General features: G+C 44.3%; 3 protein-coding genes across 18 annotated transcripts; 1 reads left to right on the forward strand and 2 right to left on the reverse strand.

The window, feature by feature from the left end:
- The first annotated feature begins 15596 nt into the window (after nucleotides 1-15596).
- Nucleotides 15597-32319, forward strand: matr3l1.1 (matrin 3-like 1.1). Of its 5 annotated transcripts, none has more exons than XM_030739211.1 (23): nucleotides 15597-15772; nucleotides 15915-16016; nucleotides 20387-21372; nucleotides 21523-21584; nucleotides 21664-21702; nucleotides 22434-22495; nucleotides 22582-22619; nucleotides 22710-22832; nucleotides 22952-23077; nucleotides 23398-23514; nucleotides 24803-24927; nucleotides 25028-25671; nucleotides 25764-25848; nucleotides 25932-26068; nucleotides 26149-26264; nucleotides 26840-26912; nucleotides 27004-27029; nucleotides 27108-27239; nucleotides 29457-29587; nucleotides 29669-30482; nucleotides 31368-31434; nucleotides 31558-31679; nucleotides 31759-32319. In XM_030739211.1, the coding sequence occupies exons 2-23, from the start codon at nucleotides 15965-15967 to the stop codon at nucleotides 31789-31791; spliced, it is 4110 nt and encodes a 1369-aa protein (XP_030595071.1). In that variant the 5' UTR covers nucleotides 15597-15772; nucleotides 15915-15964; the 3' UTR covers nucleotides 31792-32319. The 5 variants fall into 5 exon arrangements, with proteins under 5 accessions (XP_030595071.1, XP_030595072.1, XP_030595073.1 ...); XM_030739212.1 differs by having other exon boundaries at nucleotides 22585-22619; XM_030739213.1 differs by lacking the exon at nucleotides 15915-16016.
- LOC115786796 (matrin-3-like) lies at nucleotides 32303-48444 on the reverse strand. 6 transcript variants are annotated; one of them, XM_030739217.1, is made up of 22 exons: nucleotides 48289-48444; nucleotides 46730-47650; nucleotides 45675-45736; nucleotides 45502-45540; nucleotides 45163-45257; nucleotides 44059-44096; nucleotides 43765-43881; nucleotides 42719-42844; nucleotides 42437-42637; nucleotides 39833-39957; nucleotides 38720-39128; nucleotides 38437-38649; nucleotides 38272-38359; nucleotides 38113-38129; nucleotides 37723-37845; nucleotides 36113-36241; nucleotides 35689-35817; nucleotides 35474-35604; nucleotides 33812-34082; nucleotides 33581-33725; nucleotides 33388-33503; nucleotides 32303-33304 (listed from the first exon to the last, which is right to left on the reverse strand). In XM_030739217.1, the coding sequence occupies exons 2-22, from the start codon at nucleotides 47480-47482 to the stop codon at nucleotides 33251-33253; spliced, it is 3381 nt and encodes a 1126-aa protein (XP_030595077.1). In that variant the 5' UTR covers nucleotides 47483-47650; nucleotides 48289-48444; the 3' UTR covers nucleotides 32303-33250. The 6 variants fall into 6 exon arrangements, with proteins under 6 accessions (XP_030595077.1, XP_030595079.1, XP_030595078.1 ...); XM_030739219.1 differs by having other exon boundaries at nucleotides 46730-47647; nucleotides 48289-48440; XM_030739218.1 differs by having other exon boundaries at nucleotides 46730-47758; nucleotides 48289-48421.
- A 3487-nt stretch (nucleotides 48445-51931) lies between these two features.
- Nucleotides 51932-69093, reverse strand: LOC115786797 (matrin-3-like). 7 transcript variants are annotated; one of them, XM_030739225.1, is made up of 22 exons: nucleotides 69017-69093; nucleotides 67415-68332; nucleotides 66129-66190; nucleotides 64207-64245; nucleotides 63888-63982; nucleotides 62985-63016; nucleotides 62762-62878; nucleotides 61893-62018; nucleotides 61625-61813; nucleotides 61205-61329; nucleotides 58293-58665; nucleotides 58041-58214; nucleotides 57876-57963; nucleotides 57764-57780; nucleotides 56430-56552; nucleotides 55952-56080; nucleotides 54539-54667; nucleotides 54324-54454; nucleotides 53385-53568; nucleotides 53070-53190; nucleotides 52883-52998; nucleotides 51932-52630 (listed from the first exon to the last, which is right to left on the reverse strand). In XM_030739225.1, exons 2-22 carry the CDS (start codon nucleotides 68165-68167, stop codon nucleotides 52577-52579), a joined length of 3177 nt encoding a protein of 1058 aa, XP_030595085.1. In that variant the 5' UTR covers nucleotides 68168-68332; nucleotides 69017-69093; the 3' UTR covers nucleotides 51932-52576. The 7 variants fall into 7 exon arrangements, with proteins under 7 accessions (XP_030595085.1, XP_030595084.1, XP_030595083.1 ...); XM_030739224.1 differs by having other exon boundaries at nucleotides 67415-68335; nucleotides 69017-69084; XM_030739223.1 differs by having other exon boundaries at nucleotides 67415-68443; nucleotides 69017-69072.
- Between the last annotated feature and the right edge of the window lie 1006 nt (nucleotides 69094-70099).

A 70099-nucleotide genomic window follows, 5' to 3' on the forward strand; every position in this document is an offset into this window, starting at 1 on the left:
TGGAATACAGTTACATATTTTTTCATGAATTTTAACACCTTAATGTTGTTTTGAGCCTAGAATATGTGCGTGATGGCATTAACATCTCACTGGGAGAACTTTCTGGTTAACACGGGGTCTATTTAAATCATGAGCTCTATATAAAAAAATGGAGGAGGTGAAGCCCAGTTTTGAAGCCTCCACCTTATCTTTAAGGCCGCTGAGTTTGGTTATCAAGTTGCAACCATTTTTGTACGGGAGCATCACACAGACACAGATACCTGCTAATCAGCGCTCAGTAACATCCAAATAAAATGTTAAAATTTCACTCAGCAAACTGGAGCTCCGCCTTCTTGGACGGTCTGTTAGTCCAATGAATAGAATGCCTTTATTGTCATTATACAGGATGTACAATGAGATTGGAGGGCCACTCCTGTTCAGTGCCATGTAACAGAAAATCAAACTCTCTAAAATAAAAATATTATGAAAATATTATAATCTAGTATGATCAATATAATCAAGAGATATACAGAAATAAACAATGTGTAAAATATACAAAAAATAGCATGTATAAAAATATATACATACATTGGTGCATCTGTACATTGTAAGAAAAGTAAATATGTGTATACATATAATAATGAAGATGATGAATATTGCACTTGGTGAATGAATATTGCACTAGTGAATGAATACTGGATATTACACAATATAGGAATGTCAGATATTGTTCAGTATGAATAATATAATATTGCACAGTTACAGTGGGTGAGTGTGTGAGTTCAGGGTGGTGATTGCTCTGGCGAAGAAACTGTTCTTGAGTCTGTTTGTTCTGGCTTTGATGCACCTGTAGCGCCTGCCAGAGGGCAGCAGGTCAAACAGGTCAAAGCCAGGGTGTGAGCTGTCCTTGATGATGTTCCTGGCTCTGCTGATGCAGCGGGAGGTGTAGATGTCCATCAGGGAGGGGAGAGGGCAGCCAACGATTCTTTGTGCTGTCTTGACTACCCTCTGAAGCCTGACCCTGTATGAAGCCACAGCAGCCATATTATTGGTCAGATAATTGCATTAAAAATGGTCCAAAAGGCTCCAACAGCATCAACACGGTCCAGAGGTCCAGTTCTGAGACTCCAGTTAGCTGAGGTGAAGCCTAGCAGACAGCTAGCAGCTACAGCCGCCTGTGTCACATCCACCTGTCAGTCAAAGAGGCCATGCCCCTAATAATTCAAACTTCAAGCTTTATTCAATTTGAACAGGTAACATAATAACGTTATGAAGGGGGAAATTAGCTGTAAAGAGGCTGTAAACATGTTTATTTCTGTTGTAAAGTTGGACATTTTAACATGGGAGAGTGCCTCTGCTGGACATCAGAGGAACTGCAGGTTGTGGACCTGCTGCTTATGTACCTTGAAGTATGGATGTAAACAGTTTGTAGCACATTTTAATCCTTTATTGCAAACAAAGAATAAAAGTTTGCACCAGACAGTCGGTTTTTTAATTCTTGTGATTTATTTTCTTTGAATCTTTTTTATACTGTATTTTTCTCAGGTCTGTATCACTTCTTGTTTTTCTTTTTTTGAAACAAATTATGAGTATTTCATACAGGTTTTAAATAGTTGGTGCAGCCTGAGGCTTGGGTGATTATTTTCTATTTATTTTGCCTTTTAGTCCAAATGTAAACTGAAAACTGACCTTGTGGTTATTCCGGTCATATCCAAGTATCTTTTCTTGATGTGTGAACAGGGAAAACTGAGATGTGTTTTTAATCACGCACTAACTGACCTTTTTTTCTAAAATGATTATAGAGTCAGTATGTGTTCCAATGAGAACAGTGTTCTTCTGTCATGGTGGCACTTTCTAAGTGCTCAGTTCGTGACATCAGGCTGGACATCACACTCACACATGTATGTAAGCACGCGTGTTCTCACCCGCTCTCTTAATTCACTCCAACAGCCGCCGCGCACATTTGTGTTTCTGATTCACTGATAATTTTCAGTGTGTGTTTTAAAGAGACTGAATTAACACACACACACACACACACACCCATCCTCCCCCACTGGGCCTTTCTTGGCGCACTTTCCCATAATTCCTCTTGTCCACACCACAAAGCGCCGTCCCTCAGCAGCCCGCAGTCCATCAGAGAGAAGCCGCCGCCGCCATTATGGCGAATGGTGGTTTTCTCACGGGACGCCGAGCCGGCGCTCTGAACCCGAAAACACGGAGCTGCTTGTGTTGTTGTTGTTGTTGCGTTTGCTTTCCTGCGTTCAGATCGACGATGCGCTGCACACACAGCGTGTTGGCTGCTTAGTTTGGCAGAGACGCAGGTTGTTAATTATGTTTTCCATGCCAAGCATACAATCACACGTTAATTGGAGTTGGAGCAGAGGATTGTGGGAGTGAAGTGAATGATAATGACTGCATGGTCATCTGCATCATCATCATCATCATCATCAGTGTGATCAGTGCCCAAAAGAACTGCTGCTGAACACAGAGAGGAAAGAAGAACCAGAGTCAGCCTGGAGACCCTGAACATACAACATACTGCACACACACTGCGCTGAACACACAACACACTAACACAACCTAAGACACACTGAGCGGAGCAAATTCACCACCATCACAAACAAAGTTTTGCAGGTGGTCGGCTCACAGCGAGCTAATTTATGAACAATGATCTACCAGCATCAACGAGGAGCAGAAACATGTGGAGCTCCAAACTGACCGGAGAGCTACAGGACAAAGTTTTGGCACCACGCTCGCAGCTTGGAGCATCCACTCGTGTCAATTACGCAACCAAACTAATAACATCTCCCCCATCATTCCACATAAATCAGCACTCTTCACCACATCAGGCACACAGTAAGGCGTGCTTTTTTCTGCAGTACATTTAGCACAATTTTCTACTGCAAACCTCAGAAAATCATGTTTGTATGATTCATTTCTAAAATATTGTGCACAGAAAGGGAAACATCTATAAATACATGAGCTGTGAGTGAGGCCAGACACATGAATACACGCTAAAACTGACACTGCAACACTTTTAGGGTTTTAGGGCGACACATGCTGCTAGTAATTATGTCCCAATACAAACAACACACTGAACATCTTGTGTGTATGAATCTTATTATAAGTTATTGTGTGTTTTTTGGAATTTTTTTCATAGTTGATGAATCTTTGTTTGTCTGTGTGTGGTTATGTGTATATTAGTATGTGTATTTGTGTTTTGCTGATTGATTTAATCTGCAGGTGGAAATTAGCTGATAGCTAAATCTGGTACAAAGCATCTTTTCTTTTTATGTGATTAATGTTTTTGTGCATGATCCCTGAGATAAATAAACTGAACTAAAAAAAAGAACATATGACATATTAAACATACTGAGATCTGTTCCCAGTTTTCTGCTTTTCAGCATCTTTTAGAAATCTAATTTTTACAGACTTCCCAGTGGGCCCTGAATGCAGCAGCAGGTCTTCCTCCCATCATCACCTCGGTGTGGCGACTGCGTCGAGAGTCACCGGGCTCCGGTGGTGGCGGGGGTTGTGGTGAGGTGTGGCGGCAGATGGCCGACGGCCCCGCGGGGCACCAAACGGCCACTTCGGCTGCCACCCCCGCAGAGAGGTGAGGGGTTTCCGGTACTGAGCAACAGGGGCGAGAATGAGGGTGAGCCCGGCCTCGCCTCGACATCCGTCAGGGCTCGCCGTTAATGAGGAGAGGAGGGCGAGTGAGGAAGTGAGGTGAGGCTCAAGGGGGCGTCGAGGGGGAGCAAGGTGAGAGATAATAGTGATGGTGATAAATAAGAAAACAACAGGAGGCAGAGAGAAGGGATGATGCAGCAAGACGAGCGAGAGAAGAAAGTAAGATGAAGAGAGAGAGACTGAAGTACACAGACCTCCACCAGGCTGCACAGTCCTCCCAACATGTATTTAATAAAAAACAATAAAACCTTCACATTTTTATGATCTGTATCTCTCACCAAACCCTCAGGAACATTTTTATTTTCTCCTCCTGGACATCTCTCCTGCTTTGTTTTGTTCTGTTTGTTTGCATCTGCACCCAAACTTCCTCATTAAACACCACCTGTACATGAACAATTATAAGAGAGTGCTAGTGCTTAATTATCATACTCTCACCTTCCTTTTTATTTATTGGGATTTCTCTTCTGCGGCTTTTATTGCCCCCAAAAGCTCTGCTAATCTGCCCATAAAAAGCAAAAACCTAACGAGTCCTCATCCCATAATGCCGTTTTGTCAGCCGTCGTCTGCATCTCAACATTACAGACACGATGTCTTTGGTGTATCTGCGGGAGTTTCACCACTGAAAACTACTCGACTAGGCGAGTTGTAGGCGATAAATAGCCTACAACTCGGTAAGGCTTAAGGGCTAAAAACTACTCAGTTATGTTTACATGATAAAAATGACTCATGAAGGTTTAGGTGCTAAAAGCTATTCAATTAGCTTTAAGCACTAAAAACTTCCTGTCACTTCCTGGTCAAAGTGCTGTTACGGTAAAGTCAGTGTGTGAAGTTTGACGGGTCTGGCTTGAACAGGATGCATCTGTGTGTGAATTTGAACATTACCGTCGTTCTCGAGTTATGGGCAACGTTAAAGGTTCTGTGGAACAAACGCCGACGCCAAGGCTGTGACAATACCTCCGCTTTTTCTAAAAACCTCTCAGTTAGCATTGTGTGCTTTAACTTCAAAAGTGCCACCATTCGCGGACTTCCGGCAACAATTACCAGAATAACCCTACATTGGGTGCGAAGCGCAATTTCTCAGCTTTCAGAAACCATTTGAATTTTTCCGATAGGACAAACCATCGAATAATTACGGTACTTCAAAGTGCGTTTGATCAGACGCTTCAGCGGCGATAGGCTCAGCGTTAATCAGCTGTTCACGGCAAGTAAGGGCAGGTAACAGGTGCATCGGCTGCGACTGCTGCTGTTAAAGGGTTAAAGTGCTCTTAAAGGTTTCAGTGCTAAAAACCACTCGTTAGCTTTAGGCATTAAAAGGATTAGATGCTAAAAACTCGGTTGGGTTCTGGCTCTGACTGAATGGATGTGGAAGCGCCTTCGCTGATCGACCTCAGGAATCAAGGAGTGCTAAGAATTCAGTGTCAATGTGTTTCCAAAAACATCAACTTTTCCTTCTCTGGTCACAGGTTTCCGTCCATCAGTGGTTCTAGGAGATGACAGCAGATCAAAGACGTGTATTTTAGTTTGAGACGATGATAAAAACAAGCAGAGGAAAACCAGAGACAGAGAAACAGAGAAAAGAATAAAAAGAAGCTCAGAGTTCCTCTGGGTTCGACATCGAGCTCCTCAAACTTCTGCAATTTTAAACTGCGAGAAGAAAAGACAGAAAAAATCCTGCCTGTGATCAGGAATTAGCCTCCTCCATCCCTCCAGGAGCTCCGCTCCATCATCCCTTCTCCCATCATGCCTCACCTGACAGAACATTACAGATGCATTATGGGGTCTGAGGGAGGAGGGCGAGGGGACGCAGAGCTTCATGAATATTTGATAAAACATGAGACGACCAAACAGAGGTCGTCAGGAGAGGAGGAGGGTCATCAATATTACATCAGAGCGCCACATGGACTGCCTCGCTTCGCTCTTTTATTCCTGCTCTTTGTTTCAGGGAAATTTGGGAAAGTTTGAAGAGAAGAAAGAGTTTATCCTCAGCACACCTCTCTGCTGCTGTTTCCAGAAAGCCTTCCTCTGCAGGATGTCAGACTCCAATACCTTCAAACCTTTTCCATTGCGGCTGTCTTTGCATGCAGGGTGTTGTGTTAGAGCTCCAAAAGCAGTGAAAGCGGAGTAAATTCTTTGCTATAGGGTACAAATGATTTGATCTATTTTTTTTTCTGTTCTCTGTGATGCAGGATTCATCTTCCTGTGTAAATACAGAAGATGAGAGGAGGAGGAGGGGAGGATGGATGGAGGAAGGTATGGAGATGTGTAGGAGGGAGGGCAGCGGACTGTTTAACACAGTCTAGTGCAGAGCCGGCCCGAGCCTTGAAGGGGCCCTAAACAAAATTTGATTTGGGGGCCCCCTCATACCACTTCATTGTCCCCTGAGTCTAACCATTATTAATGCTGAAAGGTTGAAATTGAATATTAATTAATGTTTATTATTATTAATGTTTCAGTCTCAGCCCACTGAAAAACAATGTATTTCAATATGATACACATTGTAAAACTATGTCCATGACATAGTTGAATGCTTTCCATATCCGATCTAGAGGGCATAGACTTTTTAGGAAATATGTGATTTAGGGTGTTTGACCTGCTTTTGGACATGTTGGACTGTTTTCATCCATAATATGGAGATTTTTGCATAACCGTGCAAATGCACCTAATTACAGACCAGTAAATATGCCATTTGTAATATATAAACAATAATTATGCAGCATACAGAATTGCTGAGCATCAATAGAATAATATCAAACACAAGTGGTCAACAATTGGGCTCAGTACTGTAAATGTTATTACGCTGCTATACCACAAAATGGCACGGTGGCACCCCAAGAGCACAAATGGGGCATAAAAGTGAGGTCCAATAGTCTATCAATGCAACCTGACCACAGTGTGAAAACAACAAAACGCTGTCACCACAGGAACAGTGATTGAACCAGGATAAACCACCACAGCTCATAGATGCACAGTTATGTCTGAACATGCATGAATAAAACCAAAGTATGCAAAGCTAGCACGTCCCATCCACTGAACCTTGTAAATACTGAACAGCCCTGACATATAAGAGTCATGATTCTGCAGTGTGGCAGGATAAGGACCCAAACACAGGACTCAGGAGAAAAAAGTGTGAACTCAGTGATACACAACTTTGTTTCTGGATGCACATCAGGTACAAGGAAACTAGAAAGCTCACCTGGAGCTAACAGGTCAACAACTAGGAATACTCAGGGACACTGAACCAGGAAACACACCTGAGTGAGACGATGTGACAAAGAACAGGAGGACACAGACGAGACACACACGAGGTGATCATGGAGAGAGGACACAGCAGGGAGCACAGCAGAACAAGACAAGGGGAGTAAAACTGAATATGATACAAAGTAAAACAGGAAGTAGACATGGACACAAATGCTGCCTTGACACAACACAGGGAAGCAGACACACTGAGGGACTACAACACCTACACTAGAGCAACAAGATCATAACTAGACACAAGAGGAGGACTGAAACTACAGCACAAGGAACCGAGACCAGGACTAAAATCCACTTAACAGGAGAACAAAGCAGAAACAATGAAACACCAAACAGAACCGAGAACAGGGGAACCCAGAGAACTGAAACAGGATTAAACAGAAAGTCAAAAACAGCCAAGAACAGAACTCAGAAAAGTAAGAAGCCTGAGGATAGAAACAATGAAACCAACCAGGAATTAGCAGAAAAAGACACAAATTAAAAACTGCAACAACACAATAAACCAGGAATCAAACAGTAACCTGAAACAATACAAAAATGGAAGTCCTAAAACTAAAAACGCTGGGTCATAAACCCACGACCATGATGATAAGATCCAAGCTAAACGTACATTAACTAGTTACACACTGAGGACGGTGACACAGGCTGACAGCTTGTTTTTGACAGACACAGCGACATGATAAATACCATACTTAGCCAGCTAGTGATAGCTAAGTACGTTTGGAGCTGGTTACAAACTAAACTATTGTAACTGCTCATGGAAACATACCTTTGTCTTTTTCTTCCTCTAATCGTCTCCTTTCCCTCCTCTCTGCCTCACAGGGACAGCTCCTTTCTGACACATTTCTGTTTCGTAGCTTCATCCACAAACGACCGAAACCGACGGACCATCGGGTCACCTGGAGCACTGCTGATGCGCATGCGTGCCCAAACTATCTGAATTCACGCTGACACACGCAGTCAGTCAGCAAGTGGCCTACTCATTAAATTAGTGTTGTTACAATTGTACAAATATGAAGAGGTGGAATAGTTTCTTCTTACTTTAGGACACTGTTATGTTAAAAAAGGACAAAGTTTCATCACAAATGTAGGTGAGCTTGGGGGCCCCCTGGTGGTCAGGGGGCCCTATGCAGCTGCATGTGTCGCCTATGCCTCGGGCCGGCTCTGGTCTAGTGACAGGACGCCTGAGGAAGCAGTGAACTGGTGCCAGTTTTGAAGAACAGGTGATGTGCAGAGTAACTACAGGGTGATGAAGCTGATGAACTTTGAACACCTTGATGCGACTGTTTGTTGTGATTTGGCGCTATATAAATAAAATTGAATTGAATTGAGCTGCATCATGAAAATATCGTAAAGAGTTGTTGAAGCCGGGTTAACCCTCTTAGCACGATGAGTTTGACCCTCTGGCACCAAGCGTATCATGCCGACATGTTTGCGCCACCGTACTTGAGAGGAGTCTCCACGAACTATGATGTTTGCAGATGAGACTGTGATCTGTAGCAAGAGTGAAAGGGTTTAAAGATGGTAGTGAGACGTGCTGTGATGGATGGTTTGGAGACGGTGGAACTGACAAACAGACTGGAGGCCGAGCTGGAGGTGTTCAGATGTTCATTGGAGCATCAAACAGGAGGAAAAGAGGAAGACCTCAAAGAAGATACGTGGATGCAGTGAAGGAGGACATGTAGAGGGCTGGAGGTAGATGATCTACTGTGGTGCCCCCTAAAGGTTCAGCTCTTTATTTAATCCTCCAGGATTAAAAAATATTATTAAAAAATATTAATTTTTTTAAGGGCGCCTGGGTGGCTTAGTGGTGAAGCCTGCAACCACATACACATTCTGCGCTGCGGTGCAGATGGTGCAGGTTCGTGTCCTGGCCTGTCGCCAATTTGCCCACGTGTCTTCCCCTGTATCCTTCCCCCGTTTCCTGTCTCCCTCCACTGTCAATAAAAGCTGCTGTGGCCAAAAATGCAAAGAAAATTACAAATTTTTTTTAATGTATGCCTCTCTGTGTGTACTCCGTTCCTCTGAGAAACGCGATGTCAGGTGACTACACTGGTTGTTGTGGTTCATTTTGTACCTGTTTTCAGGGTTTTGGGCCAGTGTAGTACTTATTAAAAAGGTAAAAACCCACCTGATTACCTGAGTAACATGGACAGCACCACTGTGACATCACCCTGCAGCCTCTGGATGTAACGAAGGAAGGTGGATCTGACTGAGAAACTGAGCCTCATTATCGTCCTTCTTGACTGTAATGAAGACCATAATTTACAGAATTAACATTATGTTGCGTTCAATAAGATGTAAACCAGTGACTGAGACCATAAACTCATCAGAAAAGTGTCGACTAAGGTCACAGAGGAGTCGCCCCCTGCTGCTCACTCAGAGCAGTGCGTGTTCGAGCACTCTTATTTACCTCGTGCTCGTTTTGTTTCTGCTTCTTCTCCCTTTGGCTCGTTCTCCAGACTTCAAGATCATCTAAAGTCTGACGTATGTTTAAAGCTGTTTTCTTCTTTCGTAAATACCAGTTTATGTGTGGAAAAAGCTGATCTGAGAGCAGGTATTCTATTTTGATGCCCCTCATTATAAAATAATTAATAACCTTCCTGTCAGGTCGGCGCCGGCTCACCCCTGAGACTCACTGTAATTACAGTCATCTTTGGAGGTGTCTGCAATCCTGTGGGACGTGGACGGATGCAGCGGCGGCATCCCGCTGAGCGTCATGCCGCAAACAGGATGATGCTGAGCTCGTTTCACGGCGACTCAAAGTAACGAAGACGTGACTTTGATCGTGGCCTTGTCGATGATGATCAGACAAAATAATCAGGTTGTCGAACACGGAGGAAACACGAAGCCATGAAGGTGATCGGAGGACACAGTGTAACACGAAAGTCTCAAATCATTCATGAGGTGCGGCGGCCTTTGACCTCCACCTGAGTGCGGCGTATTTGTGGCGGCGTTCCTGATGCTTTCACCCGTTTATTGTTTTAAGGGATTAAAAAATGAGGGATTAGTTTATTGTGACTATGTTTTCTGAAACAGACTGACCGATGAAACACAAAAGGTGGACTGACTGTTACAAGATGCTCCGTGCAACTTTTTTATTTTTACTGAACATTGGACATTAAAAAATATTAAAGTTTTCTTTAGGGCTCATTCAATGACAGCGATCACACAGACACATCAGTCTGCTGTGGCCTCCTGCAGGGCCGCAGACCTCAGGTTGGGCCCCAGTGCCGGCCTCTCGGAGGCCCGATGGGTCCCAGAGGGCAGATTCAGTGTAACAGTTCTCCTGAATGCAGCACTGTTATTTAAATTGCTAATTATGATGGAACAAATAAATAAAACATGACCTTAGCGTCTTTTTATATCACACTGTAAAAACTTTGGGCGACAGTAAATCTGATGACTCGCCTGTTGTCGGGTAGAAGCTGCTGCGGGGTAAATGTCACTGTGGCTTTGATTAGTTTAAACAGCACAGCATGCAGTTCAGCAGGCATTTAATTCAATACGTTATTTGATCATGTTTGCCATGGTACACTTTACATATGAGCACTGTTGTTCAGTATCGTGCTTTAACACGATACTGAACAGCTGATGTCTGTGCTATAAACTCAGGCTCTTTTAGTTATTAAGATTTATTAAATCTTAATAAATGGAGTTGCTCTGATTGACCTGCAGCTCCAAATAATCTTTTTTTTATCTTGGTTCTTTTCTTTGGTTCGTCATCTGTATGAAAAAAGCTGTTTTAGCTCCGCCCTCCTCTCAAACAACTTCCTTCTGATTGGCTGCCTATCTCAAACAGAAGGTTTAAACATCAAAAAGCTCAGCCTTCAGAATGCTCTAAACACTCAGTTTTTTCTCTCTTGACTCTGTGTGATGTCATCAAGAGAGGATATACCTAATATGGTAATCTTTGTATGGAACCAGATCCAAGGCTGGTTCTGGTTCCATGAACTGCTTGTGAACGGTTTCATCAGTGTGAGGTCAGAGGTCAGAGCCTGTAGCAGAGACGGATCCAAGAGGAGCTCCTTTAATGGTGGTTTAAGGCCAGAAGTGTTTTATCAGAGAGAGAGGCAGTTACTGTACTCCGGTTAAACGTAGGGCTGTGATACAGGGACGAGGAGGACGAGGAGGAGAACTGAGGAGGAGGAGCTCGACTTTGACGCAGTCACCTGTCAGTAGGAGTAAAATCACCTGGACTCATGTTGAAAAGTCTCAGCTTGAAACATCCTAAAACAATATCAGTGAGGAGTCACAGCTCAAAGGGGCGTCCACACCGTTCTCTGATTAATCTGATTAATCATATTAATCTGATTAATCTGGTCTCTGAAACACTGAACACACATCTGCACAGCATCCCCTTCACATACACAGACTAGTGTTGTAAGCCGTTTATGTTCATGCACATATGAATTTATATATTAACTCTCTGGGATGAGCCTAATAGCTGTGTTTGGGAGTTTTGCTGCCCATGCAGTGGATATATTTTTTCTTCTCTTGATTGATTAAGAATGTTTTGTTTATTTTATTCATAAAAACCGTTCGTGAGTTCAGGGAGCACGAAGGACCGACGGTGACCTCCAACGACATTCATTTTGGAACCATTTTTCAACCAAATCTGGATTTGAGGGTCGGCTGATGGATATTTGGTACCAAAATGTTTGCTGTGTTACTTTATCTGAACTAAAGCTAATGTATTTATTTTTAATAAAATATTGAATGTTGGTCTTTTTCTGTTTTCTGAGCAGTTTGAAAACTCGTCTCGGTGTTCAGGAGCCACTTTAACTCGAGCTGGATGCAGATTAACTTCACTGATGAATATTTAACTTTAATTTCACTTAGCAGGACCGAGAGAAGCGATGTGAGCCGCTCCTCCATTTTAATGACAAAACACTTGATTTAAACATTAATGCTGCTGCAGATGTATATCCGGAGGAGGGAAATGGGGCAGAAACTTGAAGGAGGGGATCTCATCAGGTTTGGAACAATTACAATAAGTGCTCCGACGAACAAAACAGCCATGCATAATGCAGGAACATCCATTTATGATCTCTGAGTGTGACAGAGAGCAGAGACGCTCATCACTTCATCGCCGTCATTATCAAAGAATACAACTCCAACGGGAGGTTTGGAGGGGGCACAGCGTGGCCTCACAGTCAGCTTTAATTTTGGAGGGATTGGCCCTTTAAAAGCACCTGAAGCCGGATCTTAATGATCCCATCAGGACCAAATGCTGGACACCATCAGCTGATCAAAGACCAGCGACTGAATCCTGACTGTGGAGAATTTTCTGCTCCTTTTCTCGTCTTTTACATTAAAAATTCATTATAAATAAGCATAAGTTAACATTTTTCCCTCAAAGAACAATTACAGGATAAAAATAACATAAAACACTGAGGAGAGTTTAAATGATATCACAATAATTTGATGCATTTTAGGCTGAAAAATAGCTGAAAGCTTTAAAACGTGTTAGCAGGTTAAGCTGCTGTTTACAGCTGAGTCCTGCAGCCTCGCTCACACTGCCAGGACTGAAGGTACCTAAAATAGAGAGGACCGCTTTATTTCCTCTGTTTGGTTTGTTAGAGGCATGAAGAACTTCTAATTAATGGAGGCTAAATGAGATGATGGTCAGCAGAGACTGAAACACAAAGTCAAAGCTGGTAGAACTTCAGCAGGAGGAGCGCCTGCAGTAACGTCTGTGACAGAAACCTGTACAGTGAAATAATCTAGTACAGTGAAGTACAGCTTTAATGCATAGAACTGAAGAAAAGTGGATTGTACAATAAAGTACATCAGAATGAGCAGTAATATAGTACAGTGTAGTAAAGTATCACAGATGTGTATTAAAGTGCTTCTGAATGTGTAGTAACAAAGTATCGTACTACCTCAGAATGTGAAGTACAGTTTCTGAATGTAAAATACGTCAGAATGTATTTTTATTTGTGTGGTAACAAATGACCTCGGAGTATGTAGTATTTGATTTGTAATAAAGTACTTCAAGTATTGTGTTGTAAGGGTGATGTAGTATGAAATGTAGTGTCAGGATCAACTTCAGGACGTTTCCTGTTACGTTGAATCAACACACAAACAAAATCAATCAAACAAATAAATAATGTCAGAACTTCGATGATCTGTGAGTCTGTCTGAAGGCTCTGCATGAAACCGACACACAACCACAGGTACACAAAATACTTCATACCACAAGTACTAATTCTTTATAACACAATATATGTGTCACTTCTGCCAGATAATAATAATAATAATAATCATAATAATAATAATAATAAATCTCATTATACGAGTTATTGTTACTCATTTTATTTCTATTATTCCTGCTATTATTATCATCATTGGATAAGCAGAAGGAAACATGTGGATGTGATGAAGTATTTATTTATTTAAATGCTTGAATTTCCTCCTGTTTCTGTTTATTCACAGTTTGTGTTGCTGTTGTGTTTGTGTCAGATTGTGTGAATGAACGGTGCTCATAAAGTGATTGTTTTATGATAAATTTATGTGAATTTGAATGAAAGCATGTTGTGTGTCTTCCTGCATGATTCCCTCACAGGAAAAAGAACAGTATTTAGTACAAGTACACATATACGCATGTGGTATTTAAAGTACTCAGTAGCAGCTCAGTGGTGTTCAACATGTGGTCTGTGGCTCCACCTGCTGGACGTCTCACGGTAAAAATAATCCTGTGAGGTGCTGCGGGTTGCTTTCATTTCAGCAGGTATTCAGTAAAATGTTTTCTTATTGTATTTCATATTAATTTGATCTTTAACAGCATTTACAGTCATGTTATTATAGAGTGCATGTTCCTGACATTTTACAGGGTTATACAGTAAATAACCTTTTTGGTTCCAGCCGACAGAAATGAGACGCTCAGTTTCTTCTGCTGAAATTTTTCATTTGTAATGATCAAAGTTTCTGAGACAGTCGATCTTTCTGCCCTGTTTTCTGCGTCTTCTTTTTTCTGTGCATTTTTATGTTTTTAACGTTGAACTTTTGTTGTAATATTTTATCCGTTTTTACCTAAACCTCATTTTTTTCTACTTGATCGTCGGCTCTGTTTCCTATTTTAAGTCTTCATGTTTTTTTTCACTGAGGTGATGAACCATTGTTATATTTTATGAATTTACAGTAAAGAAATTAATAAAATATTATATTTTATTAATGTTTAACTTTTATGTAATATGTTTTTAATCTTTTATCCAGTGTTACTTTTATTATTGAGTTTGTTTCATTGTTTTTATTTGAATATTTATTTTCATTTTGTTATTATTTTTGTATGTTTTATTGTTTTATGACAAAGATAGAGATCATTGTAACATTATTTTATTAATTTACTACAAATTTGTTTAAATATTTATTTCATTTTGTTCAGTGATGCTTTTAATATTTTTCTTCTCTCTTATTTGATATGATTTTTATTGTGTTATTGTTATTGTATTAAATTCACTTTTACTCGTTTTTGTTTTGATTATTTTAAATAATCTTTTTTTCAATATATAAATATACATTTATTAATATTTATTTAATATTTAATTTTTAGCACTGCTGTGAATACATTTGTCTCCTGTTATTTTTAGTGTTCTTTTATTTAAATATTTAAATATTTTTCTCATTTCTTTTGTTGATTTGTCATTTTCTTTTAATTCAATAATTTAGTTTTTTTTGTTTCCTTTTTAATTATTTTGTTTATCAGTAGATGGACAAATTGACTTACATGCTAATAATACTGACAGGTTTAATTCATGAAAACTCAGATTAAACTGTCTTGCATGTTCACCTCTGTGAGAGTCTGATGTAGAATTTTTAGATATTTTTGTTTTTAGTGTTTTCACCGTCAGCTCCGAGTCTGAGTGTTCTTCCTCTGAGTCTTTTCTCTGATAACCCCCCAGAAGAAGAAGAGGAGGAGGAGGAGGAGGAGGAGGAGGAGGAGATGTACCAAATCAATTTCGTTTTAGAAAATAGCCTTAGAGCGCCACCTCATGGTAAGACAAGGAACATCCTGCACAGAAACTTTGCAAATTTAATAATACAAATATTTCCTTAAACACGTCAAAAATACTTCAATAAGAAAATAAAAAGATAGCTAATGCTGTGACAAACAAAATCTCTAAATACAGTAGAATTAAGATTATCATTTGTGTGCAATACTAAGAGTTAGCTTTCATGCTAACCTTTAATTAACTAAAATTCAACTTCCTTTTTGTATTGTTAATGTCAGTAGAAATATTCATATTGTGATGTGCGGCATGCCAGAAAGATCTAGAGCTGATAAGTTTTTTTCATTAATTATGTGTTTACATTCATGTTATATACACGTTTTATTTTATGAAATTAATTGTAACTTATTTTATTAATATGGATGTAAATCAATGTCTTTTTACGTTTTATTACTTTACTATTTCAATAAATTTTGAATGAATGTTAATTTTCTTAATTCATGTTGTCTTTCATTTTATTTCATTTTTAAATGTGTATTCATATATTAATTTCATTTGTTTGTGTTTTTAAGAATAAATATATTTTGCTCAAAATGTATTTTATGTTGGTATTTCTATTAAATTCCATTTTCTTTACTTTTTCTCTTTATTTTTTACTGTTGTTTTTTTCCCACCACACCAGCAGGGGGCGCGGACGTGTCGGTGTACAGACCACCTTTAACCGAAGAAGAGGAAGCAGGCGAACAGCTAGCTTGTTTGCGCCGTTTATCCTCGACTTTGTGCGCCTGTTTTCGTTAAAAACCGGCGCCAGCAGCGCGTGGAACGTGCTGTTTTTTTGTTTCGTGTTAGTCTTTCTGGAGCTGCGTGGGTCATCTGAGCGCGTGCAGCGGTGATTTGAGGTGAGCCCGCAGATTTTACCCCCCCTCCTTTAGCCGTCAGCTAACTGTTAGCCGGAGGTGTAAGATGAGAAACATGAGTTTTAGGTGCTAATCAGACTGCAGCAAAGACGCAGACGGACCCTCAGCGTTTCTCTCACTGCAGATCCTCTGAGCTCAGACACGGTCAAACCTGCCCTCCTGCAGCCGAGGGTGATGAAGCTCATCCAGCTGCTGCTTACACCGAGAAAACCCTCAAATAAAACTGGTAAAATTAATTAAATGAAGTGATAATTAAGGTGCAGCTGGTCGGGGGGGGGGGGGGGGGGGTAGCGGATTTCCGATTAATTTTCGGTTTTTAATTTAATTTTTTATTAGTCTTAAATGTTTATCTTTAAAATTATTTTGTTCACTGTACCAAAAGCCTGTGATAGGATGCTGAGAGAGGAACTGTGGGACTGCATGAGGAAGTCAGGAGTGTTTGAGGTGTGTGTGTGAGGGTGGATGAATGAGGACAGAGACGGTGGTGAGGTGGGGGTGGGAGTACATCAGGGATCTCCTCTGAGCCCCTTCTTCTTTGCAGGGTTGATGGAAGGGCTGACAGATGAGGGCAGGCAGGAGTCTCTGTGATGTTTGCAGACGACATCGTGATCAGTAGTGAGAGCAGGGAACAGGTGGAGGAGAGCCTGGAGAGGTGGAGGTATGCTCTGGAGAGAAGAGCAATGAAAGGATACACGTGTGAATGAGAAGGACACAGGTGGAAAGGTGAACATGCCAGGAGCAGATTGGTTTAAATACCTGGGGTCAATCATCCAAAGCAATAGACAGTGCACAAGAGAGGTGAAGAAGAGAGTGCAGGGGCGCCCGGGTGGCTCAGTGGTGGAGCAGGTGACCACATATATACGCCGTGTTGCGGTGCGGGTTCGAGTCCCGGCCTGTCGCCAGTTTGCCCGTGTGTCTTCCCCTGTATCTTCCCCCCATTTCCTGTCTCCCTCTACTATCAACGAAAGCCGATGTGGCCAAAAATGCAAAAAAAAGAGAGAGAGAGTGCAGGCAGGGTGGAGCGGGTGGAGATGAGTGTCAGTGGTGTGACAGAAGGAGAGCAGCAAGAGTGAAAATGAAGGTTTAAAGATGGTAGTGAGACCTGCTGTGATTTATGGTCTGGAGACGGCGGTGCTAAAAAAAAATGGGAGTGAGCAGGATGGATTAGAAATGAGTCCATCAGAGGGACAGCTCAGAGTCAGAGAGGCTGAGATGGTTTGGACGTCATGTGCAGAGGAGGGAGGGTGGATATATTGGATGCTGAATATAGAGCTCCCAGGCAGGAGCAAAAGACGAAGATTCATGGATGTAGTAAAGGACATGCGGAAGGTGGATGTGAGGAGGATGCTGGGATAGGGTGAGATGGAGGCAGATCTTCCACTGATGGGCAGCTGAAAGAAGAACTGTGTTTATTATCAGTTTTTTTAATCTCTTTCATTGAGGTTTGATTTCATTTTTTAAAAGAGTTTTAAAATTGTTGTGATTGTCTGTTTGTCATCGGTGATCACTCACATCTCATTTAAGATGTACCCACAATCTAGGTGATGCTAACCTAACAGCATTTAGGGATCATCAGGATATCTCCTTATCACTTGATTCCCTAAAAATCTCCCATAGTTTGATGTTAAAAAGAAAGTACACCCTCTTCAAATTTTAAGGTTTTCCGTATCAGGATAAGTCATCTGGTCTTAAAATCGTTCCAATGCAACCTCAGATGAGCAGCAATACATGACATATTACACGTCATTATTTATTTAATAAAAAAATAAATAAAAGAAGCAGTGTGTGAAAAACTAAATTCATCCTTATTGTTTCCATAGGAATTAAGAGGGTAAGGAGCAGCTTGGTAATCACATGCATTTGATTGACCATCAGGAAGCACCTCTGTAAAAAGTTTGTTGCTCTTTGCACAATGTCACAATCTTCCCAGGAGCAGACGTCCCAGCAAATTCACCCCAAGCACAGAGCATGCAGTGCTCAGAGAAACTGTAGAAACACTCAAGAGCTCCATCTTAGACTCTACAGGCCTCGGTTAGCATGTTAAAGGTTAAAGTTCATGGCAGTGCAAGTATGGTTTGTTTGGGAGGGTTGCAGGAGACAGCCTCTTCTCTCTAAAGAGAACATGGCAGCTCAGTTTAGGTTTGCTAAGCTGCAGCTGAACAAACCTCAAGACTAGGGCTGCATAAAACGATTATTTTAGTAATCGAGTATTCTATCGATTATTCCAGCGATTAATCAAGTAATCGGATAAGAAATACTTTTTTTTATTAACAGTTTATCTGCATATTTTAACTTCCGTAATGCAGTTTCTCGCCATGTGAACAAACAGCGGTGAATGGAGCAGCTACAAAGTTCTCTTTTCTTCACCTTAACACTTGCTGATCAGGTGCTTGATGAAGGACCTCCAGCTGTTTCACAGATTTAATGGTGGTTACTAAAAGAAAAAGCTGCTGTTTTGGACGCTGGAAAAACGTTTCCTTTTTCACTACTTGAGCTCACCGTCACAGCTTCGCCTCTTTGCGCTTGCGCAGTTAAAACCGCTGCCTGCTATGAGTGTTTTGAAAAACTAGTGGCTGTGGGAGCCATGGCGCATGTGTGAGTAATGGTGTAATGCTTTGTATTCACAAGCATTCTCGAAAATACGTTTCTACTGCAGGTCTATATTTAGTCACTAATAAGGGATTAAAGTATAAAAAATATTTTGAAGGAGCCCCTCGGTCCTGGGGGGCGGGCCTTCCGGTACCGAACCATCGCTAGTGCTAATGGCCCGCGCTCGCTAGCAAACCAGTTCTGGTAGCTACAGGTGAAGTAAAGACAAAAATAGCAGCTGAAATTCTCAGCGAGCACAACACACACAGACACACAGAGAGCAGTGGAGGCGTGGAAATGCATGTCAGCGACAGTTGCCACCCATCCCGTAAAGTACGGAACACGGCATGTTACGGAGCCGTATTCCACGGAGTCCCGTAACATACGGGGTTCTGTATTTTACGAGACAGGTGGCAACTCTAGTGATGATCCACTCTGTGTTAAATGAAATCCATCGCAGCGACGGAGAGCTTTTTAGAATGTGTGCTTGTGTATACGTGAGTGATTCACACTCCAGTCCAGTAGGTGGCGGTAATGCAGTTCTATGTTAGTTTGCCAGCCCCCAATAAACCCACAAAAAAACGTCAGCACTAATGCTGCTAATGCTAGTGAGGAGCACCGCTTACACCGAGACAGCTGAGCGCTGCGGAGTTTAAACGAAGCATCGACACAGTAAATTTGTGTCGATAAATTTTTAGAATCGATTTAATCGAGTTAATCGATGAATCGTTGCAGCCCTACTCAAGACATTTGGAACAAAGTCCTTTGGACAGACAAGACCAAAGTGCAGAAGTTTGTTCGTAATGCACATCAGCACAAACACCTCACTGATATCGCCATAACATAAGTCAAGAATCCTTGTAGAACGAGTCGGACAGTAAATATATTGTTATAAGTTTGGGAGCTGCGCTGTGACGGACTGAATCCTGGCTGCTCGGCCGATCGTTGTAGACGTTCAGTATCTAATCTGCGGCCTCCTTGTTGTCGGGACCTGAACGTACACGAGCATCACTGTGAACTGTTCAGATTCACGAGGCAAATAAAAAGGCCTAAAAGAGACAGCCAAGGTCTCGTAGTTCTTACTGCAGGTCTGTTCAGTTATGGTAAACTGTGTAGCCAAGTTCTTATCAATAAACATGCACAGCCCACTGCCAGCTGATTTCCCTGGTCTCCGTCAGCTCGGCTCACAGCAAATCCACACAGCTCCGAAGTATGATTACAATTCAGCCACGTTTCAGCAAAGCAGATTACGTTGCTGTGACGAAAATCCTCTTCATATTTCATGCATAGTATCACCTCCATATCACATCCATTTTATTGTTAAGGGATCTCACATTTGATAAAGTGATCACTGGAAGGGGGTGCCTCCTCCGGTTTCTAGTACCTCCTTGGGATCCTCGCCTTTTTCTTTAATCCTCCTGGTGTCCATAAGGAGAGGATCAGAAAAGCTCCAAAGATGTCGGGATTCATCGTGTCCAAGATGTAGCCAAAATACAACTTCTGAATAATCTTCTAATAATCAAACTGTACATCGGTACATATAAAAGTAGCACAGTTAAAAACCACAGGGTCAACAGCAGAAGATAACCACGCCCCTTCCTTCCCCTGGAGTGGAGGAAGTAACCGAACGTCCTCCACAACGATGTGAGAGACTGAAGTCATAAAGAAAATTACTTCACGTTATCGCAGTTAAAGGTAGTTGTACAAGTTACTGAGTCATGGGTGTACTTAGGTTTTCACACGGCTTCTACGTAAAACTTTACATCTGAAAGAGGGTGTACTTCGTCTTTTTCACTGTGACCTTATGTGTTTGTTTCACATCATCAGAAATTCTTGTCATAAAGTAAAGCAAACACGACACCGTCAGACATAGATGCTAGGAAAATGTTGATTCTTCTTCCTCCTCCACTTCCTGAACACGTGGAGTTCACTCTTTGAAGTTTTGTTTTCTCGTCCTTCACGTCACCTTTTACATCTCCTGTCTTCCCCGACACCTTCTGTCTGCAGGAAACGCCCAGAGCGTTTCTCCACAGCTCGCCATTATGTCCCACAACTACCCGTACAGACGGCCACCGTCTGACACTGACCTCAGACCCGATCCTGGATCTTACAGATCTGTGGACTACCGGCACTCCTCAGCAGACCACGACTTTTACAGGCAGCCTCAGGACTCCTTCTCCACCTCGGCCTCCACCTCCTACACTTCGTCTTCCTCGTCCAGGGGCTCTGCGCCACTGCAGTCGTCACAGGAAGGTGTTCTGAACATCCTGAGCAGCTGCGGTCTGGAGCCCGGCGATCTGGCGCTGCTGGCCGAGCTACCTGAAGATGTTCTCACTGTCGAGTCTCTGCCGCATATCCTCAGACAGATCAAATGCAAAAAAGGGACTGTCAAACCTTTCTCTTCCCGGGCTCCGTCTCCTCCCTCCTCTTCCTTCCACTCTCCCAGCTCCACCTATCGACCTGCCACGAGCAGCTCCTCCTGCTCTTCCAGAGACTGGGACCAGCTCAACCGCCCGTCTGTCCAGTACCCGTTGGACCATCTGCCACCGCCTCATCCTCCTTCAGAGCAGCTCCTGGACCGCTGGGGTAATCCGATTACTGTGAGCTCCAGCCGAACAGCCCCGCTACCATCATCTTCCTCATCGTCACCCTTGGGGTACACGGTGGACTTCCACCGTAGGCAGGGCTCCTCTGATTATGGTAAGACTGGTCCAGTTCCTTCTTACAGCCCGGGAAGACGAGAAGGAGCTCCGCCTTCTCGATTCTCCGAGGCTGGACCAGCTGATTACAGGGCAGCAGCGGCGGCTCCTCCTCCTTCCAACGAGTACAAGTCCAAATCTCATGCGAGCCGCCGTGACGTGTCTTCCACGAGGAGCAACCAGTCCTCGGCATCAATGCCTACACGGAAAGAAGCTCTGGACTTCCACGGGAAGGTCCCACCGGTGTTCCCGTACTCGTGCTCTCTATGTGATATCACTGTGCTGTCACAGAAGGTAAGTCCACCTGTCCTCGAATCTCTCTGCAGTCTGTGTGGGGGGGTGGGAGGGTCTGTATTCAGCAGCAAAGGATGATGGGAGCTGCACCTGTCCGTGAGCTCGAAGCTCCATCGAGACAGTAACGCGTTTACTTCCTGTTGCTTTTAGGTTTGGATTCAGCACGTGAGCGGCACGCAGCATGCAGATGGACAGCTCAGCCTCCTGCAGCAGTGAGTGCATTTCACATCAGCGGGAAGTCTCTATTTAACGACTTCGGGGTTTAATGAGTCTGTCCCGTCTCCTCTGCAGGTTTCCTAACTGGGACTGCCGCATGCAGACGATCCGCAGGTCAGTGCCTCAAACCTGAAACCACGTCTTCGTTTCACGGAGCTGCTCGGCACCGTCTCACATCTCTGAGCAGAAAACTGAATTTTATCAAACTGGAAACCTTTTAAATGTTTCCAAGTTTGATTTTTTTTTTTTTTAATTATTCTGAATGTAAACAAGTGAGAGAAACACAAGTTACTAAATAACATGAACGTCAATGAAGCTTGAAAATTAGGATGAATTTGTGATGTTATGACATTTAAATTATGACATTTAGAGCTCATGACACGTGAAAATAATAAAAAAGCAGAGTGAAAAATAAAATCTGTAAAATGTGCGGTATCACAAAAATTTTACTAGTTATTTATTTTAAGTTATTTGTAATAAAATTACAGAAATTTGGAAAATGTAAGAAATTTAATGACTGAAAAATATTTTTAAAAATATCTAAAATTAGATAAATTTGTAATATCATGAAAAAATATTAATAGAACTACTGATTTTTATTTAGTATAAAATTGTGGAAAAGGTTTATAAAATTGTCCAAAAAATAGTTGTTTTTTTTTATCTCAAAAGCATCAAATCAGTATGTAGATAAAATAGTTACATTTTTAGTGAATATTTAAAGAATCTGAATAACATGAAGTCTGGGGTTTTGTTGGAGGTCGTGATATTTATCAGCTTTATTTTTGATTACAGATGTTTGTTCTGTGATTGGGTTTGAGACGCGGTGTCCTCTTTTTGTCTTTTAGGGATGATAAATCGGAGAAGAAGAAGAAGGATGGAGGGAGAGCCGCCCCGGCAGCGAATCAAAGTAAACCTGCCTCATTCAGTTGTGTGTCTTTGTGTTTACAGGTTTCATATTTCTGCTTAAAATTGTTTTGTTTTTTTTCTGTTCAGCAGCATCGCAGTCAAACAGGAATTCGAAGCAGAAGAAGGTAAAGACTCGCGCATGTGTCGGAGCTCGACGAGCTTCAGGTTAGCTGCTCCTGAATCGGCTGAACGTCTTTGTGTTTGCTTCCTGTCAGGCTTTGGAGAAAGGGAAAGTGGTGTGCGTGAAGTTTCCGTCTCAGTCTGTGGATGAGACGTATCTGAGGAAACTCACAGAACCTTTTGGAAAGATCGTGAAGATCCTCATGTTCCCGTCTCTGGTGAGTCTGCGACTCCTCCATCATCACACTCATTTACATATTCGTTCACTTAAAGATGAGCATCAGCTGCCCCACCACCCCCATCGGAGGGTTGTTAAAGTCCGTTTAAAACCCCGCAGGGCTTCGTGGAGATGGGCTCGGTTGATCAGGCCAAGGACTTGGTGAAGTTTCACAGCAATTATCCTCCAACTGTGAACGGAGAGCAGATCGAGTTCAGCATCTCCGACGCCTTCAACTTTCTCCAGGTAGAAGAGAAATGCGTCCAGAGTCTCAGAAGCCCCTCTTTAGGGTTTTTATTGTGTACAAACAGTACAAAGTCCTACTCTGTCAGATGTTTGGTTATAACCAAGAACCAGTTCTTAGTCCAGTCCCTCAAAAAAACTCCAGCCTCACAAACACACAGGAGACGTGCCAACATTTAGGTAGGTGGGGCTTATGTGTTACAGCCAGGCTATATAAGGATATCCTCTCTGCGTGATGTCGTACAGATCCAAAGGTATAAAAACTGCTGCTTCGTTGTTTAACCTGATAAAGGCTCCTCACATTTCGATCCACGTCTCCTCAGAGCTCTCGGGTGGTGAGTTTCACGCCGGCTCCATCAGGAGAACACGGAAAATCAGACCTGATCAGTATCGTCAAACGCTTCGGCCCACCGCTCTACACCCTGTTCCTGCCATCTATGGTGAGGCTGAGTCTGCTAAAAATGACGCAGGAGAGGAAAGTAACTTTTTTTGGTTTTGTGTTAAATAGTTACTTTACAGGAAAACAGCTGAAAGATTTTTCAGCTTGTTATAAAACATTTAGATACAAATGTTTGAATGTGACACCATGAGAGACACTTCCTGTTTCTTCCTGTAAACCTGATGTTCTCAGACTTCTTTTACTTTCACAGCCCACACCACGCAGTTTTTCTTTTTATCACTGATAACGAAATGGATCCAATAGCTTCCCTAAAAAAGCACCTCCTTCACTGCCTCCAATTAAAAAAACAAAACGTCACCTTAAACAACGACACCCGCCAGTGAAGATCAGACACATGAAGCTCCGAGAGCTCCTCAAGGAGTAATTCTGCAGCAGCAAAGGGGTGTGTGCAAACACTGCAGAGTAATTTGATTGGTTAAAACTGATGACTCAGAAGAACGTATAAATTATTTTGAAAGAATTACTGGTCCAGTCACTGGCCCACTGATAGAGGTGTTGGCCTGCAGCTCAGAGTTGGTGGGTCTCAGAATGGGTTAAATGGCAGATAGTGAATTTGCATATGCAGCTCAATAAAGGGTATCTTACATTTATTAGTCCCATTAAAAAAAGTGGTTCTCTATGACCCACTAGGCTGCAGCATTTTAGCAATTTTAACCAGTAATGTTGCCTTTATAATGGTAGAAATTGAGGGTAGTTTGGTTGATTGGTTGGTTTCAAGTGCTGTTTGGATGTGGCATGTCTAGGTGAAAAGGTTAAAGTTCACAGATACTCTAGAACAGTGGTTCCTAAAGTGTGGGCTGGGGCCTCCTTGTGGGCTGCAGAGGTACCGCAGGTGGGCCACAGTAATAACAGAAATTATGTTTGCATAGTTACATATTTATATACATTTATTTGTTCATAAAAAGTGAATTAAAATGGTAATGTGAGGTGGATAGTTTGTGATATTACTCATTACTCTGACCTAAATTTACTGCTCTTGTATTGAAGTTTGTGTCCCCGGTGGCAAGTGGGTCACATTGGCATTAGCACTTTACATATGACTGGGTAGTTATAGCCAACAGCCTATGTTTATGTCTTTTGAATGAACACACCACTTTCTCTTATATTTTGATTAGAGTGAAGGGTCAAGATTGGGGAAGCTCCATGGGATTTTCTGGTTTTTAAGAGGGCTGCAGCACTCTTGACTTTGGGAACGGCTGCTCTAGAAGATTACAGGAAGAATTAATATCTTTTCTTTTTTGTTTGTTTTGTTATTTTAATTTCTTCAGGCATTTGTGGAGATGAAGAACACTCCTGATGCTCAGAAGCTGGTGGATTACTATCAGTCCAACACACTGAGGCTCAACGATGACTTGATCAGTGTATCCTTCTCTGGAGAATATAAGACTCTCATGTGAGTTTGAACGACCCAGTGGGAAGCTAATCAGCTGATTCCCATCCAGGGATTACTTATTGGTAATAATGGTCCTGTTCTCGTCTGCTCTGTCCTGTAGGCGAGTTTCAAAAGCCAAAAGGTACGAAGAAGAGAACGAAGGTACGAATAAGAGTTCCACCAAGAGGACAAGGAGCTCGAGTCGAGACAGAGACAAATCAAAAGAAAACAAGAAAAGAAGGTCCAGATCCAGAGACAAGTCCAGCAAAGAGGAACGGACCAGGTCCAGGTCCAAAGATAAATCAAAAGAAAAATCCAGCAGTGAGGCCAAAACTACGTCTAGATCCCAAGAAAAGTCAGACAGAAAAAGGAAGAGCAGAACCCGGTCCAGGTCCAAAGATAAGTCCAATAGTGAGAAACGGACCAGGACCAGGTCTAAGTCAGGGTCCAGAGACAGAACAAGAGAAAAATCCACCAGGGAAAGCAAGACCAAGTCCCAAGAAAAGAAGAGTGGAAGCAGATCCAGGTCCAGAGACAAATCAAGAGAAAAGTCCAACAAAGACCAGAAGATCAGGTCCACATCCAAAGCCAACTCCAGCAAAGAGAGCAAAACCAGGTCTACCACAAGCAAAGAAAGAAAAAGCAGAAGCAGATCCAGATCCATGGACAAATCCAGCAGAGATCAGAAATCAAGGGCTAGACAGAGATCCACCAGCATGTCCTCCAGGCAGGATGGAGAAAAGACAGCAGATCCAGAGAAACCCGGTAAGAAAACACAACATGACACCTGAACTGGTCAGTCAAGACAGGCTGGTGTTTTGGTAGAAAGTGATTCATAAATCTTCTTCGCTACACAGAGTCCTCGTCCAAAGATGAACCAGCTCCTCTTGAAGACTCTAAACCTGAAGTTTTAGACAAACAGCAGGAGGAGGAGGAAGCAGCGTGAGTTCATCGTGTTTGTTAAAATCACCTGTCAGTCAAAACTAAAAAGGTTCAAAATTTAAAGATGCTGCTTTGAACTTCAGGTTGCCTGGAGAGGAGAGCGACATCGAGGGGATGGAGGTGATCGCTGAGGATGGGGAGAATCTGAAGGATGAAGATGTGGAGGCTCTGCAAGAGGAAGAGAAAATCACGAGTGCTGCAGAGATAGCACCTGAAAAAGGTAGAAATACCAGCTGAGCTGTCACAGAAAAGCTGCCTTTAAAGAAAAAAGGAAACATGACTTTTTTAACTCCTTTACAGATGAAGCGGAGGAGGTGGCAGGTGGAGAGCCTGACAATCAGGAGAACCCTGTAATGGAGGAGAAGGAGGAAGAGGAGGAAGAGTCAAGGGAAGCAACAGAGACTCAGGAGGAATCGGTAAAGACTTTTAGTGAAACATGTTAGTGTGGACACATTTTTAGCTGTTTCAGAGAAAAAGTTGAGCTACTGTCAGAACGTCGGCACTGTCTGTTCCACAAAACTTGAACATTGGCCATAACTCAAGAACGATGTGACCGAGGATGTGCACATTCACATCATAGATCCAAGGTCTCTCACAGCTCCAGGGATTCTTTGTATAGCAGGAAGCCCCTTTGAGCTCCGTTTTTCCTCTTCATCCCCCTCGCTTTCTCGCTTGTTGCCATTTAGCCTTCTGTAGCCCCGCAAAATCAAGCATGAACATGACTGTCGTGAGATCGTGCGTGCACATTGTGAACAAAACTGTCCGTGCCCAGTGGTAGATTGCAAATTGCGGTGAAATAATACTTTAGTGCAGCAATCTAGGCAGAGATAAAAAATCAGAGTCTGGCATCGGTGACGGGGCAGCGTGTGTGTAGTGATAGCAAAGACTTCTAATAGTAAACCAGTGAAATTCTCAGCCCGACCACTGGCTAGAACGCTGTGTTTAAGCTACAAAGTGGGAAAAAAGTGATTTATTTCACGGTGTTTTTCAGGAGGACTTCCCTGTAAACCTGGAGAACTGCATCACTCTGGATGAGCTGGGAGAAGACGAGTCTGACGACCAAGGTAGACCTGCAAGAAATTAGCAGCATGTTTGGCTGCGTTTTAAAGCTCACTCTTCGTTTGCTGATATGCTTCCTGTCTGGTTTTGTTGCAGAGGGAGAATCGGCAGATGAACCAAAGGTAAGTGTTACTATTAATATAATTAAATTTTCATCTGATATGTTTCTGGTTAATTGGGTTTTCTTTCCTTGCTTGCAGTCAACATCCAGATCCAGCAGAGTTTTTTACTTCTGCCACCTGCCAGCTCATTATGCTCTCTTTGACTTCTTCAAACTGTTGAGAAATTTTGGGAGGGTGGTGCGCTATTACCTCATTGGCAACCGACGAGAGGTCAGTAAGAATAGAAGATGACAAGAAGCTTAATTTTATTTTTTTTTAAGCCCAAAAGTTAGAAAATTACTGTCACAGAAATCAATTGAACAGATGTTAGAAGATGTATCTCAGTAAATTAACATCTGATATACAGTGAGGAGCTTACATATAAAATGAATGCAGGCGATGCGCTATGAGGAGGTAAAGAGTTTTCTTTTTTATCAGTCGTGGAGCTGAAACAGACCTTAGAACAAAGGGTTCAATAAGTGGTGAAGAGGATGATCAGGATACATTAATATACACCCATTCATCACAGCCACAGTCATTTTGATGACCTCTGCATCAGCTGATGGAGGAATCCAAACAGTGTGATTTAAACTGGTTCCAAACACCAACAGCAATAATGAATATAATCACTGTTCTCCTCCTGGGGCTTAATCAGCTCACCGAGTCCATCCATCCTGTTGTCTTAACACCTCACATGATGAAAACAAAGGACTTTATCAGGCGATAAGGTCATTGAAATAAAAGAACGCGGTTGACTTAGTTTTCTAGATCTGTTCTTTTAGACCAGAGGTCCCCAACCTTTTTTGAGCCACGGGCCGGTTTAGTGTTAGAAAATATTTCCAGGACCGGCCTTTAAGGTGTGGCAGATAAATACGCCACAACGCTCTCTGGTCGCCATGGTAACGTTTAAACATGCCTTCAAAATAAGATACACCTCAAAAACATGCATACAGTAGAAATCTCCTCAGTCGGGTTTAAATGGAATTTCATCCAGCTTAAAAAAAAAATCCGTCATAAGTGTAAGTCAGATAAAATCCGTTTCTTCAACATATCCGACAGTTTGGGGTCTAAAATCGATTTTTTTGCTGCAGTTGCTCCTGCTCCATCTCTGGATTTGGTTCTGCAAGTTTTATAATCTCATATTTTTGCTTGTAAGTGCGAGCTTGTAGCTTACCTCCTGCTGCCATGATTGTCTCCGGTGAAATGAACTCATACAGACACTAAAGCGTCTCCAGGCGTTGTTAGTGTGTGTAGTTGTGCATGAACGAGCCGATGTAGGCGGACGGGAGCTGAGGAGGGCTTTAGCGCTAAAGTCATCCGACTTATGGATCACATTTAATTGTAAATGTACTAAAATGGGAGCAGATTTTTCATCCGAGGTAGGTGAATATCTGACTTATTTAGGTGATGATTTTATTGTAGTTAACTTCAGGAAAAATCAGGACCTGCAGAAGCCATCCGACTAGAGCGAAAATCCGATTTGTGCAATTTCAACTGAGGCGACTTTTACTGTAAAGCACATGAAAAATACAACTCACCATAATGCTGAATCAGAGTGCACTCTGAGCTTGTTTCTCTGCTGCTCGTTTCTGCTAGCCTGTGGGTTGGCTGGGTTCAGCATCACCAATACAAGCTTTGATTTCACAGGAGAGGCTGCAGAGCCGCGGTGCTGTGCGCCGGAGAGTCAGCTTGATGGCTGGGTCCGCCTCACTGCTGTCCCCGTGCTGCTAAATAAAAATGTAAATGGACGGGTTCCTATATGGCGCTTTTCTGCTCTTGTTGAGCACTCAAATATTTAAACGAGCGTAACGTAGGTCAACCAACCTATTTCGTTAGACGGGTACGGGAACCAGCGAAGCTTGTGGGTTTAATTTTAGCGGTGACTATCACGTGACCGAGACAAGCGTCTTGACGGACGTCGAGAGAGTCACAGACAGATGTAACGGAGAGAATCCGCCAATTTTTCAAAATAAAACACCGTTCAGCCTCAGATAAGGAAAACGGAAATAATATAACTTATTTAGTCTTTATGCGCGGCCCAGTACCAAGTGACCCACGGCCTGGTACCGGTCCAGGGGTTGGGGACCTCTGTTTTAGACAACAAAAAATCTACAAAAATGCTGTAATGGCCAGGAGAAAGTTTAAAAAAAAGTAGGATGGGCAAGTTGATTGTCCAGGTCTTACATTTCTGTCAGTAACCTGTTTTCACATTAAAGGACGTGTTTGAGGTAACTGACATAATGAAAAAAAGAGGACGCTGGTGGTGCCGGATCATTCCTCTTTATTTCAGCCTGCTGAATTTCCCATTGTTTGTATTTGATTTAGCCACAGTCACGGCTACGTAGATCACACTGATCCTTACAGTCAAACTGAGGCCTGAACAAACTGTAGAGGTCGGTGGATTCTCGGCCTTTGGGGATGTTTTCATACTCTATTTCTGTGTTTCAGGGTTTCATCGAGATGTCGAGTTCTTCAGCGGCCCTGAAAGCTGTCGAAGAGCTCACCAGCAACCCAGCCATCCACAACTGCCCCAAACTCATCACCCACATTTCCGCCAAATACTACAGGCTTGACAACGGGTCAGAAGCTACCTCTTCACAATAGCTGGTTTCCTTCTCTGTGAGCTTTCAGGACATTCATGCTTTACCTCTTTCCTTCAGGTGGGTCGTTCACTCGGACGGCAGCGACGACGAGAAGAATCGAAGCAGCAGCAAGAAGAATGAAAAACAGAGCAAATCCAAGTTGTCGGATCAGGATGAGAATGACCGGAGTTCTAAAGGGAGGAAGGAGTCTCTGAAGAAGACATCAGAGAAATCCGGCAAAAAGACCCCGGAGAAAGAGGTAGCATCTAAAAAGACTCCAGAAAGGGAATCATCGGGGAAAAAGACCTCGAAGAAAGAAAAGGACCCTAAAAACACCTTGGAAAACAAATTCAGTGGCAGAAAGACTCCAGAGAAAGAGTCACCATCTAAAAAAACCTCAGATAAGGATTCTGTGTCTGCCTCCAAAAAGACTCCGGAGAAAGAGTCCAAGTCCAAAAAGACTCCAAAGAAGGAATCGTCGGAGGAACGGACTCCAGAAAAGGACCTTAAAAACAGCTCGGAGAAGGAATCTGCTGACAGACTGACTCCTGAGAAAGGGCCGTCGTATGACAAGATCCCAGAAAACGAGATGGTGGAACCAAAAGGGACTCCTGAGAAAAACTCGGTGCCTCTGACGACCCTGAAGACAGAACCAGAGGAAGAAAACATTCAACAAAATGAGGAGCTGGTGGCTGGTGAAGGTCCAGAGGAAGAAAAAACAAAAGGAGCAGCTGAAGATCACTTCAGAAAGAAAACACCAAAGGCAGAGAAGCAGGAGGAGCAGGAAACATTGATGGAAGTTTGTGCAGAAGCGGGACCAGATGGGGAAGACACAGAGAGGCCAAATCCACCAGACACCTCCACAGACCCTCCAAAAGCACAACGTGAACAGGTATGACTGAAGAGCTGAAGGTGCTGTGATTCCAGGCCGGCTGCAGCTCATCCGAAATTTTAGATTCCTCAGGATAATATCCATCCATCAACTGCCTTATTAGTCAATGAATGGTTTAAAATCATCAGAAAACTACTGAACAAATGTTTTTGAGGAAATCCAAACTGGCACCTGCAGATATCGCACTTCCTGCCGTCTGTTTCCTCGTGTTTTAGCTTTAAAATATCTGAAATGTTGAATCAGCTGTTAAAATAGCTCCTGCTGATTATTTTTTCTGCCGCTAATGATTCATTTCAGTATCGGTTTGGTTTGAAAACAGTGAGACCGAAGTTCAGAGCCACTAAATGTTTGAAAATTCCCAAATATTCCCGGTGTGTTGCTTGGATTTAAAAAGCTGCAGCCCTGAAATTTCTCTCATCCGTCCAGCTGTTCTCTTCCTCTTATCCAGTTCAGGATCGTGGGGGGCTGTAGCCTGACCCAGGTACCATGGGGCGAGAGGCAGGGTACACCTGGACAGGTTGGCAGCCTGTTGCAGGTTTAACCTGACCCCACTGACTGCATGCCTTTGGACTGTGGGAGGAACCTGGAGAGAACATGCAAGCTCCAGATGGGGGATTTGAACCCAGGATATTCTTGCTGTGAGGCAGCAGTGCTAACCACTGCCCCTGAAACATTTCATTTCATCTCATGTTGATTAAAAGTTTCTGTCCGATAAATAAATCGACCGACTAATCATTTAAATTTAATGGGAAGCCGATAAAAACACCTTGTAAATGACAGAAATTCACTTACGGTCAAAAATAAATGAAGATCTGTTCTAAAGTGGGCCAACAAGGCTAAGAGTGCAGGATTAAAGCTCATGATTGATCTGTGATCCATTTTTAGGAGGTGGAGCCACAGGCTGGTCCTGCAGAGGGCGCCACTGAACCTCAGAAACCCACCAAACCTGTTGGTAAGAACACCTTTGAGGGTCTTTGTAACCCTGGGCGTGATAACTATTTTTGTTGTTTCCTGGCAGATAAAAGTGTGGAGGTGGTGGTGCGTTCACTGATGCTTCTCTGCATTCGTTCTGCAGGGACGGAGTTCGTGCGACCGGTCGTCGGTTATTTCTGTAACCTGTGTCAGCTGATCTTTGCTGATGAGGACGAAGCCAAACAGCAGCACTGCAGCAGCCCGACGCATTACAACAAATACCAGGCGAGCTAAAGGAATCAGAGGTTTTAATGTTCATTTGAGTTTAGCCGCAACATAAAAACTGAAGGTTTTTGTTTTGCAGGAGAAGACGGGGAACGATCCGTGGACGAGCTGAGCGTCTGTGGAGGAATCGGTTTAACAGTCGGTCCCTTCGGATTTTATTAGATCGACTTTATGAGAGCAGAAATCCCAGATTTGATTTTTGTCCTTACTCCAGCAGCCCGCTGTACGAGGTTCAAATACTGTGTAAATATTTAAGTTATATTTCCTGTAGATCAGAAACTGTTTTGTTTGAACAGTGAGATGTGACTGTACGAGAAAAATGATGTTTCTCAGATTTATGTTGTGAAATTAAAGCTGCGGTCACCAGATTAATTGGACTTTTCCCACATTGACTTTTTTCAACACCTCGCTTGCTGTGGCCCTAAAACACGTGTGATTGGTTGAAGTTTCCTCTTACAGCTGAACGCGACTCAGGAGGAGCAAACGTCACGCCACGTTCAGGCGCTGCCGGATTAGGAAGCAGGTCTCAAGAGATTGTAATCTGAGAATATTGACAGCTCTGTAATCTGTTTAACTCAAACACACAATCAGAAAAATCTAATAAACTGTTGTTGACAAATAAACAATGTCATGAAGAAAACGTTTTTTATTTTCTAAAACATCAACAGAGAAGTTCAAAAACACTCACAGTTCAACATTTTACCCCAGGAACACGCTGCAGTACGTCATGATGTCATCACGGTTTGTTCAGAGGTTGGTTTAGTCGCCACTCAAAGAACAAGTCTACACAGGAAGCTGAAAGTTTGCTCCAAAGTGTTGTCTTTATGTGTCATGATCATAATCTGCTGCTGTGTAACCTGAGACCGATCGTACATTCGTGTCTTCGTCACAGCAATCGAGGAGCATGACCTGCCGAAACAAGACTGAGCACGACAACAGCAAATAACACACATGGTCTTTTATTTTGAAAATTAGCCGTATTCTCGGCATCTGATGCAGCCCGAAGTAAAATGTTTGGAAATATCACTGAGGTAATTTGGAATAAAATCACATTTTCACGTGACCTGCATGAAGCATGGCAGGAACTCAGGGGAAGCATCTAAGGTGAGTTCATCTTCAGGATGCAGTTGTTGCATTAGTGGATAGAACAGAAGGGGGAAATAACACACAGGAAGCCACTCAGATGGCTGCAGTAATGCTCCAGAGTCACAGGCTGCATGCTGAACCTGGGGAGCTGTCATCGATAGCTGAAAGAACACCTGCACAGGTATCTCAGTGGCTGATTCTCTTTTAAATGACATGTTTCAGTGAAATGTGTCGCTACTTTGTTCCTGTAAACTGAAAATTTGTTTTTCCCAAGTGGAAAAAGTAAATCAATCAATATCAGAACTAATCAATAGCTGCAGTAATAACAGGAGGTGTCACTACAAACAGGCGACACTCGAGTCTCTCGGGCTTTGCCGCCACAGGGCAGTAGCAGGAAGTTGCTCCGACGTGCGCTTTAAACGTCGCTAAAGAAACAAAAACTAAAACATCTGACATTCGCGCCTCTTCCTCAGCTCCAGGTGTTCTCACGCCGTCTTCACCTTCTTCTCCGCTTTGCTCTGTTCCTTCTCCAGGTATTTCTGAAACACAAACATCAGTTAACCTCCATACTGTGGGCGGAGCTGTGTCATGTCTCAGCTGTGTGGGCGGGGCTGGGTCTCACCTGCAGCTTATCGTAGTGCGCCTGGCTGCTGCAGTGGGTTTTCTTCGCCGTCTCTTCATTGGAATAAAACAGGAAACAGATGCGGCAGTAAAACCCCGCCTTCACGTGTTCGACACCTGCACGAAACAACAGTGATGACGCCAAGATTTTTAACATAAACCTGGGGACACTGATGAACAGGAAGCTGGCTCACCAATGGCCATGTTGGGGTCGTACGGCGGCAGCGGCAGAGACGCTGCACTGGGTTTGTTCTCAGCAGGAGGAGGGGGTGGAGCCTCAGCCTCCCCGCTCTGATTGGTTGATGTGTCCATTTGCTCCACCTGCTCCTCCTGTTTCTCCTGAGAGGAGAAAAAGTGTTAAATGAATCTTTATTTAAAGCAGCTGTTTAACATCGTTAGCACTCAGAGACAATTATGTGACTCACGTCCTCGCTGCTCTTCTCAGCAGAACCTTCTGGAATCTTCTCAGCAGCTGACTTTTCGTCCATCACCGTCTCTTCGGTGCTCACATCACCGCTTTCCATTTCCTCTTTCTTCTCCTCCTCCTTCTCTTTCTCCTCTTCCTCCTTTTTCTCCTCCTCCTCCTCTGGCTGGGCCTCCTCTTTAGGTTTCTTGGCCAGCGGCTCCTCTGCGTCTTTAGAGGATATTTGTGGCGAGTCGTCGCTCGCTCTCTTCGTGGCACTCGGTGTTCGATGGCTGAACAAACAGACGGGATTGGCTTAACTCTTCATAGGGCACTCAGTGAAATAGTTCAGAATTTCAACCATAGAGTGTTATTGGGGGACATAAAACTTAATTACAGGTGTGACATTTTTCAAAATGTTTCATTTTCATATAGAAAATCAAGGTTGACGAAGTTACCATATTTGGTTCCCTGCCCTTCTGGGTTAAAAAAATTACAAGAAAAACAAACATATGGTGAAAGGAGCATGTGTTTTAGAACATTACAACAGATTCATTACAGCATCACTGCTCCCATGTCACTTGGGCCTGAGATGTCCTGGTTTTAGGTGGGAGGGACAATGTCAGTGTCTGCCACATGATCAGCTTCCTTCTCGTCTTTATCACTGATGGCAAGGTGGGCTGGCATAACCACAGTCTCCCTGCTCTTGCCATAAACCATCTAAACAGACATTTGCTAAAAATTAATACACAAGCAATGAAACAACTGGTATAATGTCAAAAACTGACAAAAATCACTCATCTTCATTATTCAGAGCTGTAAAAGGTCTAGAAATGGGTTAAATTTCTCTCTGAAGAATTATATTATTTTTTGGTGCTATAAAAAACTTTGGCAATATAAAAAAAACAATGTTCTAAGCTTTATTCCCTCATTTGTAAAGGAAATACACCTAGTATGATTTGTTAGATGCATCAGGCATATGATCAGTTATTAGTTTATGTGAACAGGGCGTATGATCAAATATGGTGCCCACATTTTTCATGCAATAATTTCACGAAGTCCTTCACAAACAACACATATGCATTACTTAGCACAACTATTCAACAGAAAATTGTGAGTTTTATCAGCTCAGCCTGGTTAGTTTTGATGTTTTGAACATAAATGCACAGCGAGCCGAGCCCCGTGTCTTTGTTTCGATTCCGTGAAAACTTTGACGTGTTCCAGGTCTCTGCTGATTGGTCGAATGCTACAGTGAGGTGTTCAGTGATGCTGACTGGCTGGATGAAAACCACATGCTTCTTAACCTGACTGTGATGCAGTACTGTCATCATTTATCAAGTGTGTGGAAATGACCAAATATGGTAACTTGCCCTATAAAGGGTTAAGCATTGAGTGTGACACAAACAGTACAGCAAGCAGCTCTGAGCGCCCGACATCGACAGGAATACAGATAAAACTGAACCGACTCTTTGAAACGTTTCATCAAAATTGGTTTGGTGTCTCTCCAGCAGTATTAGTATTATAGTATTAGTATTTGTTCCAGTGGTAGTTAAAAGTTGAACTTGGTAACTAAAGGTTTTTCCAGAATGACCTGTACTTTTTACCTGGTGGCAGGTACAACAATCACTCAACATTTACACATCAGCCGTCTGCTGCGACCACAGGACACGAAGCAGAAGCTCACCCGTGTTTGAGCTGCTTGTACTTCCTGCTCACGTAGATGGTCAGGCGCTTCCCGTTGAACTTCGGCGGCTTCGCTTTATATTCTGCAGCCATCTTCTCCGCGTCCTCGGCTTTGTACATCTCGAGGAAACACTGAGGACGAATGTTGGGACGGTTTTAAAGCAGCAGCAGCTAAACTGTTTGCAAACGGACGTGCGGTCAGCCCTGGGTCTGTACCTCTCTCCGGATCCTGTTCAGGAAGTACTTCTTGACCTTCCCATATGGCTCGGCCAGCTTCAGGATCTCCTCGTCCGAGTATTTGCTGTTGGGGATCTGCCCGATGTACACCACCTTACTGGAACCAGACTGAACAAACAGAGAAGCTGCTGTAGAATGAAAATGTCACGAGATCAAAGAAAGGAGAGCAGGAAACAAAGTGCTCAGAGAATCTAATGTGACAGTGATATCTGCTCATACCACCCAGAAAAACTGCATAAATCTTCACCCCATCGTGTTCTTATCCGTGTTGTGACCCTGACCCTGATTTCAGGATTAAACCTTTTAGAAAGCTGGGACATCAGCCTCAGAGGTATGAAAACCACAGAGGGTTTGACCCGACACGAAGCCACACAACAAAATGAGATCCACCCCGAATGCTCACCTGGATGGTGGGGTAGCTCATGGAGTGACTGATCCTCACTGGTCGCCCGCACACCGACGCCGTGATGTTGCCGTTGTAAAAGCTGGCCATCGCCCGGGCTTCTTCTTCTGTGGCGAACTGAAGGAATGCCTGATGAGGACGAGCAGCCAATCACAGAGCTGATTAAAAGTTTATAACACGTACACCAGGGCTATTCAATTAGCGGCCCGGGGGCCACATCCGGCCCGCGGACCTCCTTTGACTGGCCCACCCCCCGACTGACCCAACGTAAGCTGCAAAAATGCAATTAAATCATATTTGCTGTGAGAATTAAAAAAATTCCCGCCCTTCCTCTTGTACTTGAACGCACCGCTGCCGGTATCGTAGCAACGCCAGCCCAGAATACTCTCTCCAAGTACGACAACCGCGAAAATATGTCACTGACAGGTCAAAAACCTAAAATTGACAATGAAAATCGCCATTTTAACCCTGCTTGGACTGATAAATGTGTTTGTTTTACCCCAAAGACTGAACTCATTAAGTCAGCATTACTTTGAATATGCAGAAGAAGCTTTAATTTTACAGTTATTAAATGTTCACTTGGTGCAGTTACTTTTGTTGAAATATTTAATGCACTGCCTCAGTTGGCCGTTCTAGTTCAACAAATGCACTTTTGCAAATACATATAAAATGTTATAGAAGACTTTACTGTTGCAAAAGGTTGTTATTATTACATTGTTTTGTTTTTTTAATTAAACATATGTGTGGTCAAATTTGCCTTGTTAAAAATATTCTAGTCAAAGTTTGGGCCAAATGTTAAAATTTGCAATGCACTTGAATTATTTTGCTCATCAATAAATGATGCAGTATAAAGCCTTTATTGTGAATTCTTTCATTTATTTTTATGATTTAGTTCAATTGGTAGCATATTTAGAGTTAAGTCTCAAGAAATAATGTAAGTAGGGGTCTTCGGCCCAGTGGCATCTCAAAATTTTCAAATCTGGCCCAGAAGAAAACGTAACTGAATAGGCCTGACGTACACCTTAAAGGTACAATCTGTCATTTTTGAGGTTATTTAATTAAAAAAAGGATATTTTACTCATAAATATACAAAGATTAGCGTGTAATTACATCTTCCAACAAACTGATAAATACTCAAACTTATAATCTGTTAAAAACAGGAGTACCGAGGGAAAAGTTCAGCATATCCCCGACAGCGACACTGAGGTGAGCTGTCGGGAGCTTCTCTGACTCATTGGCCCGTATCAGGCTCCTTTCACAGTGTTACAGCCTCCTCCACAGTAAATAAAGGTGGATGCTTCTCACCGACAGGTGAACACTGACAGCCTGCAAACTCGCTTTGCTGAGCTTGCCTGAGTTTTTGAGGTGATTTGGGGGTAAAAACCATAAAATACCACAAAATGACTTTTTTATTTCCCGATTTATTGCCAAGTGATGATATTATTTAAATATGTTAGAATACACAGTGAACAGCACCAGAAACATCTCATCCTCATTTTGACTCATTAATTCATCCGTAATTTTAAATATTTTAAATGCTCTGAACTAGTTCTGCTGTTTTTGGCTTTGTTTCGTAAAAAAGTCGAGGATTAAACTCTAAGCTGGAGTACCTCAGGTCTCAGGTCCAGCACCAGGTGTTTGACCACCTTCCCAAAAGGTTGAGCGAGTCTCAGCAGCTCGTTGAGGTACTGGTACCCTCGCCTGAAGCCGACAATGTTGACCACCCTCATGCCCTGATGGGAGGAGAAGAAAATGATGAATGATGCTGAGAGAGGAACAATAAAAGCAGGTTTTTCAGCACAAATTATGCTGGAAAATTAATAAAATGTCTAAAACTACTGCAGTAATAAAGTTTCATTTGTTTAAAAGTGTAAACAGAGGTGCGTTTATCATTGTTTTTTCTGCCTCCTGATTTCATTTGTATTTTTTGGTGAAATCCGGGTATTAATCGTTCCTGTGGGTGGCTCAGATTTAGAGGAGGAGGAGCTCGGAGTACGTACCCCTCGTCTCGTGTTATCTGCAGAGAGGACACAAGCACAGATGTTCATTTTAAACATCTTTGTTTCACTTTAAAATATCTTCCTCACATGCAGGCAGATTACAGGTACAGGTGTGTTTACTTCATGTCTACATATTTATCTGAACAGCTGATCAGGTACCGATGTCGTCCGAATCTCCTTGGGCTTCGTCATTGTCTTCCTCTAACTCGTCCAGTGTCACGAAGTCCTCCATGTTCTCCGGGAAGTCCTGATCAAAGGGACATCATTAACACACCTGCAGCCCTCCTGCATTAAACAAATGAAAGGACAGAACAGGTGCGTCACCTCTTCTTCAGGTAGATCTCCCTCTGCAGTCTCTGCCGCCTCCGAGCTCTCTGCTGCCTCCATGTTGGCCTCCTCTTTGATCTCGTGCTCCTCGGTCGAGGCTTCGGCTGCTGTCGCTTCCTTTTGTCCCTCTGACTCCGCCTCCTGCTTGACCTGAACCATGTCAGCCCCGCCCACATCTCCAGTTGTGGCATCGGTGACATCATCAGGAACCTGTGTGCAGTTCACACTTTAATTTTCAGACGTCACTTTTAGCTTTCATGTGTTTTCTTTGTTTCCTCACCTCCTCTTCCTCCTCCTGTGGAGCGTCCTCAGACTCCTCTACCATCTCCTTCACAGACTCTGCTCCCTCTGGCTCCTCACCCTCTCCATCAGTTGCTGCCTGCTCCTCCTCCTCTCCGTCCTCGCCTCCTTGCATCACTCCTGAGACTTCCTTCTCCTCCTCTTCCTCCTCCTCTGGTGCCAGCTTCACTTTCTCCTCCTTCTCCTCCTCCTTCTCGTCATCATCCTTCTTCTTCTTCTTCTCCTCTTCGTCCTCTTTCTTCTTCTCCTCTCTGGTCCTGGAGGTGGATGAGGATTTGGATGAGGCGGTTTTGGAGGAGGTCCTGGTTCCGGCGTTGGAGGAGGAGTTCGCTCTGCCACCCTTCCGGTTTGAAGCGTCTCCTCCGGACCCGCCCTGTCTGCGGTTCACACTGCGTGAAACACCAAAGTATTAATGCAAAACGTCCAACTGATCCCAACACAGCTGTTAGGAAAGAGCTGCCTTTAAACCAGTGCTTCCCAATTATTTTCTGTTATGCCCCCCCCCCAGGAAGAAGAAAACCTTTTGCGCCCCCCCACTCTCTGCCGCGACTATAAATAGTCATGGCGGAGCCTGCTCTACGCTGTGAGTAGGCAAAAAAACACCATAAAGCTATTACTTACTGTGCACACTGACAATGAGAGCACCACTGCCACCTACTTTAGTGGATGTGCAATTACACTTAATTCTAGAGCGCGCTGCGAAAAAAACCCACACGGAATTCCGAATTTTTTGCACACAAATTTGTCGTGTAACGTGTAGACGCTACAAAAAAGACGCACTACAAAAAAAATTCATTGGACAACGAGCGATGACGAGCTCATCTTTTAAACTGCTCTGTTTACTTCACTTTTCTTCCTTATTCATGTTATTTCTTTTAGCTTCTTAACTTATGTAGCTTCCTTTGCTTACTCATACTATTTCAGTGATAAATACATACAGAAGAAACATAACCACAGCTTCCAGTTTAAACTGGTCTCTGTGTCCCTTTCAGTGCGTGTCCTTCCTTTCTGGGACGCTCTCCGGCCAGCACGTGTTCAGAGTTCGTACACCGGGCTGTGGTAGTTGGGGATCAGGCTGAAGCCGGGTACTCACTTGAGGGTTTTGTATTTAGTGCAGACGTTGAGGCGGATCCGTCTCCCTTTGATGGTGAGGGGGTTCACGGTGTAATACTTCACCAGCATCTCTGCGTCCTCTGCAGTTCCCAGCTGGATAAACGCCTGCACACACGGACAGATGCAATCCAATCTGATCATCATCTCAAATGTTGAATCAAACTCATTTTAGCTCATGGGGCACATGGAGCCTGATTTTATCTCACCAATAAAACCACTGATTTCAAAGAGAAGAGCAAAAACACCGCTCCAATTTCTTCCCTTTTCAAAATTATGTCTCCTGTTTTTCCTCTTCGAGTCTACTGTACGTACACTGGATGTTACAGTTTTACATCTTTGTAATAGATAATAAACTTTATCTATTTTTATAGGAGCAACAAAATAAATTAACCATTGGAGAACAAGGGCCCCCACATCAGACCGACTATGAGCGAGAGATACACGACTACAGCCATACCGACTCAGACGTCACCCAGATTAATGAGGTCTGCGTCAGGTGTTGATGAACCAGGGCACACTGACGATAAGTGGGCTACTGGGACAAGGATCCGGCATAAATGGACACGAGATGAGAACCAGGAACTGCTACTGACATGTAATCCCAGTGAAAGAGGTTACATGAAGAGGATGTGGGACCTCTGGATTCTTTGACACTCAACATCCAGACTGACATCGAAACAACTCGCAGCTCAGTGCTCCAACGTTCGCAAAAAGTAACTATCGCAACTAAAAAATTTTTTCTCCTCAGCTCTCAGTAGAGACGGTCGCACTTTTCTTCTCTCCCCAGTCTTTCCTTTTTACCTCTTCTGCTGCTTTACAGCCTCTCTTCACACAACTTCCAAACTGGAATTTATAATTATGGATCTGGTCAGCTGGTCTCTCAGCACCATTGTTTTTGATCAAATTTTCACCATGAGGAGATTGGGGGGGAAGGAGAACCCTTTTCCCTCTTATTGACATTCCAGCTGGCTACGTAATGGATTCCTGTGTGGGTGGAAGATGATGTGCCTGGCTGTATTGTCGATTAAATACACACCCATTTGGCTTATTGACACTGGGGTTTCTCCGAATTAGACCTGGAGATACGAGATGAATTTTTTTGAACCTAACCATCCTATTGTTTTGTATTTTTCCTCTCTTACCCTCCCTGTTACGTAGCGCCTGTATAATGGCTGCATGACCGCAGACACCTGTCTCCCCAGCCTGATGTTTGTCTTCTCTTGGATGGGTGTTCTGGAATGCAATTTTCTTTGTATACTTGTGTACAATGACAATAAAGTTGACGAGATACAACACAAATGCTACGGTAAGGGGGAGCCAGGACGACAGGTCAGGGGGGAGATATCTTCATCCCCACACTCTGAGATTGGGTACGAAGCCCCAATATCAATGCCAGAGCAGCTGACCTGAAAGATAAGATCATGGCTAAGCTGGAAGACTGGCTGATTACCGAAGTCTACTAGAAGATGTGAACGCCTACTTCGCCCATCTTTGACTGAAACCAATCAGTGAGACGCTTAGCTATTAGAACAGTCAGAAGGATGCAACACCAATGCTCAGTGGCTAGTGAATCTAAGAGCAGACCATCGCACAACAACAGGATCCAGTAACCATCACAGTAGCAGACATCCAGCACCAGGCCCTGACACGATTCACACCCACTGGCTAAAGAAGCTAACTGCACTCCATGAGCGCCTGGCAGCACAAATGAACCAGCTGACACACCCAGATTGGTTAACTGAAGGCCGGACAGTCCTGATCCCCGAGGATCCCTAGAAGGGAGCGGTCCCATCCAACTACTGGCCCATAACCAGGCCAGGTCATGTTTGTAAATGAGAACTGGTTCTCAAACATTTCACCTGGTAAAATAAAGGTTAAATAAAAAAATAAAATAAACAAACCTACCTCAGTAGAAGGTGAGCAGCTAAGATGAGCAGCATGTGGCTCAATACATGAGTGAGGCCCAGAAAGGAATAGGCAGAGATATCAGGGGAGCAAAACACCAGCTACTGGTAGATAGAGCAGTCACTCAAGACTGCAAGACCAGACTGACCAACCTGTGCACCGCCTGGATTGACTACAAGAAAGCCTATGACTCGATGCGGCACACATGGATCCTGGAATGCCTAGAACTGTATAAGATCGACAGGACCCTCAGAGACTTCATCAGGAACTCAGTGGGAATGTGGAGAACAACACTAGAGGCCAACTTCAAGCCAACTGTACAAGTCACCATCAAGTGTGGGATGTACCAAGGAGATGCTCTGTCCCCACTGCTGTTCTGCATAGGCCTGAACCCCCTCAGCCAGATCATCAACAAGACTGGCTACAGATAACGACTACAGAGTGGAGCAACCATCAGCCACTTCCTCTATGGATGACCTCAAGCTGTATGCCAGGAGCGAACGAGACATCGATTCACACCACTAGGACCCCCCAGACCACACATTTGACACGCCTGGCTTTGGCTCTGCTGTGGAGCCAGCTCCTGGTCTGGACTCAGAGAGACATCCTCTCTACTCTTAAGATCAGGCTTCAAACTTTCCTCTTTGATAGAGCTTAGGGTTAGGGATGGATCGGCTACCTGGTCTGTTAAGAAGAGGTGTTTCTCCACAATGCCGAAGCGCTCAGCAATGGTCAGCAGCTCCTTCTTCTTCTCATCCTCTCGGGGCAGGTTGGAGAAAAAAACCACCTTGCTGGCTTGACCTTTAACCTCTCTCACGGGTCTGTCCATCAGCCGGTCCATTGGTCGTTCCATCGGCCGGCCCATCGATCGCTCGTCTTTCTGTGGGTCCAAAACAGAAACATGGTTTGAGTCTGTCGGGAAGTAGTATGAGGTTTATTTATCATGCAAGGGCGACGTTACCTCGATGAACATGAGGCTCTCGGACAGGTAGAAGGAGATGGGTTTGCCATACAGAGATGCTGGATGCTGCTTGTAGTAGTTCACCACATCCAGAGCTTCTTCATGAGTGCTCATCTCCAGGAAAGCCTGATGGACACACGAGAGCAGACATCAAGTCTTACTGTGAAGTGGAAACAGCTCAAATCCATGTTTATGAAGCCTGGTTCATTCCTGTGAAGTCTGAGGGCTCTGACTCTCTCTGGGGAGTTCTGGCTTTAGCTTAGTAAATATATCTACCCTGGGGGGCTGTAGCCTGTCCCAGATACCATAGGGCAAGAGGCGGGGTACACCTGGACAGGTCGCCAGCCTGTTGGAGGGCTAACGTGGAGAGGCAGACAACCATTGACATTCACGGGCAATTTAGATTCACCAGGTAACCTAACCCCACTAACTGCATGTCTGTGGACTGTGGGAGGAAACTGGAGAACCCACACAGACACAGGGAGAACAAACTCCACACTGAAAGGCCCGATGGCAGAATCGAACCCAGGACCTTCTTGCTGTGAGGCAACAGTGCTAACCACTGTGCTGTGTATTACCTTGTATGTTATCCTTACATCCATTTATGTAGATTTGAACGTACTGAGCTCTGTACTGGATTATATTCAGCTTTTTTACATTATATTGAATTGATTTTTATTTATTAAGCTTATTTTATTACCAAGCAATTTGACTGTTTTGTTTGGCTTTAGTACACTTTGGGATAAATGAAGTACATCTTATTTTAATACACTAATGAGGTTAACAGATATTATTTCAAAGATTTGCTAAATTTGACCTTCATACTGTGCAGATTTTCAGTTACAGGTCCTCAAAGTAAACATGGGTCAAAACTTTGGACTTTAAATTTGTCTTAAATCATTTTTTGAGTACAGCAGACTTCCACTTTAAATTTTCTGAAGGCTGAAAAATACATTTAACCAATTACACACCCACTCAAGTGTCACAATCTGAAGACAAAATCTGGGAGTGGGAGGAGTGGGAAACACAGAGGTGAGGTTTCCTACCTTGTTCTTGAGGATCAGGTGTTCCCTCAGGCAGCCGAAGCGCTCGGCGAAGGCGAACAGGGTCTTGTTGCTTAGAGGCTTCCTGTCGTACTTCACCACCACCACCCTGCTTCTCAGCTGAGGACAACATTTAACATTGCTGCTCCGTCACTGAAGCACCACAAACTCCAACATTTAAACAGCGTGTTTGACACAGAGGGACGAAACATCTTTACTGAAATCATCTGAGTTCTGCAGAAATGTGCGAATCCACAGGGTCAGAGACGCAGCAGAGACAGGAGAGTTCAGACTGACCTTATTCATTCCCAGCTGACCGGGACCAGGACCTCCACCTGACACACAGACACACCTGATGTTACCATACGGAAATGAAGTGCCTGCTGGGTCCCCCAACAGACCAGACAGGGTCTTTTATATAATATACAGGAATACTCTTTTTAATCACTATTTATATCCATCATAGCTGCACTGTTTTTGTTCTAAATGTTATTTTTTCAAAACAAATTTTTTAATTTCATTATGTTTAAGTTAATTATTTATTACAATGTTCTAGTTTAACACCAAACTACAGATGAACTGCAGCTCGACAGCTTTTTACTTCACGTCCTGCTGTGTGAGATATTCAGACATTCGGCAGCTTTTCAGGCTTTCTGAAAGACACTGGCTGCTTTCACACAAATTTATGTGGATCCCGAACATTTATAGGTAAATGAAGTAAAGGAAATACTGTGAAGTAAATAAACTAAGTGTATGTACAATAAAATAAGTAAAGTAAGTAGCATAAACAAAGTGAGTACAGTATAATTACTGTAAGTACAGTAAGAAAAGTAATTAAATATATTAAGTAAGTAACAAAATGAAATTTTAAAAGTAAGCAAAGTCAGTAAAGACTGAAAGTAAATAATGTAAATAATATACAGCAGGTTCAGTGATAAAACCAATCTTTTATTGAGGGGAAAAAACAAAAACTATAAATGATCAGAGAGACAATCCATGGGGACATGCCCTCATCCTGGGGGCGGGGCTCTAGCCCTGATGAGGTGCCGTCAGCTCCAGAACAGATCGCGGCCATTAGCATTAGCATTTGGTACATTCAGTCGGTACCAAGAGGGGACCCGACATCGTCTAAGTGACTAAGTTAAATACACAGGTACATTGTTAAATACATAAGAACATCACATGCATAAGTAATCTAAGTAAAGATGATAAGGAAGTAAAGTAAGAAAGCAAAACAGGTAAAACTCATTTTACTCAGTAAAGGCTAGATTTAAAATATCAGCCCTGCTTTAGAGTTTTAACATATGCATTAGGATAAGTTCAGACAGACTGGAGTGGAGTTAAAATGTCCAATAATAATAATAATAAAGAAGAAGACAACAAAGTCTGTGTGTCCCTCACCCCAGCTGGAGGACATCCCCCCCGTTGGTCCTGAAGACATGGGGGCGGGTCCCAGCAGTCCTGCAGACAGGTTGGGGGTCTCTGAGAGACCTCCACTGGAAATGAAAAAAATCATTATCAACACACACAGTACATATCAGAATATATATCAACACCAACAAGCTACTGAAGCTGGAAAAAGTCTGAACTGTTAGAAGGTAGCATCTGTGGGTATAACAGCACTCGAGAGCCTCAATGTTAGCAACACCAGCTAACCTAAGCTTACAAATTTAGTCCAATAATCACTCAACAATACACAAATGCAAAGACTGTTTCAAAAACAGTATCAGTGTAGCTTACCCTCTGCCTGAGCCCATACTGAGGTCCCACTCTGGATACCTAAAAAACATTTAGCCAGTATTACACATGTATTACAGCGGTACAGACCTCTGAGGGACATGCAGTCTAAGCCACTGAGCCGATATGTCACAGCTGACTGTTTTGGCTCACAGTTTTGTATCAGCGCTACTCACATGTCAAGAAGCAGCCGTCTGTTTTCAGCATGGCGGAGTCCATTAATGTGTTGATTCCACTCCTACAAACACAACTCGAGAATTAGAGATGCTCAACAAGCCGTTTCCCCTAAAATATGATTCATACAATTATTAATCTTGAGTGGTTCATCCAGACAAGTGTGCAGGGAATCATTTAACTTCTGGCATTTAAAAACTTATCAGAGGATACAAAAAGATAACAAAACTGTTGCTGCACCGTTTTAGTGCTTTTCTATTTGAGATCTAAGCAATGCTGAAATTATTAAGTTTGGCTTTAATAAACCAGCTGTAATTACTAATTTTCTGTTCAGCAGTGCAAAAGCCTAAAACAGACAGTATTTGATGTTTTTTTTGGCCAACAATGAGATTCTGAACACTTGGTCAAAAAACAGGGACCCTGAAGGTGTCACTGATTCTAAAAAGGTCTTAAAATACCATATAAAAGGTTTGATACTTGTAGCAAAGGTTTGGGAAAAGTTTTAGAACTTAATTTCCTTTATTTTAAGTTCAGACCTTTTAATGCCGAACAGGAACCACTGACACCACGAACATCTGCAAAGAAAAACAAACGAGCCCCCAGCTGCCAAAAGTCTCACACGTTTGTAAGCTGACAACTCTATCAGTCGGTGAACGTGTGAGGAGCTTTAAAAGGTTCATGTTGGAGATCTCAAGGAGCAAATCAAGATCCTCCCAGGACTCTGTTAAAGCTAATGAAGTGAGGAGATCAAGTAAATCAGACTGAATGTGTAACAGTAACAGGTTTACCAGCTCATGTGAACAGACACTAATTTAAAAAAAAGATTTTTGATTTGATTGGATAACAGCTGGAAAGATCCAAATCTAACTGTTCAATGCTGGAGAGCTTCAGCTGAGAAAATGGAGAGAGGGAACATGCTGTGAGGAGATACAACAAGGAAATTACAGGAAGCAAACCGGACCTGGATCACCGCCTGTCACTGACCGACAGAAGACTGGAGCTCAAACATTTACAGTTAGTCCGAGAAGAAAAGAGGAAGCAGGTTGGACGTACTCACCATGGTGGAATGAACGTCAAAGTCACAAAGAGAGCACACGTGGGGGAACATGGGGGGCATGACTCCCAAGAAGTCTTGGACTTTTCCGTTTGACGGGGAGCCCATCCTCCTCTGCATAAACAGGGGCTCAGACGGCCCTATGCCGAGCCCACCGTGGTGGGAAAGCTCAGAGTATGGCCTCTCTCTGCTCCCACCCCCACCGCCGCCTCCACCGCCGCCGCGGCGGTAATTTAAGCCGTAGCCCCGGCTGGAGGAGACGTCCTGCAGGGAGCCGTACCCAAAGTCTGCGGAGGACTTGGCTGAACCTTGTCCCAGAGAAGGACCGCCCATCCTCCCCACGTGCCCCTCTTCCCAGCTTCCTCCTCGATACGCAGAGTCGGAGGACATGGCCGCCCGCCGCTCTCCTGCCTCCCCCTTGCGGCTCTTGAGCTGCATGAGGATGCGCGGCAGCGTCTCCACGCTGATCTCCTCCTCGGGGATTTCAGCCAGAGCATCCAGGTCGGAGGGCGACAGCCCCAAACTGGCAAACAGCTTCATGGTGCTGCCAAGATTGCTGCCGCCACCACCGCCACCACCACGTCGGGGCATCTGCCCGCCGCCGTCCTGGCCCTCCATGCCACCCGCACCCACCCCCATTGGCCTGCTGGGACGCTGCTCGTTCATGTTGAAGTTCAAGGTCTCTGCGGCGGCCAGGAGCCCCCGACCCACGGCGAAGTGTTTCTGAGTGCCGTCGGCCTGCGCCTTCTGAGACATGATGTCACAAAGTCCGTCCTGTTCTCCAGATTCAGCACCCAGAGCCAAGATAAAGAAGGAAGCAGGCGCTGGAAAAGGTCTTTAACGATGATGGGAACTGAATGTCACTTAATGTGGTCAAAGTGAGGGGGAGCTCCTCTTCTTCTGTGGTGGCAAGTCTTATTTCTGCTGAGACACAATGAGGTAGAAACAAGCTTCAAACAAAGCCTCTCCTAAGAAATCAGGAGCCAGTGGAGGCCCTGAGCCGCAGACGGAGGAGCTCGACTCTGATCTTTACTGCAAAGGGAACATAAGAGGCGGTTAAAGGAGGAGAGAGAGAAAGAAGCACCTCAGACCAGGACGAGGAACATGACCTGATGCAAACAGAGTGATGGAGACGTCCTCCCTGAGGAAGAGAAACTCTCAGTCGCTGAAAACATCGACAAGAGGCGAGATTACACTGAGCCTCTGAGCGGCTCACAGCCTGACACAGACGAGGAGTAAAATCTGTGCAGGTACAGTGAGCGGAGGACGGAAGCTGCACCAAACACGCTCACAGGACAGGCTAACGGCTAAGCTAGCAGTGCTAAGATCATGACACAACTCTACACTGTTTATCCTGACGTGTTTTAACTAAATGCATTCGTCAGTAAACTTAAGCATCTGCTGTATGTCAAAATGAAACCAAAAAGTACTCCGATAGCTGTGCAGGTAACTTTGCTAACGTACACCGCCTGCTACATGCTAACACTAGCATCGCTAAAGCGCTTCAATTGTCTGATATTTAACGTACAAACGAAACCCGAAGCTGTTAGCTGTGAACTTACACGTATAATGTGGATTTATCTGCTTTCTCCAGTACGTTTTTAAGCGCAGTTGTTTTGCAGTTAGCGTGAAAGCAACGACGCCAGAATTAGGTAGGAAGTATCGCGATATTTCCTCCCCCTCACAGACGCCTTTATTGTTGTTTGTCTCAGGGTGATGACGTGCTGTCCGCAAACAATGGTCACACTTGCAAACCTCGGGGACGATGGTGTACAGAGGCAAAACCACAAAAATCGTCTTTGTTCCAATAATTATGGGGAGGGCACTGTGTATATAAAAATAAACATACCTGGTAAATTTTTGATAAAAATAAATGCGCCACATGAGTGAAATATTTTATCTACAAAGTTTAATTTTCGCTTTTTTGATTATATTTGACACTCATTCTGAATGTCATCTTTTGTCATTTTGGGATGGTAACAAATCAGAGGAATGATGGAAGACGAGCCTCCACAGCAGCCAATCAGAGTAAATCTACTTCATTCACCTGTTGTGTCTTACAGGTTTCTGCTGAGACTTCAAGCTCCCACTCAAGGTGCTCAGGAACTTTTACACCTGCACCATCGAGAGCATCATGCGTGGGAGCATCACCACCTGGATGGGAAGCTGCACCAAGCAGGACTTCATGGCCCTAAAAAGGGTGGTTCGTTCAGCTGAACGGACCATCACAACCACCCTCCCCAACCTGCAGGACATTTACACCAAGCAGTGCAGGCTGAGGGCCATGAAGATCCTAAAACAGCCCAGCCACCCCGGACACTCTCTCTTCTACCTGCTCCCATCAGGCCGGCGTTACCGCTGCCTGAGGACTAAGACTGAAAGGTTGAAGAAGAGTTTTTACCCACAAGCCATCCGTCTGCTCAACTCTGAGCCCTAACTGGACCATTATTGCACAATGTAAATATTATAATTTATAAAAGTGTGTATAGTGTATAGTATATAGAGTATAGTGTATAGTGTGAATTACTTTTTTTTTATTTTTATTCTTCTTATTTATATGTGTGTGTATATATGGTTGCAGGTACAAAATACATTTCACTGTGCATTGTACTGTGTATAACTGGGCATGTGACAAATAAACACTATCTTAATCTTAATCTTAATCTTAAACATCGTTTTTCTGCACAACAGCAGCACAGTTGAACTACACTTCTCAAAAAAATAAAGGGAACACTCAAATAACACATCCTAGATCTGGATGAATGAAATATTCTCATTGAATACTTTGTTCTGTACAAAGTTGAATGTGCTCACAAGAAAATCACACAAAAGTCATCAATGGAAATCAAATTTATTAACCAATGGAGGCCTGGATTTGGAGTCACACACAAAATTAAAGTGGAAAAACACACTACAGGCTGATACAACTTTGATGTAATGTAAAACAAGTCAAAATGAGGCTCAGTATTGTGTGTGGCCTCCACGTGCCTGTATGACCTCCCTACAACACCTGGGCATGCTCCTGATGAGGTGGCGGATGGTCTCCTGAGGGATCTCCTCACAGACCTGGACTAAAGCATCCGCCAACTCCTGGACAGTCTGTGGTGCAACGTGACGTTGGTGGATGGAGCGAGACATGATGTGCCAGATGTGCTCAATGGGATTCAGGTCTGGGGAACGGGCGGGCCAGTCCATAGCTTCAATGCCTTCATCTTGCAGGAACTGCTGACACACTCCAGCCGCATGAGGTCTAGCATTGTCCTGCATTAGGAGGAACCCAGGGCCAACCGCACCAGCATATGGTCTCACAAGGGGTCTGAGAATCTCATCTCGGTACCTAATGGCAGTCATGCTACCTCTGGCGAGCACATGGAGGGCTGTGCAGCCCTCCAAAGAAATGCCACCCCACACCATTACTGACCCACTGCCAAACCGGTCATGCTGAAGGATGTTGCAGGCAGCAGATCACTCTCCACGGCATCTCTAGACTCTGTCACATGTGCTCAGTGTGAACCTGCTTTCATCTGTGGAGAGCACAGGGCACCAGTGGCGAATTTGCCAATCCTGGTGTTCTCTGGCAAATGCCAAGCTTCCTGCATGGTGTTGGGCTGTGAGCACAACCCCCATGTGTGGACGTCGGGCCCTCATACCATCCTCATGGAGTCGGTTTCTGACCGTTTGTGCAGACACATGCACATTTGTGGCCTGCTGGAGGGCATTTTGCAGGGCTCTGGCAGTGCTCCTCCTGTTCCTCCTTGCACAAAGGCGAAGGGTTGTTGCCCTCCTATGGCCTCCTCCACATCTCCTGGTAGTGCCTCCAGCCTCTGGACACTACGCTGTAGTGATGAGAAAATGAAGCTTTTGTGAAGCACTGAACCACTTGATCAATTGTTTCAGAAATAGGTTCATTACTCGAAGCTTCAATTATAGCGCCCTCTCCTGGAAAAGTGCAATGGTTTCAATTACACACCTGCATGCACGCGCTCACACACCTCAATGATCTGAAGCATCTTTGCATTGTTTGAGACGCACACGTTATGCCCAAATATTGTGATATCAGGTTCTATTTACAAATAAAGATGGATGAATGTGTGTGTTGTGTTATTGAGCAGAGTGCTGGGAAAACGTGGCATTAACCGGGTGTGCTTGTGTAACTACTGCTTTTGCGTTAATCTTGATACGACAGCGTCCGTCATCACGTTGAAAGGACGAGCCAGCAAAGACTGTCTTTAATTCATAACTCAGCAGTAACTGTTGGCCATAACACGCTGAAACTGTGCGAGTATGAACCTGACTGTCTCGCTCTCGCTCCGTCACTCGTAACTAGCGAATCACCTGAACCAGTCAGGTGATTCATTCCAAAAAACGAAGCAGTTGCTGCTTCGGATGTCATGTGTCACGTGTTTTTTTTCGTCCTGAAGCAAGCTTCTATGGAGGTGTAAGCCCAGGGTTCGAAGCTTCGGTTTCACACTCTCATCACCACTGCGCTGTCAGACAGCAAACCTTCTTGCCACAGCTCGCATTGATGTGCCATCCTGGATGAGCTGCACTACCTGAGCCACTTGTGTGGGTTGTAGAGTCCCTCTCATGCTACCACGAGTGCGAAAGCACCACCGACATTCAAAACCAAAACATCAGCCAGAAAGCCTAGGTACTGAGAAGTGGTCTGTGGTCCCCACCTGCAGAACCACTCCTTTATTGAGTGTGTCTTACTAATTGCCAATAATTTCCACCTGTTGTCTATTCCATTTGCACAACATGTGAAATTGATGTCAATCAGTGTTGCTTCCTAAGTGGACAGTTGATTTCACAGAAGTTTGATTTACTTGGAGTTATATTGTGTTGTTTAAGTGTTCCCTTTATTTTTTGGAGCAGTGTAGATGAAGGTAGGAGGGAAGGTGGCACGTGTGTGAGGTAGAATGACTCGCAGAAAAGAGTCCAGGTGCATAGGTCACCTGCTCAACCAGGTAAGTTATGGTGGAAGCCCACCCAACCACAGACAGGGCGTTAGTAAATGCTGCCTCTTAGGTTTGGGTGCCGTCAACAGTAGCAGAGAACTTATAACTCAATATTTATTTTTTTCCATAAACATGGTGCTGAACCTCATTTTCAAACACACTGATGTCCTCTGAAAGCTGAATATTGGATTTATTTTTGTTTTTTCAGCTGGCCAACAAAAAAAAAAAAAAAAAGACAAGATCAAGATGTGTTTTTTAAAACTTTCACCCATTTTATTGGCAAATCCAAAACAAAGTTGAGTCTGTTTCAGATGATAAAAGTATTCACATCTATGTATGGAGAGAAAATGGACTCAAATATCTGTGTGTCTGTAATGCTGGATTTGTGCGTAACGAATCTCCTGATACGCACAAAACGACGGTTACGAGTGCACAAAGTTTTTGAGACACTCGTAACCGTCGTTTTGTGCGTGTGTATCAGGAGATTCGTGTATTACAAAAAATTACAAATCCAGCAAGTTACGCACAAATCCAGCATTACAGACACACAGATATTTGAGTCAATTTTCTCTCCATATCTATGATGCTAAAAAACGTTTTTCTGCTTTATGGCGATTTGTGGAGAAAGTGACTGAAAAATGTTTCCAGCTGGATAAACAAGTAAAGTTTGTTTTATATTTTTCTGACCGTCTGGATAAAATGAAATGTTGATCGATCAGTAACAGAACTAATCATTAGCTGCAGTACCAAACGGTGACACTGAGTTTTTTAGGCTTTAAGCCCACAGAGCAGCAGGAAGTCTCCCATGTGTGCTTCAAATGTCACTAAAGAAGCAAAATTAAAAACATTAAAAATTCCCACGTTAGCGCTTCTTTCTCAGCTTCAAGTGTTTTCAGGTCGTCGTCACCTCCTTCTCCGTTTTGCTCTGCTCCTTCTCCAGGTGTTTCTGAAAACAAATATCAGGTTACCTCCATGCTGACGACTCAGGTCAACAACAGTTTTTAAAACAAAGGTAAACATGAAAAACTAAACTTCAGGTGAGTTACAATGGGCAGGTGTAGAATAATGTGGGTGGCGCTGGGTGTCAGGTGTACCTCAGCTGTGTTATAATATGGTCAGTGCAGCACCTCCGGTGACGTGTGATGTGGACAGAGGTGAGCCTCAGGTGTGTTATAATATGGGCGGGGCTGAGTCTCACCTGTAGCTTATTGTAGTGTGCCTGGCTGCTGCAGTGAGTTTTCTTCGCCGTGTCTTCATTGGAGTAAAACAGGAAACAGATGTGGCAGTAAAAACCCGCCTTCACGTGTTCAACACCTGCACAAAACAACGATGAGTATTTTGACGTAAACCTGACAACCACCTGGCAACTGTCTAAGCTCCCTCACCGATGGGCGTGGTGGTATCGTACGGCGGCAGCGGCAGGGACGCTGTGCTGGGTTTGTTCTCAGCAGGAGGAGGAGCCTCTGTCTGCCCATCCTGATTGGTCAATGTCTCCATCTGCTCCTCCTGCAACAAGAAAGAAATTTAAGGATTAATTTTATTCACCTGGTTTACTTCTAATAAACTTTATTTGAAGAAGCAGCTCAACAGGAAGTGGTTAAAAACAACATATTAGCATTTAGCTCAGAGCTCTGTGCATGGATATTCAAATGAATTCAAATGAACACGTCATTAAAGAGCTTTACAAACAGCTCCCAAACCTTCTTGACAGGTGACTTTTCATCTGTCGCCATCTGGTCACTGCCCACGTCACAGCTCTCCACTTCCTCCTCCCTCTTCTGCTCCTCTGGTTTGGCCTCCTCTTTAGATTTCTTATCTGGCGGCTGCTCGGCATTTGGTGGCGGGCTGTCATTCGCTCTCTTCTTGGTGCTCGGCACCTGATGGCTGAACAAACAGACATAACTGATTTAGGCTGAACCCCAAAATTCAGTCAGAATTCACTAAAGCCGGGTGTAATCTCCAGATCTACCATTGATTGAAGCGCCTGAAGTCGACTGCAGCTGTGAAGAGGCACTATACAAATACAACTGAATCAAATCTTCCAACTAATCCGAGCTTCACAATGTGACCTTCATCCAATTTAACTTATTCAGCTTCATCTTAGCTAACTGACGGGTTCTAGGCACCAGTCGATCGCACGGCGCTGTGCTATGTTTGTGCCTGGTTCGCTATCACTGCAATTACCAAGCGGGCGCTCACCACACACACACTTCGCCCCATCGCCATACCGGACTCTGTTTTTTATTTCCCCTCTCGCTAGATCGCTGCGCCATGGTATTATTTCACCACAATTTGCAATCTACCACCGGGTATGACCAGTTTCATTGGCAACATGCACGCCCAACCTCCCAATCGCATCGCTTTTCTCCTGTAATACACACCATGCGGTGAAATAGCGGTAGAAAACTTTACGTTGAGACAGCAGAGCCGCGTCCTTCTGCCGCTTTCGTCACACGTTCTTGGTTCAAGAAGAACTAGCTTGCGGTGCCGGAGTTGAACCCGTTTTTCGGCCGAGCACCGAGTGCGTTCACAGTGGAAAAACCGCTGAACGGTTCAAATATTCCGGCACCGGCACCCATGTGAGGGTTCCCAAGCAAAGCACTGAGGCAAATTATACAAAAAAGCTGGACGCAGCTCACCCGTGTTTGAGCTGCTTGTACTTCCTGCTCACGTAGAGGGTCAGACGTTTCCCGTTGAATCTCAGTGGTTTTACTTTATAATCTGCAGCCATCTTCTCCGCGTCCTCGGCTTTGTACATCTCGAGGAAACACTGAGGACGAACGTTGGGACAGTTTTAAAGCAGCAGCAGTTAAACTGTTTCAGGTCGGACGTGTGTTCAGTCCTGAGTCTGTACCTCTCTCCGGATCCTGTTCAGGAAGTACTTCTTAACATTCCCGTACGGCTCGGCGAGCTTCAGGATCTCCTCTTCCGAGTAGTTGGTGTTGGGGATCTGCCCGATGTACACCACCCTGCTGGAACCAGACTGAACAGCAAACAGAGTGAGAAGCTGCTGTAAAATGAGCCCACGAAGAAGAAAACAAACACAGACGGTATTTCAAACAAGAAGCATCAAAAATAACATTCAGCATGTCCTCTCAGTCCTTCTCAAAGCTCATCTAGTCTTGTTTCTCTCATTTAAGAAACATTGCAAAAAATCAAACATTTATCACCCAATGATCTGGAACTCAGAACACACTTTGGTTTTCTCCTGCCTTAATTACACTCAGTCCTCAACCCGTCTTCAGCTGGTCCTGAATGCAGCAGCTAGGCTGCTAACAAAGACTACCCAGCGCTGACACACACTGTTTCCTCCACCGAGGTGCCGGTGCCGGTGCTGGTTTCAATGAACCAGTGAAACGCTTAAGAACGGGCCCACGTTCCCACCACGCTCTGTGAACCGATCCTTTACGTATGAGTGTGGGCGGGTCCTCGTCTGGACACGAAGCCGAAGCGCACAAACGTGGGAGAACACGCTCCCCTTTCTGTGCTGCAGATACGTTTTAGGGTCCAAACCAAACTACTGCAGCATCTGTGTTCAGCACAGAGGGAAACACAGAGAGATTAGAGCAAGACGACAAGTACGCACTTTGTGTCCTTTTATCTGTGATATGAACAAAGCAGCAAGTTCAGCCTTAGAGCCCAACCTAATTCACAGCCGTGAAAATCACTTCGTTTTTCTCCTGTAATACACATTTAATATGGTAGAAAACTTGATGTTGAGACGGCAGAGTCACGCCCTTCTGCCACTTTCGTCACGCGTTCGTGGTTCGAAACCAGCTAGTTTGCGGCACCGGATTCTTGCTTCCCTTCACTGGCTTCCAGTGAAATTCAGAAACCATTTTAAAACATTATTAATAACATAAAGCTCTTCAGGGTCAGGCTCCTGCGTATACAGCAGACCCGCTGAGACATTATCTTAATCTTTGTCCCATTATTTTTGTCTCTGATGTGTGTTTGGAAGTGTGTATGCACGAATGAATGTAAGACCGTATGTTTGTGTATGAATGTCTGAATTTGTTCACTTATCTTTAATGTGAAGCACTTTGTAACTGTGTGCTTTAAAAAGTGCTGTACAAATAAAGTTATTATTGTTATTATTAACAGTTACTTTTCACTATATGTATAAACATGACTTATTTTGAGGGTTAAATTTTGTGGAAAAGTTTAGAGCCATCCGATGAAAACAGCACGGTGAACATCGTAACTGACCCAACGCGTCACACGAAGTCACGTCGGCCAGTAAAATAAAACCACCCCGAATGCTCACCTGGATGGTGGGGTAGCTCAGGGAGTGACTGATCCTCACCGGTCGCCCGCACACCGACGCCGTGATGTTGCTGTTGTAAAAGGTGGCCATCGCCCGGGCTTCTTCCTCTGTGGCGAACTGAAGGAACGCCTGATGAGGAAGAGCAGCCAATCACAGAGCTGTTTAAAACATCATTAAAACTTTTTATATTAAGCATCATAAAAAACTCAAAGAAGCACTGCTGCTCAGTTTTACTGACTCACTAAATTCATCTGTATATTTTAAATATTTTTTTTGATTTGCTGTATTTATGTAGCAATTAATCAGGACAAATTCAGCTGGATGCAGGTCAGTTCACTACATCTACATTTGATGGTTTCATAAATTCAACAGAGTGAGGAATCAAACTACAGAGCTGGAAACAGACTCCGTCTATCAGAATAAGACCCAAACCAAATAAATCTGAGCCTGGCTCAACAATCATAACTGTTCTGTGTACCTCAGCTTTCAGGTCCAGCACCAGGTGTTTGACCACCTTCCCGAACGGTTGGGCGAGTCTCAGCAGCTCGTTGAGGTACTGGTACCCTCGCCTGAAGCCGACGATGTTGACCACCCTCATGCCCTGATGGGAGGAGAAGAAAATGATGAATGATGCTGAAACAGAGTCAATAAAAACAGCTTTGAGCACAAATTATGTTGGAAATCCCATAAATGTCTGAATAAATATTAAATCTAAAGATGTCTTTAATGGAAATTCATAAATGCTAGATTTCCTCTCAGTTCTGTGGGTTACCTACTGTGTAGAGGCCAAGCTACACCTGTCCAGCTGCTTAGTAACACAAATATCTAATCAGCCAATCACATGGCAGCAAATGAATGCGTTTAACTTAAGGTGATTAAAGTGCCGTGGAAGGTGTGTCACAGTCTGAGTATTTCAGAAACTGATCATCTACTTTTTTGTGTTGTCAACACAACCAGCAGCAGCGTGCAGATGTTTTTGGGACCGAGTTCAGTGTCTCCACAAAGTGTTTGTATTGTAATCTCTAGTTTCCACTTCTTAAAACTGCCCCTGACCCCCCCTCCTTCTTTGACCTGCTACTTTTAGGGGGGGGGGGGTCAGGTCACCATATCAGATCTGCTTCCATCCTCCTCTGCATGTCCTCCTTCACAGCATCCATGAATCTTCTCTGTGGTCGTAGGTTCAAGTCCCTACTCTCACCACCACTTCCCTGCCTTTGCTTCTCTCTCGCTTCCTCCTAACATGCCCCCCCCCCCCCCCCCCCCCCTTTCCTCTTCCGCTGTCTTCAGCCAGCAGCAGCAGTTTCCTCCGGCACCCTGTTGGCCGACAGCACTGGAGGCGGCAGTTAACCCAGACCGATCCGATATGGAAATCTCATTCTTTGTGACCCCCATGTTTGATTTGGCCAAGATTTTACACCGGAAACCCGTCCTGACGCAACCCTCCCCAATAATCCACACAACAGAGCGGGGCAGTGACCTCATCACTGCAGAGCCGTCCGTCTGCCAGCCTCCCCCCACTCCTGAGCAAGAACCTGCAATACTTAAACTTCTCCACTCGAGGGAGCCACTAATTCACACTGTAGTGAGACCTCCACCCTTCAGTTTTAAAATAATGGACAAAAATTAAAAAAAGGTGAAAAAATTAAATATTAAAATGTATTAATAAACCGAGAAACCCAGATCTCTGAGATGTTTTAAGACCCTCAAACCTTCCTGCAAACATTCGGGTTTTTGAGATCTGTCGATCCATGAAAATTAATATTAAATAATAAAGCTGTAAGGCTCTAAGAGAGAAGCTCAGCAGGTACGTACCCCTCGCCTGGTGTTGTCTGCGGAGGAGACACAAACACAGAAGAAAAATGCACGTTAACTTTAAATATCTTTGTTTTGCTTGAAGATAATAAAATAATAAAATAATAAATACCAGGGTCGTCCGGCACTCCTTGGGCTTCGTCCTCATCTTCTTCCAGCTCGTCCAGCGTCACAAAGTCCTCCATGTTCTCCGGGAAGTCCTGATCAAAGGGACATCATTAACACACCTGCAGCCCTCCTGGATTAAAAAAATGAAAGGACAGATCAGGTGTGTCACCTCTTCTTCAGGTAGATCTCCCCCTGCAGTCTCTGCCTGCTCTTTGATCTCGTGCTCCTCGCTGGAGGCTTCAGTTTCTGCTGCTTCCATTTGTCCCTCTGACTCCGCCCCCTGCTTGGCATCACCCAGTTCACCCACATCTCCAAGGGTGTCATTGGTGACATCATGAGCAACCTGTGTGCAGTTCACAGTTCAATTATCAGGACTCACTTAATTTTAATGTGTCTTTTTTCGGTGTTTCTGATTCTTCACCTTCTCCTCTTCTTCTTTCTTCTCCTCTTCCTCCCCCTGTGAAGCATCCCCAGACTCCTCCACTGTCTTCTTCACACACTCTGCTCGCTCCGGCTCTTCCTCCTCTCCATCAGGCGCCCGCTCCTCCTCATCAGGTGCCTGCTCCTCCTCTCTGTCTTCCTCTCCTTCCATCACTCCTGACACTCCCACCTCCTCCTCCTCCTCCTCTGCTGTTGCCTTCACTTTCTCCTCCTCCTTCTTCCCCTTTTCCTCCTGCTCTTCCTTCTTCTCCTCTCTGGTCTTGGTGCTGGATGAGGATTTGGATGAGGAGGGTTTGGAGTTGGTGGAACCGGCTCTGTCGTCTCCTCCAGACTCGCCTTGTTTGTGGTTCACACTGTACGAACACAAAAATCAGAGTTTAACTGATGCAGAGCCTCCACCTGTATCCTGACATATTTATTATTACACATTTAAACCCAGTCAGGTGACCGAACCTGCTCACACCACCTTTCACTCAGATTTTTAACCTTTAACCAAAGATTATCGAGGGTAATCTGGATAACTTGAGCTACTTCTGCTGTTGGTGACGTGGTGTCTGCTATGATGGAAAAAGTATGATGGAAATATCACAGTTTGAATGAACTGCAGCAGCTTAATGTCTGTGCTGTAGAGGAACAGACACAAGCATTGGTATCCTGCATGTCTGCTCATAATTCACTGGAGGAACGTTCCAAAGTGCATTCTGGGTAAACTTTCAGGGCTCGTATCAGGATGTGAGACAGGTGAAAGGTCTCCTACCTCCGAGTCCTCCTGTTTCAAAATTTAAAGGACAAAACCAAATTCTGACTGACTTCTATGTAAACCCACTTTATTAGGTACACCTATTACCTGTGCATTCATGCAAATGTCAAATCAGCCAATCACATGGCAGCTGCTCAGTGCATTTAGGCAATAAGACATAGTCAAGAAGACCTGCTGAAGTTTAGACTGAGCGTCAGAAAGGTGATTTATGTCACTTTGAACATGAAGTGGTTAATGTCACACGGGCTGGTATCTCAGAAGCTGCTGGGAGTTTCCCACACAGCCATCTTCAGGGTTCACAGAAAATGGCCTGAAAGACAGAAAATATCCAGTGAGCAGCAGCTCTCTGGGAGAAAATGACTTCTTTGAGCTGACAGTACAGTCAGATAACCACTCATTACAACCACGGTGTGTCATTCACACAGGCTGACTGGAAACATGTCGTCTGGTTTAATGAGTGTCGATTTCTGCTGCAACATTCATCATCAACGCGTGGAGCCATCCGGCCTTGTGTCAATGGTTCAGGCTGCCGGTGGATAATGATGTGCACAGTTTGGTCTCCTTAACCCTTTATTTACCGCCAGCGGGCCCATGAGCTTCAAAAGTGCCGCCCTTCACAGGCTTCCTGCAACAGCGCGAGTTAAATTACCATAATGACCCTCTGTTGGCTGTGAAGCACAATTTCTCAGCGTTCAGAAACCATCTGGATTTTTCTGATAAGACAAACCTTTTCGTAACTACAGTAATGCAAAATGTGCTCGGGAAAAACGTATCAGCGATGAGAGCTTAGTATTAAAGGGTTAAACTCTACAGCCGCCCTGAATGTTGAGCCTTCAGCTTTCAGGCCCCTCTTCTGTGGAACCAGCTCCCAGCTTGGATTCAGGAGACAGACACCCTCTCTATTTTTAAGATAAGGCTTAAAACTTTCCTTTAGCTGCAGGCCGTTGTGGACAATGGCTCCCACCCACTCTACAGCACAGCGATGAGACACAGGAGCACATTCAGTGCAAGACTCATTACAGGTCATTCCTACCTGTGGCCATCAAACTCTGTAACTCCTCCCTAAATAGGTGACGCTACGATTCACCAGTGTAATTTATTATGTGTACATGTACAGACCGTATGTTCCAGATTTATATCATTATCAGCCACTGCCTTAATTGTTGTACATGTGTATATATTTCAAATTGATCTCTTTGGTTTTATATTTTCTGTGTTTTAGTTTTAATTTATTTAAATGATTAGTGTTTTATTCTTTCTATAAACGGATGCTGCTGTAACAACAGAAATTTCCCTCTGGGGTCAATAAAGAATTCTGATTCTGATTTATGATCAAGCTTATAGTTAGGGCTGATCAGGTGACCCTGACCCACCCCTTAGTTATGCTGCTATAGGTCTAGGCTGCTGGGGGGCCCCCCCTCAGCAGATGGCTGCCCCTCCCTGAGCCTGGTTCTTCCTGTTAAAGGGAGTTTTTCCTTCCCACTGTCACCAAGTGCTGCTCATAGGGGGTCATGTGATTGTTGGGGTTTCTCTGTATTATTGTAGGGTCTTTACTTTACAGTATAAAGTGCACTGAGGCAGCTCTTGTTCTTGTGAATTGGTGCTATATAAAAAAAAGTGAACTGGACCTTCGGGCGGCTGCTTCAAGCTCATACGTCTGAAACTGGTTTCTCGAACATGACGATAAGCTCATTGTACTCAAACGTTTTCCACACCAGGTCTCAGTCCAACAGAGCACCTTTGGGACGTGGTGGAGATTCACATCATGGATGTGCAGTCAACAAATCTGCAGCAACCGTGTGATGCTGTCATTTCAATATGGACCAAAATCTCTGAGGACACGGGTCACAAGGGAGCTTCTTTCAGATAAACGTGCCTGATGTAAAATACCCCGACACTGAACAACTTCAGCCCATTTAACAGCACCAACCTCTGCAGTTTGCCTTAAACTTGTCTCAGCTCACAGTATTCTTACTGTTTCCCAGTTTTCTGCCACCAGAAAGCAAACACAGCGTAACAACAACTTCCAGTTCAAACTGGTCTAACCGTCCCTTCTGGTGCATGGTCTTCATGCATGTTTCTACACCGTGTCATGGCAGCAGGGTGTCTGAAGATTGAAGCTGGGTACTTACTTAAGGGTTTTGTATTTAGTGCAGATGTTGAGGCGGACTAGTCTTCCGTTGAAGACGAGGGGGTTCTGGGTGTAATACTTCACCAGCATCTCTGCGTCCTCCACAGATCCCAGCTGAATAAACGCCTGGACACACAGGACACAAACCAGTCATCATCTCACACACAGCCCAATCTGATCTCTGTAGCTGAGTCTTCTTTTTCTAAATCTCTAAATTCAGTAATCCTGGCATCGTATCAGCACTCCAGGAGCAGCACTGAAGAAAATAAGATCTCCAGACCGCTTCTACAGGAGGCGTTCAGGACACCGACGCCCTCTTTTAAAATCAGGTTTCGAGCTTAACTCTCAGATAAAGCTTTTAGTTCGGGCTGGATCAGGTGACTGAAGCAAAACGAACCGTTTCCTGCTCTGGTTTGTTTACCCGGTCAGTTAAGAAGAGGTGTTTCTCCACGACACCAAAGCGTTCGGCGAGTTTCAGCAGCTCCTGTTTCTTCTCGTCCTCTCGGGGAAGGTGGTAGAAGAAAACCACTTTGCTGCCTTGACTTTTGACCTCCATCACAGGTTTGTCTGTTGGCCGGTCCGTCGGTCGCTCCAACGACCGCTCATCTTTCTGCGGGTCAAAAACACGTCAGGGTTGGAGTCTGCGGGGAAGCAGCACAACTGTATTTATTGAGCGAGGGCGACGTTACCTCGATGAACATGAGGGTCTTGGACAGGTAGAAGACGACGGGTCTGCCGTACAGACATGCTGGATGCTGCCTGTAGTAGTTCACCACGTCCAGAGCTTCTTCATGAGTGCTCATCTCCAGGAAAGCCTGTCGGACACACACGGCGGACTTTCAGCCTCAGTCTCAGCTGTTGGAGGAGGGTTTGCTTTAAGCTGAAGCCACTCTTACACCTCTCTGTTCATCTTCTCCATATTTAGAATTTTTACTTTAGAAATTATTATTTAAGTTTTACTGAGTTAAAAATATTATTAAATACTTTCAATGAGGAGCACAAAAAATTTAACATTTTTTATTTAGTTTTATACTTATGGAGGTGTGCACTGATTCAGACTTCTACAAAGTTTTTTGTATTTCTTTTATTTATTGAGCGTCTTTCTTTTACTTTATTTTTATGTCTGAGCCACATTTTATTTTATAGACATTTTATTTATTTAAGCTGTTATTACAGGATGTGTTTAATGCAGAAAATTGCAAACTTTGACTCCAGCTCCACCACCTTGGACTGCAGCTGGTGTCGGCAGTCCTCCTGCTCATCTGGAGGTCCTCTGTGAGGTAAAGGGTCACTCGGACCAGAACCTCCAGCAGGCGGAGAACCGGCTCGTGAGCCGCTACGCTGAGCTCACCGAGGCTGCGGAGCTGAGCGAGGACTACCAGCTGCATGCTAAGACTGAGGAGATGGAGTTCATGTGCAGCACAAAGGACTCACTGCTGAGTTTATCGTTCTGTTATTTATCTGTCACAAACTATCGTGCCAATAAAGCGTTTGTGAAGACAGTTTAATATTAATATGTGAGTTAGGGAGTGGGAAACACCGAGGTGAGGTTTCCTACCTTGTTCTTGAGGATCAGGTGTTCCCGCAGGCAGCCGAAGCGCTCGGCGAAGGCGAACAGGGTCTTGTCGCTGAGAGGCTTCCTGTCATATTTCACCACCACCACCCTGCTTCTCAGCTGAGGACACAGTGTTTGACACAGAGGGAGGAAACACCTGGAAACACCTTTACTGCAGAAATGTGCGAATCCACAGGGTCAGAGACACAGCAGAGTTCAGACTGACCTTACTCTGTCCCAGCAGACCTCCACCTCCACCTGACACACAAACACACCAATGTCAGGATACGGGAGGAACTCTTTTTAATGGCTCTATTTGTATTTATCACACCTGCACTGTTCAGTAAGTGTAATAAAATAAGCAGGTTAGTCATCAAGTATGAAAACGGTTTCAATCTAAATCTAACTGCCAAAATGAGATGAAGGACTGGAATATAAAGCCTGTATTTCCACACAAGTCTCCATTATCCTTCCCAATGGGACACGTCATGGTAGGAAACATTTTTAGGATTAAAAATAATCACGGCACATATGAATATATAATAGGCGAAGCCCATTGGTTACAGGATTGAGGTCAGCTGCTGGAAACCATCTTTATGAATAAAATAATGTCTCCCAGCTCAGCGAGAAAGAGATTAAGGAATTAAAATGCTCATTAATTTAAAACAGCAATAATAATAATGATAAAAAAAGTGCACCGCATAGCAAGGCAAAATACGCCCGCCCGACTGTATTAACGCTGTTTGTTCCCACATGAAAAACAAAGACTTAATAATTATGTGACCTTGACCTTTGACCTTGACCTCCAGGATCGAGCTCTGTGTAATATCTTGATATGGAGATCGTGCAAGGTTTCATCAAAACCCTCCAAACCATTTCTCAGAGATGAAGTGGACGTGAAAAAAAGAAACCTAAAAAAAGATTTAACCACATGACTTTGACCTTGACCCCAGTGACCCCATATACAATCGCCACCCTGCTTCGGTCTTAAGCTATCTCTGCGTGAAATTTGGTAAGTGACGGCCGAACGGATCTCGAGTTATTGAGCGGACACTACAGTGGACGCCCGCCTGCTGAGGGTGATCACATGATGCTTCCCATCTGTCAAAATAAGCCGTGTGTCCCTCACCCCAGCTGGAGGACATCTCTCCCATCGGTCCTGAAGACATGGGGGCGGGTCCCAGCAGTCCTGCAGACAGGTTGGGGGTCTCCCGGGGTCGCCCACTTGAAATTAAAACCACACACACACACACACACACACACACACACACACACAGACACACACACACACACACACACACACACACACACACATTTTACTTTCAAGTACTAAAAACTTTATTTCCAACATCTGAACAGACTGCAGTCATCTTTACACCGGCTCTGAGGTTACGCTGAGCTGCTTTGGGACTCTTAAACATCTCAAGGGGGGGGGGGGGGTCTCTTACCCTCTGGCTGAGCCCATACTGGGGTCCCACTCTGGATACCTACAAAACACAACATTCAGCCAATTTTACACGTCAAATAAAGAGGAACAGCCTTCATTCAGTCTACACTGATGATCCAAAACATTGTGGCTGCCTGCTGAGGTCGAGCAGAGGCCAGTGCTATGGAGCAGGTTTTCACCCGACCCAGGTAACTTCAAGAGTAACCCTCTGACCTCTGTGTGCTGATGGTGGGAGGGTCTAAAGCATCAATAACAAATACAGATTCTTAGACGCATCTTTATTCCTTGATATTTTTTTTTTTTTACTGTTGGCTGCAAATAATTTCACATTGTTACATTGTTACATTGTTCTTTGGACTTTATTATATTAAATTTGCACATAAGTCCGTTCACTTACAGAATCTGCACTTTGCCCGATCTTCTTTCCCGGCTTCAAACAGGCTAAACTTACAGCGCTTTTAATACTACACTACTGTGTGGTGCTTTTCCTCTCACACACTCTTGAGCAGCAGTGTGTTACTTTCAGTCTGGACTGTGTTTAACTTCTTCATCCTTTTCTCATAGTCCGGTTTAATCTTCCTTTGGAAAAATCAGCCGCTCTGCTGCCACTGATCCATGTTTGTGATTGGTTAGTGTGGTAGTGCGGACCGGTGGGCCACTCTTGCTTGTGCTGTTGTTCCATCAGTCAGCTGCAACGAGCTAAAGCGAAACAGTGTTGAAAAGCATGAAAAGTGTCCACTGCAGCTCTGTCTGCGCTTTTTATGTTGTAGTTTGTTTGTTTTTTTAAATCGCTGATGGTTTTGTCACCGATTCTGTTCATAACTTTTATGGACAGAATTTGTAGGCGTAGCCAGGTGGCAGAAGGTTTCCACCTCGGTGGCCTCAGATCTCGTCTCTGCTCTTTGCAGATGATGTGGTCCTGTTGGCCTCATCAGGGGGTGGCCTCCAGCTCGCAGTGGAACGGTTCGCAGCCGAGTGTGAAGCGGCCGGCATGAGAATCAGCACCTCTAAGTCCGAGGCCATGGTCCTCAGCTGGAAAAGGGTGGAGTGCCCGCTCTGACTCAGGGATGAGTTGCTGCCCCAGGTGGAGGAGTTTAAGTATCTCGAGGTCTTGTTCACGAGTGACGGGAGCGGGAGATTCAGGGCTGCATCTGCAGTGATGCGGAGGCTGCACCGGTCTGTCCTGATGAAGAGGGAGCTGAGTGTGAAAGCGAAGCTGTCATTACCGGTCGATCTACGTTCCTACCCTCACCTATGGTCATGAGCTTTGGGTAGTAACGGAAAGACCGAGATCGAATACAAGCGGCAGGAATGAGCTTCCTCTGAAGGGAGGCTGGCCTCTCCCTTAGAGATAGGGTGAGGAGCGCAGCCATTCAGGAGGAGCTCAAAGTAGAGCCGCTGCTCCTCCACATTGAAAGGAGCCAGTTGAGGTGGCTCAGGTATCTGACTAGGATGCCTCCTGGGTGCCTCTGGGCATGAGGTGTTCTGGGCATGTCCTACTGGGAGGAGGCCCCGGGGTAGACCCAGGACACACTGGAGAGATTATATCTCTTGGCTGGCCTGGGAAAGCCCGGACGACCTGGAGGAGGTGGTTCTGGGCTTCTCTGCTTAGGCTGCTGCCCCGCGACCCGGCCCCAGATAAGGGGAAGAAAATGGATGGATGGCTGGATGTTTTTTTTTCATGCTTCTCCCACTTTGAGTGAACCCCCTATTCCACCCACATGTCAACCAATCTGCATTTGATCAACACAAAAGTCATCCACATCCAGCACAGTGCAGTTGGGAATTTGGAGGACTGACCTCTGAAACCACCCTCATTTCTTCTGATGTGAACATGCTATTAACAGATATTAACCACAGCCTGCTTTGACTCTGGGTGGCTCTAATATTTTGGCTCACAGTTGTGTATTAAGAGCGACTCACATGTCAAGAAGCACCCGTCTGTTTTCAGCATGGCGGAGTCCATTAATGTGTTGGTTCCACTCCTGCAGACACAAACAGAAGCCGTTTCTCCTAAAATACAACTTGAATATTAAAGGAACAGTCCACACAATCATTAACCTTCAGAGGGTCATCCAGATAAGCACTTAGGACCAGATTTGAGGTCTGAGCCACTTTACCAGGGTTTCTGCACAGTTTCAAAATAAAAACTTGATTTTTTAAATATCTTTCTAAGACCTAAAAAAAAAAAATACAAATTGATTATATTTTGTGTGCAATAATCACTACAACAAACAGTATTTTATCCTTTTTTGGCCACCGATGACTGTAAGGAGAATCTTTAGAATAGCGACCCAATACAAGACAGATGTATTATCCTGACCTCCAAAACTGAAGGTTTCACCCTCATATCAGTTCTGATGCTCAATGATCTGAAATGCTGTGCTGTCTCCAAAGGAAACCACATCCATCAAACCTGTCACTGTGTTACTTTGTTCAGCAGACGACTCACTTCCTGTCCAGTTTGCCTCTGATTTGGTAAATTTTTTGGCCAGTGTTGAAGCTGCTTCCATGTTAATAAACTGTCACACTGTTAGCAGATCCTGTTAGTGCTGTTTTGTGATTGTGACCTCAAGATAACTTCCCATTTTCAGTAAATTCAGCCCTTTAAAGCAAAAAAGTGCACGTTTCCTCTCAGAGAGAATTTAAATTACCAAATTCTCAGTGAAAATCTATCAAATCTTTCTTTCAAATCTGTTGCAGATCTCATCCTGACACCACGAACATCTGCAAAGAAAAACAAACGAGCCCCCAGCTGCCAAAAGTCTCACACGTTTGTAAGCTGACAACTCTATCAGTCGGTGAACGTGTGAGGAGCTTTAAAAGGTTCATGTTGGAGATCTCAAGGAGCAAATCAAGATCCTCCCAGGACTCTGTTAAAGCTAATGAAGTGAGGAGATCAAGTAAATCAGACTGAATGTGTAACAGTAACAGGTTTACCAGCTCATGTGAACAGACACTAATTTAAAAAAAAGATTTTTGATTTGATTGGATAACAGCTGGAAAGATCCAAATCTAACTGTTCAATGCTGGAGAGCTTCAGCTGAGAAAATGGAGAGAGGGAACATGCTGTGAGGAGATACAACAAGGAAATTACAGGAAGCAAACCGGACCTGGATCACCGCCTGTCACTGACCGACAGAAGACTGGAGCTCAAACATTTACAGTTAGTCCGAGAAGAAAAGAGGAAGCAGGTTGGACGTACTCACCATGGTGGAATGAACGTCAAAGTCACAAAGAGAGCACACGTGGGGGAACATGGGGGGCATGACTCCCAAGAAGTCTTGGACTTTTCCGTTTGACGGGGAGCCCATCCTCCTCTGCATAAACAGGGGCTCAGACGGCCCCATGCCGAGCCCACCGTGGTGGGAAAGCTCAGAGTATGGCCTCTCTCTGCTCCCACCCCCACCGCCGCCTCCACCGCCGCTGCTGCTGTAATTTAAGCCGTAGCCCCGGCTGGAGGAGACGTCCTGCAGGGAGCCGTACCCAAAGTCTGCGGAGGACTTGGCTGAACCTTGTCCCAGAGAAGGACCGCCCATCCTCCCCACGTGCCCCTCTTCCCAGCTTCCTCCTCGATACGCAGAGTCGGAGGACATGGCCGCCCGCCGCTCTCCTGCCTCCCCCTTGCGGCTCTTGAGCTGCATGAGGATGCGCGGCAGCGTCTCCACGCTGATCTCCTCCTCGGGGATTTCAGCCAGAGCATCCAGGTCGGAGGGCGACAGCCCCAAACTGGCAAACAGCTTCATGGTGCTGCCAAGATTGCTGCCGCCACCACTGCCACCACCACGTCGGGGCATCTGCCCGCCGCCGTCCTGGCCCTCCATGCCACCCGCACCCACCCCCATTGGCCTGCTGGGACGCTGCTCGTTCATGTTGAAGTTCAAGGTCTCTGCGGCGGCCAGGAGCCCCCGACCCACGGCGAAGTGTTTCTGAGTGCCGTCGGCCTGCGCCTTCTGAGACATGATGTCACAAAATCCGTCCTGTTCTCCAGATTCAGCACCCAGAGCCAAGATAAAGAAGGAAGCAGGCGCTGGAAAAGGTCTTTAACGATGATGGGAACTGAATGTCACTTAATGTGGTCAAAGTGAGGGGGAGCTCCTCTTCTTCTGTGGTGGCAAGTCTTATTTCTGCTGAGACACAATGAGGTAGAAACAAGCTTCAAACAAAGCCTCTCCTAAGAAATCAGGAGCCAGTGGAGGCCCTGAGCCGCAGACGGAGGAGCTCGACTCTGATCTTTACTGCAAAGGGAACATAAGAGGCGGTTAAAGGAGGAGAGAGAGAAAGAAGCACCTCAGACCAGGACGAGGAACATGACCTGATGCAAACAGAGTGATGGAGACGTCCTCCCTGAGGAAGAGAAACTCTCAGTCGCTGAAAACATCGACAAGAGGCGAGATTACACTGAGCCTCTGAGCGGCTCACAGCCTGACACAGACGAGGAGTAAAATCTGTGCAGGTACAGTGAGCGGAGGACGGAAGCTGCACCAAACACGCTCACAGGACAGGCTAACGGCTAAGCTAGCAGTGCTAAGATCATGACACAACTCTACACTGTTTATCCTGACGTGTTTTAACTAAATGCATTCGTCAGTAAACTTAAACATCTGCTGTATGTCAAAATGAAACCAAAAAGTACTCCGATAGCTGTGCAGGTAACTTTGCTAACGTACACCGCCTGCTACATGCTAACACTAGCATCGCTAAAGCGCCTTAATTGTCTGATATTTAACATGCAAACGGAACCCGAAGCTGTTAGCTGTGAACTTACACGTATAATGTGGATTTATCTGTAAATACGGATGCTGTCTTACCCTGTTTTCAGCACCCCTTTCTGGGCGCAGTTTAGCCTGACTGATACAGCCACTCTAGGAGACGTGATGAAGTATCGCGATATTTCCTGCACCCACGCAGCAGGCGATGTTTTTGTTGTTTCTGTTCGCTGCATTTCTTGTTGTCTGTGAAAATGTCTATTAACGACACAACACACACTTATATCCTCTATAAGAATAAGTTATCTTTGTTCTGTAGCTGTTTAATAATAAATGGATTTAAGACACTTTCTGAGGAAGGCGGGCCTTCAGAGTTTGGACTACACTGCTGCGTTCAGGTTCGGAAAAGGTGCTATCAGCTTGAAAAGTGTCCATTTCTAGTTTGGTGAAATGCATTAAATTACAAACTTGTTTGGTTTATCTAAGCCAGAATCAAAATCCAGATTAAAAGAAACACGATCCACGGGGACTCTTCAGACCCGGAGTTTCTTATACTAGGAAGATGAAAGTTGTATAAAATGCCACAACACCTACACCTGCTAGATTCTTCTTTCGGCTGCTCCCTTCAGGGGGCGCTGCATCTGCCTCTATCGCACCCTATCCCAGCATCCTCCCATGTCACACCAACCCTCTGCATGTCCTCTTTCACTACATCCACGAACCTCCTCTGAGGTCTTCCTCTTTTCATCCTGCCTGGCAGCACCATCTTAAACATCATCATCACCACTCTCTCCCTCACCTCTCTTGTGCACTGTCCAATGCTTTGGATGATTGACCCCAAGTATTTATACTCATCCACCTTAACTACCTCTGCTCCTAGCAGCTTCACCTTTCACCTGTCTCCCTCTCATTCACACACATGTATTCTGTCTTGTTTCTACTGACTTTCATTCCTCTTCTCTCCAGAGCATACCTCCACCTGTTTCCTGATCTCACTACTAATCACAGTGTCATCTGCAAACATCATAGTCCACAGAGACTCCTGCCTGACATCATCTGCCAACCTGTCCATCACCACTGCAAACAAGAAGGGGTTCACAGCAGATCCCTGATGTAATCCCACCCCCACCTTAAACCCATCTGTCACTCTTACCACACACCTGACTATTGTCTCATTGACCTTAT

Source organism: Archocentrus centrarchus, chromosome 10 (genome assembly GCF_007364275.1).
Source record: "Archocentrus centrarchus isolate MPI-CPG fArcCen1 chromosome 10, fArcCen1, whole genome shotgun sequence".
NCBI lineage: Eukaryota > Metazoa > Chordata > Actinopteri > Cichliformes > Cichlidae > Archocentrus > Archocentrus centrarchus.

Excerpts from the sequence above, each read along its gene's own strand:
- matr3l1.1 (XM_030739211.1), top strand. The coding sequence starts at position 15,965 with ATGAAGCTCATCCAGCTGCTGCTTACACCGAGAAAACCCTCAAATAAA. Across the intron at positions 21,585-21,663 it reads CAGCTCAGCCTCCTGCAGCA|GTTTCCTAACTGGGACTGCC; the intron begins GTGAGTGCATTT and ends TCTCCTCTGCAG. Across the intron at positions 25,672-25,763 it reads AGCAGATCCAGAGAAACCCG|AGTCCTCGTCCAAAGATGAA; the intron begins GTAAGAAAACAC and ends TTCGCTACACAG.
- LOC115786796 (XM_030739217.1), bottom strand. The coding sequence starts at position 47,482 with ATGTCTCAGAAGGCGCAGGCCGACGGCACTCAGAAACACTTCGCCGTG. Across the intron at positions 39,129-39,832 it reads ACTAAATACAAAACCCTCAA|TGTGAACCGCAGACAGGGCG; the intron begins GTGAGTACCCGG and ends TGTTTCACGCAG. Across the intron at positions 33,305-33,387 it reads CGCACTACGATAAGCTGCAG|AAATACCTGGAGAAGGAACA; the intron begins GTGAGACCCAGC and ends TTTGTGTTTCAG.
- LOC115786797 (XM_030739225.1), bottom strand. The coding sequence starts at position 68,167 with ATGTCTCAGAAGGCGCAGGCCGACGGCACTCAGAAACACTTCGCCGTG. Across the intron at positions 64,246-66,128 it reads AGACGGGTGCTTCTTGACAT|GTATCCAGAGTGGGACCCCA; the intron begins GTGAGTCGCTCT and ends TGTGTTTTGTAG. Across the intron at positions 62,019-62,761 it reads ACCTGATCCTCAAGAACAAG|GCTTTCCTGGAGATGAGCAC; the intron begins GTAGGAAACCTC and ends TGTGTCCGACAG.